General features: G+C 45.3%; 1 protein-coding gene, 1 long non-coding RNA gene and 1 pseudogene across 6 annotated transcripts; 1 reads left to right on the top strand and 2 right to left on the bottom strand.

Moving 5' to 3' along the window:
* The first annotated feature begins 23,155 nt into the window (after positions 1–23,155).
* On the top strand, positions 23,156–27,868 carry LOC123095130 (serine carboxypeptidase-like 42; annotated as a pseudogene).
* Positions 27,869–30,819: 2,951 nt separating this feature from the next.
* LOC123093139 (uncharacterized) lies at positions 30,820–38,049 on the bottom strand. 2 transcript variants are annotated; one of them, XM_044515049.1, is made up of 3 exons: positions 37,506–38,049; positions 31,718–34,829; positions 30,820–31,638 (listed from the first exon to the last, which is right to left on the bottom strand). In XM_044515049.1, exons 2-3 carry the CDS (start codon positions 32,659–32,661, stop codon positions 30,999–31,001), a joined length of 1,584 nt encoding a protein of 527 aa, XP_044370984.1. In that variant the 5' UTR covers positions 32,662–34,829; positions 37,506–38,049; the 3' UTR covers positions 30,820–30,998. The 2 variants fall into 2 exon arrangements, with proteins under 2 accessions (XP_044370984.1, XP_044370986.1); XM_044515051.1 differs by lacking the exon at positions 37,506–38,049 and having other exon boundaries at positions 31,718–37,451.
* A 10,115-nt stretch (positions 38,050–48,164) lies between these two features.
* LOC123093138 (uncharacterized) lies at positions 48,165–53,909 on the bottom strand. 4 transcript variants are annotated; one of them, XR_006445120.1, is made up of 7 exons: positions 53,603–53,909; positions 53,350–53,459; positions 52,488–52,617; positions 52,081–52,148; positions 51,852–52,022; positions 50,958–51,622; positions 48,165–48,828 (listed from the first exon to the last, which is right to left on the bottom strand). It is a non-coding gene; the product is annotated as an uncharacterized lncRNA (long non-coding RNA). The 4 variants fall into 4 exon arrangements; XR_006445121.1 differs by lacking the exon at positions 48,165–48,828 and adding an exon at positions 49,165–49,819 and having other exon boundaries at positions 51,852–52,015; XR_006445122.1 differs by lacking the exon at positions 48,165–48,828 and adding an exon at positions 49,165–49,819 and having other exon boundaries at positions 52,488–52,613.
* Positions 53,910–72,089: the final 18,180 nt, after the last annotated feature.

The following is a 72,089-nucleotide window of genomic DNA, read 5'->3' as shown; positions in this document are numbered from 1 at the left end:
CCTGGACTCTTCCTATTTCCCTCCTTGGGAGCCGAACACTCCAGGCTTCGGGTGGCTGAAGCGTTAACTTCTGGCCTTGACGGATCAGGGGAAATCCTCCGTGACGACACCTCGGGGTCGCCCGCCCCGTGGGGCGGGGAGGCAGGTGGAGTTTCACTCTCCATCATCTCCGGAAGAAGATCCCCCGAAGACGAACTCTGTTGAGAAGAGCTACAAGCCGGACTGCAAGAGATAGATCTTGGTTATTATTCCCGGAGGGAAGGCATGATATATTTATTAAAATACTTTTAATAAACTTACAGCTCAGTGGAGGGCTGGCCCGTTTGCGAGCGTTGTGTGGTAAGGACGCCCTCTGGGGCAGGGCTCCCTGGTGAAGGTTTCCTCCCTAATTTTGACGCCTCCGCTGTTGGGAACGTAGCAGAAATTCAAAATTTTCCTACGTGTCACCAAGATCTATCTATGGAGAAACCAGCAACGAGGGGAAGGAGAGTGCATCTAGATACCCTTGTAGATCGCTAAGCGGAAGCGTTCAAGAGAACGGGGTTGAAGGAGTCGTACTCGTCGTGATCCAAATCACCGGAGATCCTAGTGCCGAACGGACGGCACCTCCGCGTTCAACACACGTACAACCCGGTGACGTCTCCCACGCCTTGATCCAGCAAGGAGAGAGGGAGAGGTTGAGGAAGACTCGTCCAGCAGCAGCACAACGGCATGGTGGTGGTGGAGGAGTGTGGCAATCCTGTAGGGCTTCGCCAAGCACCGCGGGAGAGGAGAAGGGAGAGAGGTAGGGCTGCGCCAAGAGGGAGAGAAACTCATGTGTTGGGCAGCCCCTAGACCTCAACTATTTATAGGGGAAGGGGAGGGGGCTGCGCCCCCTCTAGGGTTCCCTCCCCAAGGGTGGCGGCAGCCCCCAGATCCCATCTGGGTGGCGGCCAGAGGGGGAGAGAGGGGAGGCGCACCTGGGGTGGGCCTTAGGGCCCATCTGCCCTAGGGTTTGCCCCCTCCCGCTCTTCCCTGCGCCTTGGGCCCTTGTGGGGGGCGCACCAGCCCACCTGGGGCTGGTCCCCTCCCACACTTGGCCCATGCAGCCCTCCGGGGATGGTGGCCCCACTTGGTGGACCCCCGGGACCCTCCCGGTGGTCCCGGTACGTTACCGATAAAACCCGAAACTTTTCCGGTGACCAAAACATGACTTCCCATATATAAATCTTTACCTCCGGACCATTCCGTAACTCCTCGTGACGTCCAGGATCTCATCCGGGACTCCGAACAACATTCGGTAACCACATACAAACTTCCTTTATAACCCTAGCGTCATCGAACCTTAAGTGTGTAGACCCTACGGGTTCGGGAATCATGCAGACATGACCGAGACGTTCTCCGGTCAATAACCAACAGCGGGATCTGGATACCCATGTTGGCTCCCACATGTTCCACGATGATCTCATCGGATGAACCACGATGTCAAGGACTCAATCGATCCCGTATACAATTCCCTTTGTCTAGCGGTATTGTACTTGCCCGAGATTCGATCGTCGGTATGCCGATACCTTGTTCAATCTCGTTACCGGCAAGTCTCTTTACTCGTTCCGTAACACATCATCCCGTGATCAACCCCTTGGTCACATTGTGCACATTATGATGATGTCCTACCGAGTGGGCCCAGAGATACCTCTCCGTTTACACGGAGTGACAAATCCCAGTCTCGATTCGTGCCAACCCAACAGACACTTTCGGAGATACCTGTAGTGCACCTTTATAGCCACCCAGTTACGTTGTGACGTTTGGTACACCCAAAGCATTCCTACGGTATCCGGGAGTTGCACAATCTCATGGTCTAAGGAAATGATACTTGACATTAGAAAAGCTTTAGCATACGAACTACGATCTTTGTGCTAGGCTTAGGATTGGGTCTTGTCCATCACATCATTCTCCTAATGATGTGATCCCGTTATCAACGACATCCAATGTCCATGGTCAGGAAACCGTAACCATCTATTGATCAACGAGCTAGTCAACTAGAGGCTTACTAGGGACATGGTGTTGTCTATGTATCCACACATGTATCTGAGTTTCCTTTCAATACAATTATAGCATGGATAATAAATGATTATCATGAACAAGGAATATAATAATAATAACTAATTTATTATTGCCTCTAGGGCATATTTCCAACAGTCTCCCACTTGCACTAGAGTCAATAATCTAGTTCACATCGCTATGTGATTAACACTGATAGGTCACATCGCCATGTGACCAACATCCAAAGAGTTTACTAGTGTCACTAAACTAGTTCACATCACCATGTGATTAAGACTCAATGAGTTCTGGGGTTTGATCAGGTTTTCCTTGTGAGTGAAGTTTTAGTCAACGGGTCTGCAGTATTCAGATCCGTATGTACTTCACAATTCTCTATGTCATATTGTAAATGCTGCTTCCACGCTCCACTTGAAGCTATTCCAAATGGTTGCTCCACTATACGTATCCGGTTTGCTACTCAGAGTCATTCGGATAGGTGTTAAAGCTTGCATCAACGTAACCCTTTACGCCGAACTCTTTATCACCTCCATAATCGAGAAACATTTCCTTATCCCTCTAAGGATAATTTTGACCGATGTCCAATGATCCGTTCCCGGATCATTCTTGTACCCCTTGACTGACTCATGGCAAGGCACACTTCTGGTGCGGTACACAGCATAGCATACTATAGAGCCTACGTCTGAAGCATAGGGGATGGCCTTCGTCCTTTGTCTCTCTTCTGCCGTGGTCTAGCTTTAACTCTTAACTTCATACCTTACAACTCAGGCAAGAACTCCTTCTTTGACTGATCCATCTTGAACACCTTCAAGATCATGTCCAGGTATGTGCTCAATTGAAAGTATTATTAAGCATTTTGATCTATCTTATAGATCTTGATGCTTATTGTTCAAGTAGCCTAATCCAGGTTTTCCATTGAAAAACACTTTTCAAATAACCCTATATGCTTTCTAAAAATTCTACATCATTTCTGATCAACAATATGTCAACAACATATACTCATCAGAAATTCTATAATGCTCCCACTCACTTCTTTGGAAATACAAGTTTCTCATAAACTTTTGTATAAACCCAAAATCTTTGATTATCTCATCAAAGCATACATTCCAACTCCGAGATGCTTACTCCAGTCCTTAGAAGGATTGCTGGAGTTTTGCATATTTGTTAGCGTTCTTCAGGATTGTCAAAATCTTCTGGTTGTATCACATACAACCTTTCCTCAAGAAAACTGTCGAGGAAACAATGGTTATTTGACATTCTATCTGCAAGATTTCATAAATAATGCAGTAACTGCTAATCCAATTCCAACAGACTCTTAGCATCGCTACGAGTGAGAAAGCCTCACCGTAGTCAACTCCTTGAACTTGTCGGAAAACATCTTAACGACAAGTCGAGCTTTCTTAATGGTGATTCTTACCATCATTGTCTGTCTTCCTTTTAAAATCCATCTGTACCCAATGGCCTTACGACCATCAAGTATTTCTTCCAAAGTCATGGATCCTTTCTCGGATTTTATGGCCTCGAGCCATTCGTCGGAATCCGGGCCCACCATCGCTTCTCCATAGCTCGTAGGTTCATTGTTGTCTAGCAACATGACCTCTAAGACAGGATTGCGTACCACTCTGAAGTAGTACGCATCCTTGTCACCCTACGAGGTACGGTAGTGACTTGATCCGAAACTTCATGATCACTATCATAAGCTTCTACTTCAATTGGTGTAGGCGCCACGGGAACAACTTCCTGTGCCCTGCTACACACTAGTTGAAGTGACGGTTCAATAACCTCATCAAGTCTCCACCATCCTCCCACTCAATTCTTTCGAGAGAAACTTTTCCTCGAGAAAGGACCCGTTTCTAGAAACAATTACTTTTGCTTCCGGATCTGAGATAGGAGGTATACCCAACCATTTTGGGTATCCTATGAAGATGTATTTATCCGTTTTGGGTTCGAGCTTATCACGATGAAACTTTTTCACATAAGCGTCGCAGCCCCAAACTTTTAAGAAACGACAACTTAGGTTTCTCCAAACCATAGTTCAAACGGTGTCGTCTCAACGGAATTACGTGGTGCCCTATTAAAGTGAGTGTGGTTGTCTCTAATGCCTAACCCATGAACGATAGTGGTAATTCGATAAGAGACATCATGGTACGCACCATATCCAATAGGGTGCAACTATGATGTTCGGACACACCATCACACTATGGTGTTCCAGGCGGTATTAATTGTGAAACAATTTCCACAATGTCTTAATTGTGTGCCAAAGCTCGTAACTCAGATACTCATCTCTATGATCATATCATAGACATTTTATCCTCTTGTCACAATGACCTTCAACTTCACTCTGAAATTACTTGAACCATTCAATAATTCAGACTTGTGTTTCATCAAGTAAATATACAGTATCTACTTAAATCATCTGTGAAGTAAAACATAACGATATTCACTGCATGCCTCAGCACTCATTGGACTGCACACATCAAAGTGTGTTACTTCCAACAAGTTGCTATCTTGTTCCATCTTACTGAAAACGAGGCTTTTCAGTCATCTTGCCTATGTGGTATGATTTGCATATCTCAAGTGATTCAAAATCAAGTGAGTCCAAACGATCCATCTGCATGGAGTTTCTTCATGCGTATACACCAATAGACATGGTTTGCATGTCTCAAACTTTTCAAAAACGAGTGAGTCCAAAGATCCATCAACATGGAGCTTCATCATGCGTTTTACACCAATATGACTTACATGGCAGTGCCACAAGTAAGTGGTACTATCATTACTATCTTATATCCTTTTTGGCATGAAAATGTGTATCACTACGATCGAGATTCAATAAACCATTCCTTTTAGGTGCAAGACCATTGAAGGTATTATTCAAATAAATAGAGTAACCATTATTCTCCTTAAATGAATAACCGTATTGCGATAGACATAATCCAATCATGTCTATGCTCAACGCAAACACCAATAACAATTATTTAGGTTTAACACCAATCTCGATGGTAGAGGGAGCGTGCGATGCTTGATCACATCAACCTTGGAAACACTTCCAACACGTATCGTCAGCTCACCTTTAGCTAGTCTCCGTTTATTCCGTAGCTTTTATTTCGAGTTACTAACACTTAGCAACCGAACCGGTATCTAATACCCTGGTGCTACTAGGAGTACTAGTAAAGTACACATTAACATAATGTATATCCAATATACTTCTATCGACCTTGCCAGCCTTCTTATCTACCAAGTATCTAGGGTAATTCTGCTCCAGTGGCTGTTCCCCTTATTACAGAAGCACTTAGTCTCGGGTTTGGGTTCAACCTTGGGTTTCTTCACTGGAGCAGCAACTGATTTGCCGTTTCATGAAGTGTCCCTTCTTGCCCTTGCCCTTCTTGAAACTAGTGGTTTCACCAACCATCAACAATTGATGCTCCTTGATTTCTACTTTCACGGTGTCAAACATCGTGAATCCCTCAAGGATCATCATATCTATCCCTGATATGTTATAGTTCATCACGAAGCTCTAGCAGCTTGGTGGCAATGACTTTGGAGAAACATCACTATCTCATCTGGAAGATCAACTCCCACTCGATTCAAGTGATTGTTGCACTCAGACAATCTGAGCACAAGCTCAACGATTGAGCTTTTCTCCCTTAGTTTGCAGGCTAAGAAAATTGTCGGAGGTCTTATACCTCTTGACGTGGGCACGAGCCTGAAATCCCAATTTCAGCCCTCGAAACATCTCATATGTTCCGCGACGTTTCGAAAAACGTCTTTGGTGCCTCAACTCTAAACCGTTTAACTGAACTATCACGTAGTTATCAAAACGTGTATGTCCGATGTTCGCAACATCCACAGACGACGATTGGGGTTCAGCACACTAAGCGGTGCATTAAGGACATAAGCTTTCTACTGTCCGCATAATCGCTACTGTCAACTTTCAACTATATTTTCTCTAGGAACATATCTAAACAGTGGAACTAAAGCGCGAGCTTACGACATAATTTGCAAAGATCTTTTGACTATGTTCAGGATAATTAAGTTCATCTCATGAACTCCCACTCAGATAGACATCCCTCTAGTCATCTAAGTGATTACATGATCCGAGTCAACTAGGCCGTGTCCGATCATCACGTGAGACGGACTAGTCATCATCGGTGAACATCTTCATGTTGATCGTATCTACTATACGACTCATGCTCGACCTTTCGGTCTCTTGTGTTCCGAGGCCATGTCTGTACATGCTAGGCTCGTCAAGTTAACCTAAGTGTTTCGCGTGTGTAAATCTGGCTTACACCCGTTGTATGTGAACGTAAGAATCTATCACACCCGATCATCACGTGGTGCTTCGAAACGACGAACTTTCGCAACGGTGCACAGTTAGGGGGAACACTTTCTTGAAATTTTAATGAGGGATCATCTTATTTACTACCGTCGTTCTAAGCAAATAAGATGCATAAACATGATAAACATCACATGCAATCAAATAGTGACATGATATGGCCAATATCATTTTGCTCCTTTTGATCTCCATCTTCGGGGCTCCATGATCATCATCGTCACCGGCATGACACCATGATCTCCATCATCATGATCTCCATCATCGTGTCTTCATGAAGTTGTCTCGCCAACTATTACTTCTACTACTATGGCTACCGGTTAGCAATAAAGTAAAGTAATTACATGGCGTTGTTCAATGACACGCAGGTCATACAATAAATTAAGACAACTCCTATGGCTCCTGCCGGTTGTCATACTCATCGACATGCAAGTCGTGATTCCTATTACAAGAACATGATCAATCTCATACATCACATATCATTCATCACATTCTTCTTGGCCATATCACATCACATAGCATACCCTGCAAAAACAAGTTAGACGTCCTCTAATTGTTGTTTGCATGTTTTACGTGGCTGCTATGGGTTTCTAGCAAGAACGTTTCTTACCTACGCAAAACCACAACGTGATATGCCAATTGCTATTTACCCTTCATAAGGACCCTTTTCATCGAATCCGTTCCGACTAAAGTGGGAGAGACTGGCACCCGCTAGCCACCTTATGCACCAAGTGCATGTCAGTCGGTGGAACCTGTCTCACGTAAGTGTACGTGTAAGGTCGGTCCGGGCCGCTTCATCCCACAATACCGTCGAAACAAGATTGGACTAGTAACGGTAAGCATATTGAACAAAATCAACGCCCACAACTACTTTGTGTTCTACTCGTGCAAAGAATCTACGCAATAGACCTAGCTCATGATGCCACTGTTGGGGAACGTAGCAGAAATTCAAAATTTTCCTACGTGTCACCAAGATCTATCTATGGAGAAACCAGCAATGAGGGGAAGGAGAGTGCATCTACATACCCTTGTAGATCGCTAAGCGGAAGCGTTCAAGAGAACGGGGTTGAAGGAGTCGTACTCGTCGTGATCCAAATCACCGGAGATCCTAGTGCCGAACGGACGGCACCTCCGCGTTCAACACACGTACAGCCCGGTGACGTCTCCCACGCCTTGATCCAGCAAGGAGAGAGGGAGAGGTTGAGGAAGACTCCGTCCAGCAGCAGCACAACGGCGTGGTGGTGGTGGAGGAGCGTGGCAATCCTGCAGGGCTTCGCCAAGCACCGCGGGAGAGGAGAAGGAGAGAGGTAGGGCTGCGCCAAGAGGGAGAGAAACTCATGTGTTGGGCAGCCCCCAGACCTCAACTATTTATAGGGGAGGGGAGGGGGCTGCGCCCCCTCTAGGGTTCCCTCCCCAAGGGTGGCGGCAGCCCCCGGATCCCATCTGGGTGGCGGCCAGAGGGGGAGAGAGGGGAGGCGCACCTGGGGTGGGCCTTAGGGCCCATCTGCCCTAGGGTTTGCCCCCTCCCACTCTTCCCTGCGCCTTTGGGCCTTGTTGGGGGGGCGAACCAGCCCACCTGGGGCTGGTACCCTCTCACACTTGGCCCATGCTGTCCTCCGGGGATGGTGGCCCCACTTGGTGGACCCCCGGGACCCACTGGTGGTCCCGGTACGTTACCGATAAAACCCGAAACTTTTCTGGTGACCAAAACAGGACTTCCCATATATAAATCTTTACCTCCGAACCATTCCGGAACTCCTCGTGACATCCAAGATCTCATCCGGGACTCCGAACAACATTCGGTAACCACATACAAACTTCCTTTATAACCCTAGCATCATCGAACCTTAAGTGTGTAGACCCTACGGGTTCGGGAATCATGCAGACATGACCGAGACGTTCTCCGGTCAATAACCAACAGCGGGATCTAGATACCCATGTTGGCTCCCACATGTTCCACAATGATCTCATCGAATGAACCACGATGTCAAGGACTCAATCGATCCCGTATACAATTCCCTTTGTCTATCGGTATTGTACTTGCCCGAGATTCGATCGTCGGTATCCCGATACCTTGTTCAATCTCGTTACCGGCAAGTCTCTTTACTCGTTCCGTAACACATCATCCTGTGATCAACCCCTTGGTCACATTGTGCACATTATGATGATGTCCTACCGAGTGGGCCCAGAGATACCTCTCCGTTTACACGGAGTGACAAATCCCAGTCTTGATTCCTGCCAACCCAACAGACACTTTTGGAGATACCTGTAGTGCACCTTTATAGCCACCCAGTTACGTTGTGACGTTTGGTACACCCAAAGCATTCCTACGGTATCCGGGAGTTGCACAATCTCATGGTCCAAGGAAATGATACTTGACATTAGAAAAGCTTTAGCATATGAACTACGATCTTTGTGCTAGGCTTAGGATTGGGTCTTGTCCATCACATCATTCTCCTAATGATGTGATCCCGTTATCAACGACACCCAATGTCCATGGTCAGGAAACCGTAACCATCTATTGATCAATGAGCTAGTCAACTAGAAGCTTACTAGGGACATGGTGTTGTCTATGTATCCACACATGTATCAGAGTTTCCTTTCAATACAATTATAGCATGGATAATAAACGATTATCATGAACAAGGAAATATAATAATAATAACTAATTTATTATTGCCTCTAGGGCATATTTCCAACATCCGCTTCCAAGTCTTCGGAGGCGGCCCTTTTCTTCCCGCGAGGGGAGGGAATTTTAGATTCACCTTCCCGATTATCCTCCTTTGTGGAGACATTACTTCCCCCGGTTTGGATGTGCAATGTATGAGGCTCGCTTTTAGCTTCTCCACTCCTCCCTTCATCCTTCCCGGATGGCACTTGATAGGGTGCGCGTTTAAGCATCCTGATTAGTACCAGATTCGGCGAGCCTTCGGGAAGAGGGGCCGGACACCTGATCCTCTCTGTTTCTTAGCCAATCCTGGCCGCGGATAGTTCTCAGAATAATGTTATGATAAACATGAACTGCGTGTTCGGTTGCAGAGTTACTTACTTGGGTATCTGGACGATTGCAGTTCAAGCCCGCATCCTCGATGGTGTCCGGACACTTTATTCGTGGTCCGAAGAATAACCGATACATCCCTTCGAGCATCATGTCGAAGAAGTGCTGAATAGTTCGCGGTCCTTCTGGGTTGAACTCCCACATCCGGAGGGGTCGACGTTTGCACGATAGGACCCGTTGAACTAGCATTACCTGAATTACTTTGATGAGGCTGACATCTCTCTCAAGAAGATCCCGAATGTGGCTCTGCAGTGTCGTTACGTCATTAGCAGGCCCCAGTCCAGTACCTCGTTGACCCATGACGCCAGTTGAGGCGGAGGGCCCGTACGGAAGGCAGGGGCGGCCGCCCACCTTGTGCCTCGGGGAGCAGTGATATAGAACCACCTCCGCTGCCATAAGTCGGACACCTCCGGGAAGGAATATTGGGGAACATAGTAATTTCAAAAAAAATCCTACGCACACGCAAGATCATGGTGATGCATAGCAATGAGAGGGGAGAGTGTGTCCACGTACCCTCGTAGACCAAAAGCGGAAGCGTTAGCACAACGCGGTTGATGTAGTCGTACGTCTTCACGGCCCGACCGATCAAGCACCGAAACTATGGCACCTCCGAGTTCTAGCACACGTTCAGCTCGATGACGTCCCTCGAACTCCAATCCAGCCGAGTGTCGAGGGAGAGTTCCCTCAGCACGACGGTGTGATGACGATCTTGATGTTCTACCGTCGCAGGGCTTTGCCTAAGCACCGCTACAATATTATCGAGGAGGACTATGGTGGGGGGGCACCGCACAAGGCTAAGAGTTCAATGATCAATTGTTGTTGTCCAATAGAGGTGCCCCCCTGCCCCAGTATATAAAGGAGCAAGGGGGAGGGGGTCGGCCGGCCAGGAGGGGCGCGCCAGGAGGAGTCCTCCTCCCACCGGGAGTAGGACTCCCCCCTTCCTTGTTGGAGTAGGAGAGAAGGAAAGAGGGGAGATGAAAGAGAAGGAAGGAGGGGGCGCCGCCCCTCCCCTTAGTTCAATTTGGACTAGTCATTGGGGGGCGCGCGGCCTGCCTCTCTCTCTCCCCTAAAGCCCAATAAGGCCCATATACTTCTTCCACCGTATTCCCGTAACTCCCCGGTACTCCGAAAAATACCTGAATCACTCGGAACCTTCCCGAAGTCCGGATATAGTCGTCCAATATATCGAACTTTACATTTCGGCCATTTCGAGACTCCTCGTCATGTCCCCGATCTCATCCGGGACTCCAAACTCCTTCGGTACATCAAAACTCATAAACTCGTAAAATAACTGTCATCGGAACCTTAAGCGTGCTGACCCTACGTGTTCGAGAACAATGTAGACATGACCAAGACACGTCTCCGGTCAATAACCAATAGCGGAACCTGGATGCTCATATTGGCTCCCACATATTCTACGAAGATCTTTATCGGTCAAACCGCATAACAACATACGTTGTTCCCTTTGTCATCGGTATGTTACTTGCCCGAGATTCGATCGTCAGTATCTCAATACCTAGTTAAATCTCGTTACCGGCAAGTCTCTTTACTCGTTATGTAATACATCATCTTGCAACTAACTCATTAGTCACATTGCTTGCAAGGCTTATAGTGATGTGTATTACCGAGAGGGCCCCAGAGATACCTCTCCGACAATCAGAGTGACAAATCCTAATCTCGAAATACGCCAACCCAACAAGTACCTTCGGAGACACCTGTAGAGCACCTTTATAATCACCCAGTTACGTTGTGACGTTTGGTAGCACACAAAGTGTTCCTCCGGTAAACGGGAGTTGCATAATCTCATAGTCACAGGAACATGTATAAGTCATGAAGAAAGCAGTAGCAACATACTAAACGATCAAGTGCTAAGCTAACGGAATGGTTCAAGTCAATCACATCATTCTCTCAATGATGTGATCCCGTTAATCAAATGACAACTCTTTTGTCCATGGCTAGGAAACATGACCATCTTTGAAAACGAGCTAGTCAAGTAGAGGCATACTAGTGACACTCAGTTTGCCTATGTATTCACACATGTATCATGTTTCCGGTTAATACAATTCTAGCATGAATAATAAACATTTATCATGATGTAAGGAAATAAATAATAACTTTATTATTGCCTTTAGGGCATATTTCCTTCAGTCTCCCACTTGCACTAGAGTCAATAATCTAGTTCACATCGCCATGTGATTTAACACCAATATTCACATCTGTATGTGATTAATACCCATAGTTCACATCGTCATGTGATCAACACCCAAAGGGTTTACTAGAGTTAATAATCCAGTTCACATCGCTTATGTGATTAACAACCAAAGAGTACTAAGGTATGATCATGTTTTGCTTGTGAGAGAAGTTTAGTTAACGGGTCTGTCACATACAGAGCCATATGTATTTTGCAAATATTCTATGTCTTCAATACTATGCATGGAGCTACTCTAGCTAATTGCTCCCACTTTCAGTATGTATCCAGATTGAGACTTAGAGTCATCTGGATCAGTGTAAAAGTTTGCACTGATGTAACTTTTACGACGAACTCTTTTATCACCTCCATAATCGAGAAACATCTCCTTAGTCCTCACTAAGGATATTCACAACCTCTGTCCAGTGATCTACTATTAGATCAAAATTGTATTCCTTTGCCAAACTCAGAGCAAGGTATACAATAGGTTTGGTACACAGCATAGCATACTTTATAGAACCTATGACTGAGGCATAGGGAATGACTTTTCATTCTCTTTCTATTTTCTGTCATGGTCGGGTTTTGAGTCTTACTCAACTTCACACCTTGCAACACAGGCAAGAACTCCTTCTTTGACTGTTCCATTTTGAACTACTTCTAAATCTTATCAAGGTATGTACTCATTGAAAAATCTCATCAAGCGTCTTGATCTATCTATATAGATCTTGATGCTCAATGTGTAAGCAGCTTCGTCGAGGTCTTGCTTTGAAAATCTCTTATTCAAGTATCCTTTTATGCTATCCAGAATTTCTATATCATTTCCAATCAACAATATGTCATCTACATATAGTATTAGAAATGCTACAGATCTCCCACTCACTTTCTTGTAAATACAAGCATTTCCAAAAGTCTGTATAAAACCATATGCTTTGATCAACTCATCAAAGCGTATATTCCAACTCCAAGATGCTTGCACCAGTCCATTGATGGATCGCTGGAGCTTGCACATTTTGTTAGCACCTTTAGAATTGACAAAACCTTCTGGTTGCATCATATATAACTCTTCTTTAAAAAATCCATTAAGGAATGCAGTTTTCACATCCATTTGCTAGATTTCATAAAATGTGGCAATTGCTAACATGATTCGGACAAACTTAAGCATCGATACGAGTGAGAAAATCTCATCGTATTCAACACCTTGAACTTGTCAAAAAAAACTTTTGTGACAAGTCGAGCTTTGTAGATAGTAACACTACTATCAGCGTCTGTCTTCCTCTTGAAGATCCATTTATTTTCTGTGGCTTGCTGATCATCGGGCAATTCCACCAAAGTCCATACTTTGTTCTCATAAATGGATCCCATCTTAGATTTCATGGCCTCAAGCCATTTCGCGGAATCTGGGCTCATCATCGCTTCCTCATAGTTCGTAGGTTCGTCATGGTCAAGTAACATGACCTCCAAAATAGGATTGTCGTACCACTCTGGTGCGGATCTTATTCTGGTTGACCTACGAGGTTCAGTAGTAACTTGATCTGAAGTTTCATGATCAATATCATTAGCTTCCTCACTAATTGGTGTAGTCGTCACAGGAACTGATTTCTGTGATGAACTATTTTCCAATAAGGGAGCAGGTACAGTTACCTCATCAAGTTCTACTTTCCTCCCACTCACTTCTTTCGAGAGAAACTTCTTCTCTAGAAAGGATCCATTCTTAGCAACGAATCTTGCTTTCGGATCTGTGATAGAAGGTGCACCCAATAGTTTCCTTTGGGTATCTTATGAAGACGCACTTCTCCTATTTGGGTTTGAGCTTATCAGGTTGAAATTTTTTCACATAAGAATCGCAGCCCCAAACTTTAAGAAATGACAACTTTGGTTTCTTGCCAAACCACAGTTCATAAGGCGTCGTCTCAACGGATTTTGATGGTGCCCTTTTTAACGTGAATGCAGCTGTCTGTAATGCATAACCTCAAAACGATAGTGGTAAATCGGTAAGAGACATCATAGATCGCACAATATCCAATAAAGTGCGGTTACGACGTTCGGACACACCATAATGCTATAGTGTTCCAGGTGGTGTGAACTGTGAAACTATTTCACATTGTTTTATATGAAGGCCAAACTCGTAACTCAAATATTCTTCTCCATGATCAGATCGTAGAAACTTTATTTTCTTGTTATGATGATTCTCCACTTCACTCTGAAATTCTTTGAACTTTTCAAATGTTTCAGACTTGTGTTTCATTAAGTAGATACACTCATATCTGCTCAAATCATCTTGTGAAGGTCAGAAAATAACGATACCCGCCACGAGCATCAACACTCATTGGACCGCATACATCGGTATGTATTATTTCCAATAAATTAGTAGCTCGTTCCATTGTTCCGAAGAACGGAGTTTTAGTCATCTTGCCCAAAAGGCACGGTTCGCAAGCATCAAATGATTCATAATCAAGTGATTCCAAAAACCCATAAGCATGGAGTTTCTTCATGCGCTTTACACTGATATGACCCAAACGGCAGTGCCACAAATATGTTGCACTATCATTATCAACTTTGCATCTTTTGGCATCAATATTATGATTATGTGTATAACTATGATCAAGATCCAACAAACTATTTTCATTGGGTGTATGACCATCAAAGGCTTTATTCATGTAAACAGAATAACAATTATTCTCTGATTTTAAATGAATAACCGTATTGCAATAAACATGATCGAATCATATTCATGCTCAACGCAAACGCCAAATAACATGTATTTAGGTTTAACACTAATCCCAAAAGTATAGGGAGTGTGCGATGATGATCATACCAATCTTGGAACCACTTCCAACATACATCGTCACTTCACCCTCAACTACTCTCTGTTTATTCTGTAACTCCTGTTTTGAGTTACTAATCTTAGCAACCGAACAAGTATCAAATACTCAGGGGCTACTATAAACACTAGTAAGGTACACATCAATAACCTGTATATCAAATATACCCTTGTTCACTTTGCCATCCTTCTTATCCACCAAATATTCAGAGCATTTTCGCTTCCAGTGACCATTTCCTTTGCAGTAAAAGCACTTAGTTTCAGGCTTTGGTCCAGCTTTGGGCTTCTTCACGGAACTGAAAACTTGCTTGCCATTCTACTCGAAGTTCCCTTTCTTTTCCTTTGCCCTTTTCTTGAAACTAGTGGTCTTATCAATCATCAACACTTGATGCTCTTTCTTGATTTCTACCTTCGTTGATTTCAGCATCACGAAGAGCTCGGGAATCGTTTTCGTCATCCCTTGCATTATAGTTCATCACGAAGTTCCAGTAACTTGGTGATGGCGACTAGAGAACTCTGCCAATCACTATCTTATCTGGAAGATTAACTCCCACTTGATTCAAGCGATTGTAGTACTTAGACAATCTAAGCACTTGCTCACTAGTTGAGAAATTCTCCTCCATCTTTTAGCTATAGAACTTGTTGGAGACTTCATATCTCTCAACTCGGGTATTTGCTTGAAATATTAACTTCAACTCCTGGAACATCTCATATGGTCCATGACATTCAAAACGTCTTTGAAGTCCCGATTCTAAGCCGTTAAGCATGGTGCACTAAACTATCAAGTAGTCATCATATTGAGCTAGCCAAACGTTCATAACGTCTACATCTGCTCCTGCAATAGGTTTGTCACCTAGCGGTGCATCAGGGACATAATTCTTCTGTGCAGCAATGAGGATAAACCTCAGATCACGGACCAAGTCTGCATCATTGCTACTAACATCTTTCAACTTAGTTTTCTCTAGGAACACATATAAAAAACATAGGGAAGCAAAAAAACATAAGGAAGCAATACCGCGAGCTATTGATCTACAACATAATTTGCAAAATACTACCAGTACTAAGTTCATGATAAATTAAAGTTCAATTAATCATATTACTTCAGAACTCCCACTTAGATAGACATCCCTCTAATCATCTAAGTGATCACGTGATCCAAATTAACTAAACCATAACCAATTATCACGTGAAATGGAGTAGTTTTCAATGGTGAACATCATTATGTTGATCATATCTACTATATGATTCACGCTCGACCTTTCGGTCTCAGTGTTCCGAGGCCATATCTGCATATGCTAGGCTCGTCAAGTTTAACCTGAGTATTCTACGTGTGCAAAACTGGCTTGCACCCGTTGTAGATGGACGTAGAGCTTATCACACCTGATCATCATGTGGTGTCTGGGCACGACGAACTTTGGCAACGGTGCATACTCAGGGAGAACACTTTTATCTTGAAATTTAGTGAGAGATCATCTTATAATGCTACCGTCAATCAAAGCAAGATAAGATGCATAATGGATAAACATCACATGCAATCAATATAAGTGATATGATATGGCCATCATCATCTTGTGCTTGTGATCTCCATCTCCGAAGCACCGTCATGATCACCATCGTCACCGGCGTGACACCTTGATCTCCATCATAGAATCGTTGTCGTTTCGCCACCTATTGCTTCTACGACTATCGCTACCGCTTAGTGACAAAGTAAAGCAATTACAGGGCGATTGCATTGCATACAATAAAACGACAACCATATGGCTCCTGCCAGTTGCCGATAACTCGGTTACAAAACATGATCATCTCATACAATAAAATATAGCATCATGTCTTGACCATATCACATCACAACATGCCCTGCAAAAAAAAGTTAGACGTCCTCTACTTTGTTGTTGCAAGTTTTACGTGGCTGCTACGGGCTGAGCAAGAACCGTTCTTACCTACGCATCAAAACCACAATGATAATTCGTCAAGTTAGTGATGTTTTAACCTTCTCGAGGACCGGGCGTAGCCACACTCGGTTCAACTAAAGTTGGAGAAACTAACACCCGCCAGCCACCTGTGTGCAAAGCACGTCGGTAGAGCCAGTCTCGCGTAAGCGTAATCGTAATGTCGGTCCGGGCCGCTTCATCCAACAATACCGCCAAACCAAAGTATGACATGCTGGTAAGCAGTATGACTTGTATCGCCCATAACGCATAAAACCTAGGCTCTGATACCACTGTTGGGGAACATAGTAATTTCAAAAAAAAATCCTACGCAAATGCAAGATCATGGTGATGCGTAGCAATGAGAGGGGAGATTGTGTCCATGTACCCTCGTAGACCGAAAGCGGAAGCGTTAGCACAACGCGGTTGATGTAGTCGTACGTCTTCACGGCCCGACCGATCAAGCACCGAAACTACGGCACCTCCGAGTTCTAGCACACGTTCAGCTTGATGACGTCCCTCGAACTCCGATCTAGCCGAGTGTCGAGGGAGAGTTCCGTCAGCACGACGGCGTGGTGACGATCTTGATGTTCTATCGTCGCAGGGCTTCACCTAAGCACCGCTACAATATTATCAAGGATGACTATGGTGGAGGGGGGCACCGCACACGGCTAAGAGATCATTGATCAATTGTTGTTGTCCCTAGAGGTGCCCCCTGCCCCTGTATATAAAGGAGCAAGGGGGAGGGGGTCGGCCGGCCAGGAGGGGCGCGCCAGGAGGAGTCCTTCTCCCACCGGGAGTAGGACTCCCCCCTTCCTTGTTGGAGTAGGAGAGAAGGAAAGAGGGGAGAGGGAAGAGAAGGAAGGAGGGGGCGCTGCCCCTCCCCTTAGTCCAATTCGGACTAGTCATTGGGGGGGCAGCCTGCCTCTCTCTCCCCCTAAAGCCCAATAAGGCCCATATACTTCTTCCCCCGTATTCCGTAACTCCCGGGTACTCCGAAAAATACCCGAATCACTCGGAACCTTTCCGAAGTCCGAATATAGTCGTCCAATATATCGACTTTTACGTCTCGACCATTTAGAGACTCCTGGTCATGTCCCCGATCTCATATAGGGCTCCGAACTCCTTCGGTACATCAAAACTCATAAACTCATAATATAACTGTCATCGAAACCTTAAGCGTGCGGACCCTACGGGTTTGAGAACAATGTAGACATGACCGAGACACGTCTCCGATCAATAACCAATAGCGGAACCTGGATGCTCATATTGGCTCCCACATATTCTACGAAGATCTTTATTGGTCAAACCGCATAACAACATACGTTGTTCCCTTTGTCATCGGTATGTTACTTGCCCGAGATTCGATCGTCGGTATCTCAATACCTAGTTCAATCTTGTTACCGGCAAGTCTCTTTACTCGTTATGTAATACATCATCTTGCAACTAACTCATTAGTCACATTGCTTGCAAGGCTTATAGTGATGTGTATTACCGAGAGGGCCCCAGAGATACCTCTCCGACAATCGGAGTGACAAATCCTAATCTCGAAATACGCCAACCCAACAAGTACCTCCGGAGACACCTGTAGAGCACCTTTATAATCACCCAATTATGTTGTGACGTTCGGTAGCACACAAAGTGTTCCTCCGGTAAACGGGAGTTGCATAATCTTATAGTCACAGGAACATGCATAAGTCATGAAGAAAGCAGTAGCAACATACTAAACGATCAAGTGCTAAGCTAACGGAATGGGTCAAGTCAATCACATCATTCTCTCAATGATGTGATCCCATTAATCAAATGACAACTCTTTTGTCCATGGCTAGGAAACATGACCATCTTTGAAAACGAGCTAGTCAAGTAGAGGCATACTAGTGACACTCAGTTTGTCTATGTATTCACACATGTATCATGTTTCCGGTTAATACAATTCTAGCATGAATAATAAACATTTATCATGATGTAAGGAAATAAATAATAACGTTATTATTGCCTCTAGGGCATATTTCCTTCAAGGAACCCTCTGGCCATGGGGCGTCGACGCTTTGGCTTATTATAGCGCCTCCGCACTCCGTGTGTCGCCCATCGATCACCTTCGGCTTTATGTTGAAGGTCTTGAGCCATAAGCCGAAGTGTGGGGTGACGTGGAGGAAGGCTTCACACACGACGATGAACGACGAGATGTGAAGGATGGAATCCGGGGCTAGATCATGAAAATCTAGCCCGTAATAGAACATGAGCCCTCTCACAAAGGGATCAAGACTAAAGCCTAAACCTCGGAGGAAGTGGGAAACAAATACAACACTCTCGTTGGGTTCCGGAGTGGGGATGACCTGCCCTTGGGCAGGTAGCCTGTGCTGGATTTTGGCGGTCAGATACCTGGCCTCCCTGAGCTTCTCAATGTCCTCCTCTGTGACAGAGGAGGCCATCCAACGACCTTGAAGGTTGGATCCGTACATGATTGAAGGTCCGAAGTGCTTAAGCCAGAGCTTTGGGTGTTGGAACTCGAGGTAGGGGAGGAAGCAAGCGTGGGAAGAAAAGGACATGCCTCGGTCCCTCTATAAAGGGGGTGAATATCAAGCGTCCTCAGCGTGACCGTTTGAGACTTGCCTAAAATCAAGGAGTCATACCAACCGGCGTAGTTGGGTTACCCACACCTGTATTGATGAGAATCTCGCGATAAGGGGTACATGATCTCTGCTTCGACAAGACGTGCCAATAAAATTGCCTTGCAATACGTGTAGTGGCAGGCTAGGAAAAACGGTTCGTAATAAACCGGGCTGCGACATGAGGACACGCTGTGAAAAGTTGTCAGCGGATTAGATTTGTAAAGTATTATGCTCTCTACGGTGGTATGTGGAAATTATTTTGCAGAGTCGGACACGATCCTCGTGTTCAGAATCTACCATGGAGTATTCGGAGATGGAACCCGCCTTGCAATGCCGAAGACAATCTGCGTGCCAGACTCATCGTCATTGAAGCCTGGTTCAGGGGCTATTGAGGGAGTCCTGGATTAGGGGGTACTCGGACAGCCGGACTATATACTTTGGCCGGACTGTTGGACTATGAAGATACAAGATTGAAGACTTCGTCCCGTGTCCGGATGGGACTCTCCTTGGCGTGGAAGGCAAGCTTGGCGATTCGGATATATAGATCTCCTTCTCTGTAACCGACTCTGTGTAACCCTAGACCCCTCCGATGTCTATATAAACCGGAGGGTTTAGTCCGTAGGACAACAACAATCATAATCATAGGCTAGCTTCTAGGGTTTAGCCTCTACGATCTCGTGGTAGATCAACTCTTGTAATACTCATATCATCACGATCAATCAAGCAGGAAGTAGGGTATTACCTCCATCGAGAGGGCCCGAACCTGGGTAAACATCGTGTCCCCAGCCTCCTGTTACCATTAGCCTAAGACGCACAGTTCGGGACCCCCTACCCGAGATCCGCCGGTTTTGACACCGACAAAGGGGGAAAAAGGGGAAGGGAGATGGAGATGGAGAAGGAAAGGTGGGTGGCGCCCCCTTTCCAAGTCCAATTCGGCCTCCTCCCTTGTGGGGGGCACACCAGCCCCTTGTGGGCTAGTTAGCCTCCCTCCTATGGCCCATATCTTCCACCAGGGGGTTCCGGTAACCCCTCCGCTACTCCGGTTTGTACCCAATACACTCCGGAACTCTTCTGGTGTCCGAATACCACCTTCCAATACATCAATCTTTACCTCTCGACCATTTCGAGACTCATCGTCATGTCCGTGATCTTATCCGGGACTCTGAACAACCTTCTGTCACCAAAACACATAACTCATATAATACATATCGTCATCGAACATTAAGCATGCGGACCCTACGAGTTCGAGAACTATGTAGACATGACTGAGACACCTCTCCGGTCAATAACCAATAGCGGAACCTGGATGCTCATATCCGTTCCCACATATTCTGCGAAGATCTTTATCGATTGAACCGCAATGTCAACATATGTTAATCCCTTTGTCGGTATGTTACTTGTCCGAGATTCGATCGTCGGTATATCCATACGTAGTTCAATCTCATTACTGGCAAGTCTCTTTACTCGTTCCGTAATGCATCATCCCGCAACTAATTCATTAGTCACATTGCTTGCAAGGCTTCATATGATGTGCATTACCGAGAGGGCCCAGAGATACCTCTCCGATACTCGGAGTGACAAATCCTAATCTCGATCTATGCCAACCCAACAAACACCTTCGGAGATACCTGTAGAGCATATTACAATCACCCAGTTATGTTGTGATGTTGATAGCAGACAAGGCATTCCTCCGGTGTCCGGGAGTTGCATAATCTCATAGTGAGAGGAATATGTATTTGACATGAAGAAAGCAGTAGCAATAAAACCGAACGATCATTATGCTAAGCTAGCGGATGGGTCTTGTCCATCACATCATTCTCCTAATGATGTGATCCCATTCATCAAATGACAACACATGCCCATGGCTAGGAAACTTAACCATCTTTGATCAACGAGCTAGTCTAGTAGAGGCATACTAGGGACACGGTGTTTTGTCTATGTATTCACACATGTATCAAGTTTCCGGGTAATACAATTCTAGCATGAATAATAAACATTTATCATGAATAAGGAAATATAAAATAACAACTTTATTATTGCCTCTAGGGCATATATCCTTCACATACAAATGTTGAGTTCTTCTTTTTTGTATGATTTCATCCGTAGTCTGATTCCGCTCTTCTGTATGATAATTGCTATGTATTGATGTATTCATGTTGTAGCTTGTGTCGAATGTAAGTCTTTATCTGGTATTCTCATCTATTCGGTACATGGCATGTTGTAATGATATTCACCTTGTTATGCGCTCGAAATGTGATTCTGCCCCAATCATGAATTCATCACGTGATCGGGATAAAGTTGCATCTTGAGCGCTACATTGCTTGAGCAACCTCGCCGGTTTTCACTCCAGCCACGACTTCCGTGATCCATTGACCATTACCATTGGGGGGGGATATACGACGTCTTACCTTCGGATTCTTCTTAAGTCCCACCATCTAGGTCGCTATTGTTGTGACTCCGGGGAGATGTTGATTGTCGTGATTAGTTAGGAAATATGAGATAACTAGGATTTGTTCTGGTATATCCACGAGGCTCAAGCAATAAACAATCGATTCCACCAATCCCTTTCTATTCATTCTACATATGGGCATAGAATATGTAGAGTCAGAAAGGGTTCCACACAAATGCCTTCACTTCAATATTTTTTCTCTGGCCCTGGCCATGTGGATTGATGATGTGTGCATATCTATGCAACACTGGGTCAATTCCATGTCCATCCAACTTGAGTTGTGATATATATCTGATGCATGCGTGCACATCAAATCTTACATTATGTTGACAAATTTAGACATATATAAGAGTATTTGCAAGCAAACCACATACCGCACATTTTCAAAATCTATTTTTTCTACATTTGTACCAGCTATGAACCAAGTTTTTTTTCTATTTGATACCAAATTTTAAAGACTGTTGATCTGATGCATACTTTGGTACCGTGATCAACTTGTTGATTTGGTGCTTGTCCATCTGCGACATACCTTAGTTTTGTGGACGGGTTGGATGAGTGCAAGCTGGATGTACCATTAACGGCGGTGATGTGCATTAATTGGGAAGAAGATTATGAGAGTACAAGGAAGAAGAAGCTATTTGATGTGCATGAGGATACTAAATGTAGTTATCTCACATGATTAATGTTGAACCAGTGGGATATTGATGCCCCCTTCCAACGCACGGACAATTGCCTATTATGTCTATCTCTATTTTATCACTTAAAGAATAAGTAGTGTTTCTTTTCCTGCTAGGTAGAACTATTTGTCAACCGGTTCCTCCTTCCCACCTATCCCTCCACTGTTTTTTTTCATCCATCTGAATTTTCCCACCACGCCGGATATAACCACACCTCACAGCACACCGCTCAATCACATTAATCTACTTATCAAACGGAATCATGTTAATGCGGGAAAGATTTGATAAATATTTATTTATACAATCATATTATCCTCTTGCAATGCACGAGCATTATCCTTTCATCGATATAAAAAGATACAAAGGGACAGATCCAACAAATCTCGCTCATCAAACCATGTCAATGCAATGACCTATATTGCTTCAGTGATGAACACTTAACATGTTTAGTGTGCAGTTAATATCACGCCAGATATGAACGTCTACAATATCCATGTAATTAATGCGTGATTGTTATCCTGCCTAATAGCAACGTACAATTGTTTTTCTCAATAATATTAATGTGCATATTGCACGTATGCATTTACTTGTAAAATCAAATTAATATAGTATGAACAAAAACATCACTCCATATCATAATAAAATCACCTATGCATTTCGCATCGTAGACAGCAAAAAGATGGACAATGCCAACATTTACGAGGAGACTTTTCTGACTCAAAAGATAGTCTAGATTCATCACCTTATATCACAACATGTGCAATATACATCCTCCAAAATCACAAATAATGATTCAATTCAATAGACAACATTTTTCAGCACCGTCGAATTTATCATCTCTTAACCGGTGGAAAAGAAAAGGAAACAATGGAATCCAAACCTAAACCAGCAACAACCTACGAATTAAAAATCGGCGCTGTATCCTCAAAAAAGGAAGAAAAAAAATCCGCACTGTTTCCACGTCACGGGCAGAAAAGCTGCGTGCCCCCGATATATATCAGCCGAATTCTCGACTCAAGAACCCAGCCCACTAGACCTCTCCCTCCTCCCTCGTCTCTCCCAATTCCGGTTACTCTCGAGGTTCTTGCGGCAATGACGGGCTCCTGGCGAGCTGCAGCGCTGGCGGTGGCCATGGTTTGTTGGGCCGCGAGCAGCTGCATGCTCGGGTTCCCGGAGGAAGATTTGGTGGGGCGCCTGCCCGGGCAGCCAATCGTGGGGTTCAGGCAGTTCGCCGGGTACGTGGACGTGGACGACAAGGCCGGGAGGAGCCTCTTCTACTACTTCGCCGAGGCGCAGGACAACGCCGCCGGCAAGCCGCTCACGCTCTGGCTCAACGGAGGTCTGTACCTAGTACCTACCCATTTCCTTGTACCTTTTCCTCCTGGCTCTACTCTACCTTTTTCTTGCACATTGTGTGTTCGTTCACCCATCAGGGGTCACATGATAACAAGTAGTGTTTCCTGAACAACTTCCTCCCATTCGTTGACCATCATCTACTCCGATCCGATCCACACCTGACAAGCAAAAAATAAACGGAAAAACTAACGCTCATACGTGTGGTCGTTTGCACATCGCCCACACGCCTCCATCACCATTCATTTTGCCACGTATGAACAGATGACATCAGCCGAAATTTTTTGGGTTTTCGGCTTAAAAATGTTTTATCTCCTAATTAAAAAAGAGAATTAAAAATCTGTTTTCACCATTAAATCCATCTCGACGAGATCTTCAAAACTAGACCTCATGTTGATATGTTTCGATGAAATTTTTTTTGGCCAAAAGTTGTCATGACGTTTACACCGTAGTTGCCATAGTGCTTAAACTAAAGTTTGCCATGTGGTAATTTTAGTTTGTAGATCATGATAATTTTAATTTTTCGATGATAGCAATTCCAGTACTTTGACCATAAAAATATATTTTTTATGAACCATGACAATTTTAAGTGCATGTATCATGGCAATTTTAATTTATGGTGCATCGCAAGTCTAATTTCTTAATTCCTTGTTTTATAATATGTCAAAATTTACTTTTAAATGTAGAAGAAAATAGCTGAAACATATCGTGGCAACTTCAGTGTAAACATCATGACAATTCATGTGCAACAGACACGACAACTTTTAACCCAAAAAAAAATTCGTCGAAATATATTGATATGAGATCTAGTTTCAAAGATCTCGCCACGAGGGGTTTAATGGTGAAAACGGATCTTCAATCGGATTTTTCATTTAAGAAATAAAACATTTTAGAAACAAAAAATTCAAAAAGATTTCCACATGCATGCATGCGGTGACATGGCGTAGTCTGTGTGTTATAGGACGTGTGGGCGGGTTTGGCTCCCATCACACGTGTGGGCGTTAGCGTTATCCAAAATAAATCTATTTTGTGAGTATCTTTGAGGTCACCATCTTCACTACTCCCTCCGTTTCTTTTTACTCCCTCCGTTCGGAAAACTCCCTCCGTTCCATAATATAAGAGCATTTTTTATACTATAATAAAAAAGGCTCTTATATTATGGGACGGAGGAAGTACTTGTCATCAAAATGGATAAAAGAGGATGTATCTAGATGTATTTTAGTTTGAGATACATCACCTTTTATCCATTTTGATAACAAGTATTTTCGGACGGAGGGAGTATAAGTCTTTATAGAGATTTCACTATGGGCTACATACAAAGCAAAATGAGTGAATCCACACTCTAAAATGCATCTATATACATCTGTATGTGGTTTATGGTGGAATCTCTACAAAGACTTATATTTAGAAACGAAGGGAGTACTTTGCATATAAAAGTTGGTCAAAGTCAAACTAAACAAAGTTTGACCAAATTTGGTCAAAGTCAAAATAAACAAAGTTTGACCAAATTTATAAAAAAAATGAACATCTACAATCCAAAGTCATATGGTATATGAAAGTTAATTTTGTGGTGCATCTAATAATATTGATTTCATATTGTAAATATATTGGTATTTTTCTATAAAGTTAGTCAAACATTTTAAAGTTTGGCTTTGACCAAATTTTATATGCAAACTAAAAAGAAATGGAGGGCGTACCTTGGAGCCTTGCCTCATTGGGCTTTGTGTGTTGTGGTCCTTGAGAATTTTAAAAAGAAGCGAGGCACCATTTTCCTTTCATTCCATGCATGCGCGCGCACACACACACAAAAGATTGTGCTTCTTTTCTTTGATGTAATGTAACACAGTACCTTGCTACACTATGATGTGCATAAAGATCTCAGTACATACCTACGTATGGAAATGTGATTGCTAACTGTATGTTGCTGCAAAATTGCACTGATGTTCAGGTCCTGGTTGTTCTTCGGTTGGAGGCGGCGCGTTTACGGAGCTCGGCCCATTTTATCCCAGAGGAGATGGTAGAGGCCTTCGGTTAAACAAGAAATCATGGAATAAAGGTTGAGCTTTTGACAACCATCTCTCTGATCACATCTTACAGGTGAAAGAAAGTGTAGATCTTACTAACTCTTAGTTGCTTTATCTTTCTTAATTTGCAGTGTCCAATCTTCTATTTGTTGAATCACCAGCTGGAGTTGGATGGTCCTACTCCAACACTTCGTCAGACTACAATACAGGAGATACACAGACTGGTAAACTGATGCGATATTGTGCACATCACAGGATACCGGTTGTTATCCTGAACATGTCGATCTAACCGTATGTTTCTTTAATTATATGCAGCTAATGATATGTACAAATTTCTGTTGGGTTGGTATAAGAAGTTCCCAGAGTACAAATCAAGAAGCTTATTTCTTTCTGGAGAGAGCTACGCGGGTTAGGAAGAATTTCAAGTTCTACTTTACGAATCTGCGTTTCAGTTAGTATCTCTGTTCTATGGTGCGTGATTTTGCGTTAATAATAATGCAGGGCATTATATACCACAGCTAACCGATGTTCTTCTCACGCACAATGAGAAATCAAAGGGTTTTAAGTTCAATATAAAGGGGGTAGCTGTAAGTACTAAGTAGTCAAACAAAGCCTGGTTCTCTCTTGAATCAACTATTATGGGACGGAGGGAGTAGTTACTAGTACTATTTTGTTAACTCTGAGATTACCTTGAGTAAATCGGGAATCCGTTACTCGAGCTTGACAGGTATATCCGCGTGACATATGAGTACTTCTGGTCTCATGGTATGATCTCCGATGAAATATTTCTGGCCATAAAGAAGGATTGTGATTTTGAGGATTACACATCCGGTGACCCCCACAATGAGAGCAAGTCATGCAATGATGCCATTGACGAGGCAAAAGCTATGGTTGGAGAATATGTTGACAACTATGATGTCATTCTTGACGTCTGTTACCCATCAATTGTGACGCAGGAGCTAAGATTGCGCAAATATGTATGCTTGCTTCCTCATGGTGCATGATATTTTACACCAGAACCTTTTGATTGCTCTTATGTGACTAGTTTTTTTGTGCAACCTAGGTGACCAAGATCAGTTTAGGAGTGGATGTTTGCATGTCATATGAAAGTTCCTTCTACTTCAATCTTTCAGAAGTGCAGCATGCTCTTCATGCTAATAGAACACATCTAACTTATGGCTGGAGCATGTGCAGTGAGTAAGTGCTTCTATTGCTACTTCTGTCAAATATTCCCTCTGTTTCTAAATATAAGTGTAGAGATTTCATTATAGACTACATACGGAGCAAAATGAATGAATTTACACCCTAAAATGCATCTACGTACATCCGTATGTGGTTCATAGTGAAATATCTACAAAGACTTACATTTAGGAACGGATGGAGTACATCCGTTCGTACTTTCAGTAAATATGTAAAGAGAGGGGAGTCATAGTAAACAAACTGCTCATATTCGCAACTGAAACTCACATGGACCATTTAAAATCATGTGCCAGTGTGCTGAATCTCACCGGAAAGGATGTTTACATCAACATCTTGCCTTTACTTCAGAGAATAGTGGAACAGAAGATACCAGTTTGGATATTCAGGTATGTTAACAACTTACCTTTTGGTACTCCCCATATACAAGTATACTTTTTCAGATACGTAATTTCCTTCGTTCCATGTGCACTTTGTTATGACAATATGGATTAACGTTACAGCGGCGATCAAGACTCTGTCGTGCCCCTCTTGGGCACCCGAACCCTTATGCGAGAGCTAGCTCATGCAATGGGCTTGCCTGTCACAGCGCCGTACCGTGCTTGGTTCCGCAAAGGCCAGGTATACTTATATGCCATGAACACAAGTTGAACTGCAGATGTCCAATTTGATGATATAGAACATGAATGTAACGTCTGTTGCTCTTTGGTTTTCAAGGTTGGAGGCTGGGCAACAGAGTACGGTAATATGCTCACCTTTGCAACAGTGCGGGGCGCATCTCACATGGTGCCATTTTCACAACCAGACCGAGCTCTCGGCCTATTTCGCTCGTTTGTGCTTGGACAGAGGCTCCCAAACACAACCCATCCACCCATTGACTAAGTGTACCTACAAAAGCAGCTGGATATAGAAAGAAAAAGTAGCATAGGATTTTTCAGTCTGGCTACAGAAGTTTTTCTGAGAACGACTGGCTACAAAATTTAAGTTCTCAATGATGTATAAGATGATCAATAAGTTCTTGATTCTTTGGAAAGAGTGGAAAAGTAATGCATGCTAGCAAGGAGTATGATCTTTATCAGATTGCATCCCTGAAAGTCTGGAATACAGATTCCAGAGTAATTTCTACAAGCAATTATGTGGGTGTAGTTAATTTGAGGGGCACGTGCAAATGTAACTCTGTCTAAATCATTTCAGCGGTCCGCACCAAATGAATGTTAAAATGGTTCGTCAAGAGATAATGTTGCCAGTTAGGTGACATTTACTTTCTTGTTGATAATAATGGAATGCTGGTATGATTTGCTGACTTGTTGAGAAAGGCTAAACTTATTCAACACCTTATCCAGGAACCCCTTTTTAACAAACTTCTGTCCAGAGAGTACTAAAGTTACCTGCTCCCACGCTGTGGTGAGCTCAACTACCGGCAGTGCCAGTCGGCAGGGGCAGTTCCTTACCTTAATCAGGGTTATTTTCTGAACAAATTCAGCTCTAGCAGTGTGCAAGGACACAAGGTCTAGAAAGTAGAACTGCATCAAGAGTAAAATATTCAAGCTAATCTGCATCGAAGGACACAAAGAATACATTGCAATGATAGTTTAAGACCTGGAAAACAACACAGAGAAAGCTGCCCAGTTGGAGACTGGATGTCTCTTTGCTGTTTGCTCCCCAACCCCAGGCTTAGCAGTAGGTGTCACGTTTGTTCTCATGATGCTATCTTAATTTGCACGAAACATTACAACAACAACAACAACAAAGCTTTTAGTCCCAAACAAGTTGGGGTAGGCTAGAGGTGAAACCCATAAGATCTCACAACCAACTCATGGCTCTGGCACATGGATAGCAAGCTTCCACGCACCCCTGTCCATAGCTAGCTCTTTGTCGATACTCCAATCCTTCAGGTCTCTCTTAACGGACTCCTCCCATGTCAAAATCGGTCGACCCCGTCCTCTCTTGACATTCTCCGCACGCTTTAGCCGTCCGCTATGCACTGGAGCTTCTGGAGGCCTGCGCTGAATATGCCCAAACCATCTCAAACGATGTTGGACAAGCTTCTCCTCAATTGGTGCTACCCCAACTCTATCTCGAATATCATCATTCCGGACTCGATCCTTCCTCGTGTGGCCACACATCCATCTCAACATACGCATCTCCGCCACACCTAACTGTTGAACATGTCGCCTTTTAGTCGGCCAACACTCCACGCCATACAACATTGCGGGTCGAACCGCCGTCCTGTAGAACTTGCCTTTTAGCTTTTGTGGCACTCTCTTGTCACAGAGAATGCCAGAAGCTTGGCGCCACTTCATCCATTCGGCTTTGATTCGATGGTTCACATCTTCATCAATACCCCCATCCTCCTGCAACATTGACCCCAAATACCGAAAGGTGTCCTTCCGAGGTACCACCTGGCCATCAAGGCTAACCTCCTCCTCCTCACAGCTAGTAGTACTGAAACCGCACATCATGTACTCGGTTTTAGTTCTACTAAGCCTAAACCCTTTCGATTCCAAGGTTTGTCTCCATAACTCTAACTTCCTATTTACCCCCGTCCGACTATCGTCAACTAGCACCACATCATCCGCAAAGAGCATACATCATGGGATTGTATGCACAAAGAAACACCTCATGAAGAGGATGTTGGTCAGGGCACTTTCTTGCCATGTGCTGATTGCTTGCACTTCATCTACGGCCAGTCATTTGAAGTAAAGTTGGAGGTGTCCCTGCCTTATCTACCCTCAGAAGCCTTTCTTTTGGTTCCATATATGATTTCTGCAGTTCTAGTGACCTCACTGTCCATATATGAAAATTGCGGGCAAGATCCCTCCCTGGCAGGGAAGACATGTGGCCTCTGCTGGCCGTGTGGTTCTTGTTAAGGCCATCCTAACTGCCATTGCTATCTACCATCTCACGCCGCTCGACATCCCGCTGGAGGTCCGCAAGAAAATCGATAGTATTCGCCGTGCATATCTTTGGGCGGGCTCAGACAAGGTGTCTGGAGGAAAATGCAAGGTAAATTGGGAGCTCGTCTGTAAGCCCAAGGACAAGGGTGGGCTCGGAGTGCTTAACCTGGATAAGTTCGCCAAGGCTCTGCGACTTCGATGGCTATGGTTTGAATGGACTGACAAGAGCAAGCCATGGATAGGCATGGGGACGCCATGCACGGAGGATGATCGACACTTCTTTGCGGCTGCCACTACGGTCCTTGTTGGCAACGGACGAACGGCGCAATTCTGGAACTCGTCGTGGCTCAATGGCTTGCGCCCCCGTGACATCGCGCCGGCCCTCTTTCACCTTTCTCGCAAGAAGAACTCATCGGTCCAACAAGCCATGACCAACAACCTGTGGATCACTAATATTGATGGCACCAATGGTTTGTCCATCGCGCATATCGAGCAGTTTGTTGACCTTTGGGAAAAATTATCAACGGTGGCTCTTGAGGAAGATGTGGAAGACTCTATTACTTGGAAGTTCACTAAGGATGGGATTTATACTACTGCATCGGCATACAAGGCACAATTCGAAGGTCTCATATCCTCTGATCTTGTCAAGTCTGTGTGGAGGGCCTGGGCTCCACCGAGGTGCAAATTCTTTGCTTGGCTCGTTCTTCAAAACAGAATATGGACATCAGACCGCTTGATCCGTCGTGGCTGGCCCAACTGTGGCTTGTGTCCCCTTTGTAAGCAAGCACAGGAGTCCGCTGCTCACCTACTCTTCCAGTGCCGCTTCACATTGCGCATTTGGAAAGACATTCTTCCGTGGCTTGGAATGCACCACATCTCTACTACTACATGGACGGCGAGCGCTTCGGTCAAAGAATGGTGGGACAGCAACCTTCAGACTCGTCTCGGCTCTCCCAAAGCCCTAGCCTCATTGATGATGCTCATCTCTTGGGAGGTTTGGTCTGAGAGGAATGCTAGAGTCTTTCGCAACGTGGCGGTTCCATCGATGGTCATCATCAACAAGATCAAGCACGAGGCGTCGCTTTGGGCTTTGGCGGGTGCCAAGCGCTTGAGTATTGTAATGCCGCGAGAGTAATGTTCCTTTGTCCGCCGCTTGCGGCTTCTGTCTAAAACCTTCTCCCTTATTTAATGAAATGGCAAGTCTTTTGCCTCGTTTCAAAAAAAAAACTGTCCAGATGAAAACGTGTGTAGCAGTGTAAACTTACTGTGCAAAGTAATTTCAGCAAGCAAATGTACATGTAAAAAGCATTGAGTTCCACCTGGCAATTACAGCATTGTAAAGGCTAGTCTAAATTTACAGCATTTTATTCTCCAAATCCTTCTTACTACTCCATATCTCACTAATATTGTTTCATTAGCTATCTAGCTTATGAAACCCATTTACTCAAATCAACAGAGACACCATTCTCATCAGAAAGCATGTCGATCCTGCACGGAGTATACACGTACGACTCCTGCACGCAAGCGGGATAATGCTCATCCCATGGCACCGGACAAAGATCACCAAGGTACTCAAGCTTGGAAGTGCTCAGGTAGTAGGCATAAGCGCAACGCTCGTACTGGTGGCCCAACAACACAATCTCCTTGAGAGGATGATACCCCAAGAAATCCAACCAACCAATGTACCCGCCTTCTTCTTCTCCGATGACATCGGCGCCATCATCATCATCGTTATCCGAGTCCCATTCGCGGCATCTCTGCTCCGTCCATGATTTCGGTCTCCTGGGATCGTCCAGGGTCCAAGACTTCTCTGAGTTTTGAAGGTTTTGGCGCATTAGTTGCCTGATGGAGGGCTCGAGGTCGGCATGATGTGCCATCTCCCACACCGGCATCGCCATCGGTGATTCTTCGGTCAGTACCCATACCTGGAGCTTTAGCATGTCGATGATGGTGCAGTAAACCCCCTTCCGAGACTTGCTCAGGCGCGGCATAGCCCACGGACGCTCGGCAACGTTGGTGACTCCTGGGGTTTTGATCACCACATACTTTCCTGTCAGCAGCGACAACCTGCAGAGATATGATAATTTAGCAAGCAAATTATCAGTAGCTAGTTATGTGATGCTGCTATGATGATTGGTTCATGTACCTCATGATGAAACCACCACGGCAATGGACGTAGAGCGATTGCCGCCAGTAGACGGCGCAGCGGCGGCGCGGCCCGCAGTCAGGTAGATAAAATGCCATTCCGTGGCTGGGTGACAGTGGATCCGACCACATGTCGGCCACTGTCCCTGGAGCTCTGCCTTCCCGGACGAACGCCCTCTCGCCCCACCGGCCGGTCTCGGACGAGAACACCTGCACCACGTACGGCGACGGCGGCCATTCCATAAGCCCCAACGTGTCCTTCGCCTCGACGTGCTCGCGCTGACGGGGCCTCGCACGCTTCCGCGGTTCATCCTCCGACGCCGAGTCCGAGGACAACCAGTCCTCCTCGTAGTCCGTTTCGTCGTCGGTGTCGATCTGAGGCGGCCCCGACGACTCGGCGTCCGCGAAGAAGAGCCGCGCAACGTTGAACGGCGGTGGCGGCGGCGGGTCGGTGGGTTCGGGGGGCTGGGGCTCGCCGGGCAGCTCGGGGAGCAGGAGAACCTCGTGGTGGAGAGACACGAAGGGATCGAACACGAGGTACGCGGCGGAAGCGACGCTCCAGGGCTCCGCGCGCGGCGCGGGCGGCAGGACCGCCGACCTCCGCGTGGCCGGGTTGTAGACGAAGCGCGTGCCCTCGCTGGCCTCGCACAGGAGGAGCCCGTTACGGTGGTCCACGAAGGCTGTGCACCACCTGGTAGGCGCATCGACGAGACGGGTGTCCACGCCGCCGGTGGGCCCCCCGCGCGCGAAGAAGTAGGTGTCGCGCAAGCCCTCGGCCATGTTGATGAAGACGCCGCGCGGCGCGCCCGGCAGGAGGTGCGGGAGGAGCAGCCTGCGGGCGTCGATGGTGGCGCGCCAGTACGCACAGACGCGCCTGCACGCGGCGAGGTGGCGCGCCGGGACGCGGCGCAGGATGTCGGCAAGCATCTCTTCGGGGAGATCCATCGCCGGCGGGCTCTCCGGATCTGCGCACGACCGCACGTCCAGAGCGGCGGATGCGATGCGTGGAGTTGTAGAACTTTTTTTTCTTTGACAATTCGTGGAGTTATTTTTTTCAAAGCCCAACCCAACATATAAGTATAACTTTTGCTCGGCAGTAAACCCTCTATTATAGATTCTCAAAAAAAGTAAATCCTCTATTATAACGAAATGAAATAATGCACTTGGGCTACTGGTTTTCGACCTTTCATGTGGTTTTCAGAAGGTTCCGACCGATTTCCTTCTTTTTCTTATGTTTTCTTTATTTTTTTCAGTTTTATATTTTATTTTCTCCATTTTTCCTTTTTAAATACAAGTCAACTTTTTAATACACATGTTGAACATTTATTGTATAAAAGTTGGATATTTTCCATATGCACATTGAACATTTTTCAAAGATATAATGAATGTTTATACGAATATATTGTACATTTTTTAATACATAATTAAGATTTTTTAACACACATTCAACTTTTTAAATATCATAGTTAAGTCTTTATGAATGGAACAAACTTTTGTTTGCTTAATTTGTAAAAAATATGCATATCATTAAACAATTTTTCATAATATTTAAAAAAAATCATGGCATTTAAAACATCAAGAAATAGAAAAAATTGCTCGTACAAGTTTAAAAAATGTTCATAATGTATAAAAAATATTATTTTTGCCATTATAAAATATTAATAAATACTTAAAATGTTTGCACATTAAAAATGTTCATTTTGCATTTTAAAAGAATCTTCAACGTGCATTTTAAAATGTTCATTGTGTACCGACAATAAATGAGCTTTGCGCTACTCTATACAATAAGTGAGTCTTTCCACTATTCTATGGATGTCCTATTTGTTGTTCTGTGCGACCAAATGTCGGTCCCTCCCAAAGAATGAGTCTTTGCACTATTATATCAAGGTCATATTGGTCGCTCTGTGCGATTAAATGTTGATTTCTCCCAAAAGAGTGACTCACCGACTGGGCCAACCCAGATTACCAGCGTGGAAGCCAGATTTTTTCGGTTCTACTAGTTATCAAGTTGTCTTTCCCTTAAAAATAACCTTTATTTTATTTCAAAAAGGTAAAAATAAACTTCGGGATTTCTTTATGAATGTAAACATTTTAGTAAAAAATAACACATTTTAAAACTTGTGAATAGTTTTTTGAATTTTTTTAACATCTTGAGAAAAATATGAATTTATTTACAGTTGGATATTTTGTAAATATTGAACCATCTTTTAAAAATCAGAGTTTTTTTTAACATTTTTAATAAAACATAAATATTCTTAACCATGGGATTTTCTAAAATGTTTTAAAAACAAAAATTGAAAAGTGTAAATAAGATTTAAAAAAATAAAAGGCTAAAAAAATAGACTGGAACCTTTTCCTGAAACCGCATCTTGTAGCTAGCTAAACGAGATAAACTAGCCGGGCCATCTTATGTTCCATTCAATGACTCATTGTGCGATTGAGCCCTATTCTCAAGTAATGATTCTCGATGAGATCATGGGCACTGACAGTTAATGGGCCAGAAGTCCATGGTACGTGCCTCCACACACGTAGTTCACTCTTTCACTGATACAGATCTAAATAGGAGAGACCCCTTGGCACCGACCAACCATTGATCACGCATCAGTGATAAGCCTTATCACTGACCGGCCTCTCCTAAGGTTTCAATGATATCGACTTTTAAACTCAGTAAGATCGTTATCACACACCGGTCTAAAACTGACCAGTCAGTGATAGCTTGCCTCGATGATAGAAAAAAGGATGAAAAATCACTAACGGGCTACTGTATTCAACCTGTCGGTGTAGTGTATTCAAATAAGACCCTTTTCTCATCGGTAACTATTGTTTTCTTCAGGCATTGTATAATCAATTATCCGCTGCCCCTCCAGAATGAAAACCTCACAGCCCATCCCCGACACCACTCTCTCCCTTCACCGCTCTCGGCATCACTCTCCCACCCATCATGTTTTGGCCACTTGTATTCATTCCTATTTTACCTCCCATCTACACCGACGAGCGTCGCTCGGAGAGAGTCTGGCGCCACTATCGACATCGTGCAACGCAAAGACGTAGAAAGATCATCACCCAACACGGCTGCGCCTTCACACCCTTTGTGGACACTGCCATTTATGTTTCTGCACAACACATATCAAACTTGTAGTTTTAATTTTAATATCTAAGAGGCTACTCTTGGCACTTTATTTAAAGAAAAGATACAAAACATGATTACTAGAGTGGCATAATCATGTAGACAAAAACATATTAAAGATAAATATTGGGTTACCACCCAACAAGCATTCTTTAATACCTTTTAGCTAGGCATGATAATTTTATCACATTTTCTCATCACTTAATGATAAAAGCATATGTAGCTCTCATAATAAATTCATAAGGTAATTTATTTTTCTTCCTAGGGAAGTGGTCCATCCCCCTTTTTAATGCAAATTAAAACATTACGTTGCCCTCTTTTATATCAATAATTGCACCAATAGTTCTCAAGAAAGGTCTACCAAGTATTGTAAGGCATAAGGGATTGCATTCTATATCCATAATAATGAAATCGACGGGAACATAATTCATATTTGCTATAATTTGAACAACATATATTCTTCCCAAAAGTTTCTTAATAGTTGGATCTGCACGATGTCAAATTAAAGTGCATTTGAACATAGAATTCAAACCAAGCACATCATATAAAGCTCTTAGTATGGTGGCAACACTAGCACGCAAATCACATAAAGAATTGCATTTATAACTCTTGATTTTAATCTTGATAGTAGGTTCCCAACCATCCTCTAATTTTCTCGGAATTTTAAGCCTCTTATTCTATTTTTTCTCCACTAGCTTTGGTAAGTGTGTCAACAATATGTTTAGTAAAAGTTTTGTTTTGTTAGGGATACAGTTGTAATTAGCCACCTCTGCTCCAAATAAAGCTTAGGGTTCCTCTGCCTCCCGTTGGCGACGCCGCATGTCCGTCTCGTCTCCGGTGGCCATAGTGATATCGGAGCGCGGTGGAACTCGTTGCCAGCGGGAGGGCTCCGTTTTTACTTGTTTCTTCAAATTTCTTTATGGTTCGTGTCCTACTTAGGAAGACGGCACGTTGGTGGCTCCTTGAAGATGGAATAAGATTCACCCCATCCAGCTCCCACCCTGATGTGCGTCTAGCATTGTTGGTAGGTGTGTGGAGGTGTGTCTCCGGCTCATCTATCTTTGGTGCATTTTCTTGGATATGTTTGTTGTTCATCCATGTTTGTGTGTCTTCAGGGTGGATCCTTCCGATCTATGCTACTCCTCATCGGCGGGCAGTTGTTGTTCTATTGCGCTGGTCCTATGGGTCTACTACAACTTGCCCGGCTTCGGCGAGGGAGGGGCGATGATGGTGGTGTGCCTTCGACTCGCTTCAGTGCTTGTAGTCGGAGGTAGGTGATCTACAGATCTATATGTAATTTTTTATTATTTCTAGTGTACCTTGTACTGCCATGATTGAAGATACATAAATTGGAAGTTTCCAACAATTTTTTTTGTTCATAAGCATTAGGAGAGTTCATCATGGTTTCAATAGTGTAATACATTCAGTAACACAACAATTATCATAATTAAAATCCTTATAATGCAAAATGAGAGTAATGCCACCTGAAGTTTTAACCTCTCCAGTCTCACTTTTGACATTTTTGTGACAAGATTAGTCTTCATCTTTAACATAATTAAGACCTCTAGGCAAACGGTCTATAGTTGGTTCACCACTAGTACTCAAAATTTCAATATCCTCATCGTTAGAAGTAGAATGAATTTCAGCTTTCCTAGCCTCTCTTTCTCTTTGAGCTCTTAGCATAGCAATCATCTTAGCATTGTAATCTATGGAAATTTGGATAGCTTTCGAGATTCTGGTATATCATCTTTAGAAGATGGTAATATTTTTATCTTAAGCAAATCAACTTCATGGACTAGGCTATCAACCGTACAAGCAACAGAATCAAGATTTTACAGAATTTTCACTTACGTTAATGTTGACAGCCTTTTGTTGAACAATAAAATGCTTTATAACCCCCTCAAGTTCACTAGGTATTCAATCATTATTGTTGTAAGAATTCCCATAGGAATTTGAAGGATTAGGAGGATACGACCAAGTATTTTTCCCAAAATTACTCCTATAAGCATTGTTACTAAAGTTATTCCTAAAATAAAATTAACATCAACTTGATCCTTATTTTTTTCAATCAAAGAAGCTAAAGGAACATCATTAGGATTAGAAGGAACTTTTTAAAATTAGAAGTAAGCATAGGAATGATCATATCAAGTTTTTCATGAAGAAATCTCTGATGACCAACAAGTATAGGGGATCAATCATAGTCCTTTTGATAAGTAAGAGTGTCGAACCCAACGAGGAGCAGAAGGAATTGATAAGCGGTTTCAACAAGGTATTCTCTACAAGTGGTGTAAAGTAGTAATAACAGATAGTTTGATAGCAAGAAAATTAGGAGCAAGTAACGAATAACCAAAGTAACAAGGTGCAGCAAGGTGGCTCAATCCTTATATTGCAAAGGACAAGCCCAGACTATTTCTTATAATGATCAAAGCATTCTCGAGGACACATGGGAATTTCTTCTAGTCACGTTCATCATGTTTAGTTGATTCACGTTCACTACTTTGATAAATTGTTATGTTGGTGGCCCAATGCTATGGTGTTGTTCTTACTTAAATGGACACCTTGTTGAAAAAGGCTAAGCTTATTCAACACCTTATCCAGGAACCCTTTTTTTTTTACTCGAGGCAAATGTAAAAAACTTCTATCAAGGGAGTACTAAAGTTACCTGCTCCCATGTTGTGGTGAGCTCAACTACCGGCAGGGGCAGTTCCTTACCTTGATCAGGGTTATTTTCTGAAAAAATTCAGCTCCACCAATGTGCAAGGACACAAGGTCCAGAAATTAGAACTGCATCAAGATTCAAGAGTAAAATATTCAAGCTAATCTGCAATGAAGGACACAAAGAATACATTTCAATGGTAGTTTAAGACCTTGAAAACAACACAAAGATCAGCACCATAGCTGCCGAGATGGGTAGCCCAGTGTTGGGGTGGCCATGTAGATACCTTGGCCTGCCACTCGGACTAAGGAAGATCAGAGCGAGTCAACTACAATTCATGGTGGACAAGATGGCGGACAGACTACCAGCTTGGCAAGCAAGACTGCTGTACCGTGCCGGGTGATTGGAGCTAGTGAAGACCACCCTGGCATTCATGCCAATACACGCCATGATGGCGATGGACCTGCTCGTCAAAACGATAGAAGCTGCCAACAAAATTTACAGAGGTTTTTTGTGGAAGGGACGCCGGGACGTGCACGGAGGGCATTGTTTGGTTGCCTGGGACAAAGTTTGCTCGCCGAAGGAGTTTGGGGGTTTGGGAGTGCCCTGTTGAAAATATGCCCTAGAGGCAATAATAAAAGCATTATTATTATATTTCCTTGTTCATGATAATTATCTTTTATTCATGCTATAATTGTATTATCCGGAAATCGTAATACACGTGTGAATACATAGACCATAACATGTCCCTAGTGAGCCTCCAGTTGACTAGCTCGTTGGTCAACAGATAGTCATGGTTTCCTGACTATGGACATTAGATGTCATTGACAACGGAATCACATCATTAGGAGAATGATGTGATGGACAAGACCCAATCCTAAGCATAGCACAAGATCGTGTAATTCGTTTTGCTAGAGCTTTTTCAATGTTAAGTATCTCTTCCTTAGACCATGAGATCGTGTAACTCCCGGATACCGTAGGAGTGCTTTCGGTGTACCAAACGTCACAACGTAACTGGGTGACTATAAAGGTGCACTACAGGTATCTCCGAAAGTGTCTGTTGGGTTGACACGGATCGAGACTGGGATTTGTCACTCCGTATGACGGAGAGGTATCTCTGGGCCCACTCGGTAATGCATCATCATAATGAGCTCAAAGTGACCAAGTGTTTGGTCACGGGATCATGCATTACGGTACGAGTAAAGTGACTTGCCGGTAACGAGACTGAACGAGGTATTGGGATACCGACGATCGAGTCTCGGGCATGTAACGTACCGATTGACAAAGGGAATAGTATACGGGGTTGCTTGAATCCTCGACATCGTGGTTCATCCAATGACATCATCGAGGAGCATGTGGGAGCCAACATGGGTATCCAGATCCCGCTGTTGGTTATTGACCTGAGAGCCGTCTCGGTCATGTCTGCATGTCTCCCGAACCCGTAGGGTCTACACACTTAAGGTTCGGTGACGCTAGGGTTATTAGGAAGACTTGTATGTGAATACCGAATGTTGTTCGGAGTCCCGGATGAGATCCCGGACGTCACGAGGAGTTCCGGAATGGTCCGGAGGTAAAGATTTATATATGGGAAGCTGTCATATGGACACCGAAAGGTTTCGGGGGCAATGTCGGTATTGTACCGGGGCCACCGGAAGGGTTCCGGGGGTCCACCGAGAGGGGCCACCCCTCCCGGGGGGCCACATGGGCTGAGTGGGGCAGGAGCCAGCCCCTGGAGGGCTGGGCGCCCCCCCCCCCCTTGGGCCCATGCGCCTAGGGTTGGGGGGAACCCTAGAGGGGGCGCCCCCCTTGCTTGGGGGGCAAGTCCCCCCTCCCTGGCCGCCGCCCCCCCCCTCTAGATCCCATCTAGAGGGGCCGGCCCCCCTTGCCTCTTCCCCTATAAATAGAGGGGTGAGGGGAGGGCTGCATACACAAGCCAAGGCGCAGCCCCTCCCCTCCCCAACACCTCTCCTCCTCCGTACGTGCTTGGCGAAGCCCTGTCGGAGTGCTGCTTCTCCACCAACACCACGCCGTCGTGCTGCCGGTGGAGCTGTCTTCCTCAACCTCTCCTTCCTCCTTGCTGGATCAAGACGGAGGAGACGTCGTCCGTACCGTACGTGTGTTGAACGCGGAGGTGCTGTCCGTACAGCACTTGGTCATCGGTGATCTGAATCACGGCGAGTACGACTCCATCATCACCATCCCCTTGAACGCTTCCGCACTCGATCTACAAGTGGTATGTAGATGCAAACTCACTCCCTTGACTCATTGCTTAGATGAACTCATAGATGGATCTTGGTGAAACCGTAGGAAAATTTTAATTTTCTGCAACGTTCCCCAACAGTGGCATCATGAGCTAGGTCTATGCGTAGTTCTCTATTGCACGAGTAGAACACAATTTTGTTGTGGGCGTAGATCTTGTCAACTTGCTTGCCGCTACTAGTCTTATCTTGCTTCAGCGGTATTGTGGGATGAAGCGGCCCGGACCAACCTTACACGTACGCTTACGTGAGACCGGTTCCACCGACTAACATGCACTAGTTGCATAAGGTGGCTGGCGGGTGTCTGTCTCTCCCACTTTAGTTGGAGCGGATTCGATGAAAAGGGTCCTTATGAAGGGTAAATAAAAGTTAACAAAATCACGTTGTGGTTATTCGTAGGTAAGAAAACGTATTTGCTAGAACCCAATTGCAGCCACGTAAAAGATGCAACAACAATTAGAGGACGTCTAACTTGTTTTTGCAGCAATTGTCTTGTGATGTGATATGGCCAGAAGTTGTGATGAATGATGAATGATATATTGTGATGTATGAGATCATGTTCTTGTAATAAAAATCACGACTTGCATGTCGATGAGTATGACAACTGGCAGGAGCCATAGGAGTTGTCTTTATTTTTGTATGACCTGCGTGTCATTGAAGAACGCCATGTAAATTACTTTACTTTGTTGCTAAACGCGTTAGCCATAGAAGTAGTAGTCGTTGACGTGACAACTTCATGAAGACACGATGATGGAGATCATGATGATGGAGATCATGATGTCATGCCGGTGACAAGATGATCATGGAGCCCCGAAGATGAAGATCAAAGGAGCTATATGATATTGGCCATATCATGTCACTACTTTATATAATTGCATGTGATATTTATTATGTTTTATGCATCTTGTTTACTTAGAACGACGGTAGTAAATAAGATGATCCCTTACAAAAATTTCAAGAAGTGCTCTCCCCTAACTGTGCACCGTTGCTAAAGTTCGTCGTTTCGAAGCACCACGTGATGATCGGGTGTGATAGATCCTTACGTTTACATACAATGGGTGTAAGACAGTTTTACACATGCAAAACACTTAGGGTTAACTTGACGAGCCTAGCATGTACAGACATGGCCTCGGAACACGGAGACCGAAAGGTCGAACACGAGTCGTATGGAAGATACGATCAACATGAGAATGTTCACCGACGATGACTAGTCCGTCTCACGTGATGATCGGGCACGACCTAGTCGACTCGGATCGTGTAACACTTAGATGACTAGAGGGATGTCTAATCTGAATGGGAGTTCATTAAAATAATTTGATTAGATGAACTTAATTATCATGAACTTAGTCTAAAACTTTTGCATAATATGTCTTGTAGATCAAATGGCCAACGCTCATGTCAACATGAACTTCAACGCGTTCCTAGAGAAAACCAAGCTGAAAGATGATGGCAGCAACTATACGAACTGGGTCCGGAACCTGAGGATCATCCTCATAGCTGCCAGGAAACAATATGTCCTATAAGGACCGCTAGGTGACGCTCCCGTCCCAGAGAACCAAGACATTATGAATGCTTGGCAGTCTCGTGCTGATGATTACTCCCTCGTTCAGTGCGGCATGCTTTACAGCTTAGAACCGGGGCTCCAAAAGCGTTTTGAGCAACACGGAGCATATGAGATGTTCGAGGAGCTGAAACTAGTTTTCCAAGCTCATGCCCGTGTCGAGAGATATGAAGTCTCCGACAAGTTCTATAGTTGTAAGATGGAGGAAAATAGTTCTGTCAGTGAGCACATACTCAAAATGTCTGGGTTGCACAACCGCCTGTCCCAGCTGGACATTAACCTCCCGGATGAGGCGGTCATTGACAGAATCCTTCAGTCGCTCCCACCAAGCTACAAGAGCTTTGTGATGAACTACAATATGCAGGGGATGGTGAAGACCATTCCTGAAGTATTCTCGATGCTGAAATCAGCAGAGGTTGAAATCAAGAAAGAACATCAAGTGTTGATGGTCAATAAGACCACTAAGTTCAAGAAGGGCAAGGGTAAGAAGAACTTCAAGAAGGACGGCAAAGATGTTGCCGCGCCCGGTAAGCCAGTTGCCGGGAAGAAGTCAAAGAATGGACCCAAGCCTGAAACTGAGTGCTTTTATTGCAAGGGGAAGGGTCACTGGAAGCGGAACTGCCCCAAATACTTAGCGGATAAGAAGGCCGGCAACACCAAAGGTATATTTGATATACATGTAATTGATGTGTACCTTACCAGTACTCGTAGTAACTCCTGGGTATTTGATACCGGTGCCGTTGCTCATATTTGTAACTCACAGCAGGAGCTGCGGAATAAGCGGAGACTGGCGAAGGACGAGGTGACGATGCGCGTCGGGAATGGTTCCAGAGTCGATGTGATCGCCGTCGGCACGCTACCTCTACATTTACCTACGGGATTAGTTTTGAACCTTAATAATTGTTATTTGGTGCCAAGTTTGAGCATGAACATTGTATCTGGATCTCGTTTGATACGAGATGGCTACTCATTTAAATCCGAGAATAATGGTTGTTCTATTTATATGAGAGATATGTTTTATGGTCATGCTCCGATGGTCAATGGTTTATTCTTAATGAATCTCGAACGTAATGTTACACATATTCATAGCGTGAATACCAAAAGATGTAAAGTTGATAACGATAGTCCCACATACTTGTGGCACTGCCGCCTTGGTCACATTGGTGTCAAGCGCATGAAGAAGCTCCATGCTGATGGACTTTTAGAGTCTCTCGATTATGAATCATTTGACACATGCGAACCATGCCTCATGGGCAAAATGACCAAGACTCCGTTCTCCGGAACAATGGAGCGAGCAACCAACTTGTTGGAAATCATACATACCGATGTGTGCGGTCCAATGAGTGTTGAGGCTCGCGGAGGATATCGTTATGTTCTCACTCTCACAGATGACTTGAGTAGATATGGGTATGTCTACTTGATGAAACACAAGTCTGAGACCTTTGAAAAGTTCAAGGAATTTCAGAATGAAGTAGAGAATCAACGTGACCGAAAGATAAAATTCTTACGATCGGATCGTGGAGGAGAATATTTAAGTCACGAATTTGGTACACACTTAAGAAAATGTGGAATCGTTTCACAACTCACGCCGCCTGGAACACCTCAGCGAAACGGTGTGTCCGAACGTCGTAATCGCACTCTATTGGATATGGTGCGATCTATGATGTCTCTTACCGATTTACCGCTATCATTTTGGGGATACGCTCTAGAGACAGCTACATTCACTTTAAATAGGGCACCGTCTAAATCCGTTGAGACGACACCGTATGAATTATGGTTTGGGAAGAAACCTAAGCTGTCGTTTCTAAAAGTTTGGGGATGCGATGCTTATGTCAAGAAACTTCAACCTGAAAAGCTCGAACCCAAGTCGGAAAAATGCGTCTTCATAGGATACCCTAAAGAAACCATTGGGTATACCTTCTACTTAAGATCCGAGGGCAAGATCTTTGTTGCCAAGAACGGATCCTTTCTGGAAAAAGAGTTTCTCTCGAAAGAAGTAAGTGGGAGGAAAGTAGAACTCGATGAAGTACTACCTCTTGAACGGGAAAGTAGTGCAGCTCAGGAAAATGTTCCTGTGATGCCTACACCAACTGAAGAGGAAAATAATGATGATGATCAAGGTACTTCGGATCAAGTTGCTACTGAACTTCGTAGGTCCACAAGGACACGTTCCGCACCAGAGTGGTACGGCAACCCTGTCCTGGAAATCATGTTGTTAGACAACGGTGAACCTTCGAACTATGAAGAAGCGATGGCGGGCCCAGATTCCAACAAATGGCTAGAAGCCATGAAATCCGAGATAGAATCCATGTATGAAAACAAAGTATGGACTTTGACTGACTTGCCCGATGATCGGCGAGCGATAGAAAACAAATGGATCTTTAAGAAGAAGACGGACGCGGATGGTAATGTCACCATCTATAAAGCTCGACTTGTCGCTAAGGGTTATCGGCAAGTTCAAGGGATTGACTACGATGAGACTTTCTCTCCCGTAGCGAAGCTTAAGTCCGTCCGAATCATGTTAGCAATTGCCGCATACTATGATTATGAGATATGGCAGATGGACGTCAAAACGGCATTCCTTAACGGGCATCTTAAGGAAGAACTGTATATGATGCAGCCGGAGGGTTTTGTCGATCCTAAGAATGCTAACAAAGTATGCAAGCTCCAGCGATCCATTTATGGGCTGGTGCAAGCATCTCGGAGTTGGAACATTCGCTTTGATGAAATGATCAAAGCGTTTGGGTTTATGCAGACTTATGGAGAAGCCTGCGTTTACAAGAAAGTGAGTGGGAGCTCTGTAGCATTTCTCATATTATATGTAGATGACATACTTTTGATGGGAAATGATATAGAATTCTTGGACAGCATTAAGGCCTACTTGAATAAGTGTTTTTCAATGAAGGACCTTGGAGAAGCTGCTTATATATTAGGCATCAAGATCTATAGAGATAGATCGAGACGCCTCATAGGTCTTTCACAGAGCACATACCTTGATAAGATTTTGAAGAAGTTCAAAATGGATCAGTCCAAGAAGGGGTTCTTGCCTGTATTGCAAGGTGTGAGATTGAGCTCGGCTCAATGCCCGACCACGGCAAAAGATAAAGAAGAGATGAGCGTCATCCCCTATGCCTCAGCCATAGGATCTATTATGTATGCCATGTTGTGTACCAGACCTGATGTAAACCTTGCCGTAAGTTTGGTAGGAAGGTACCAAAGTAATCCCGGCAAGGAACACTGGACAGCGGTCAAGAATATCCTAAAGTACCTGAAAAGGACGAAGGACATGTTTCTCATTTATGGAGGTGACGAAGAGCTCGTCGTAAAGGGTTACGTCGACGCTAGCTTCGACACAGATCTGGATGACTCTAAGTCACAAACCGGATACGTGTATATGTTGAATGGTGGAGCAATAAGTTGGTGCAGCTGCAAGCAGAGCGTCGTGGCGGAATCTACATGTGAAGCGGAGTACATGGCAGCCTCGGAGGCAACGCATGAAGCTATTTGGGTGAAGGAGTTCATCACCGACCTAGGAGTCATATCCAATGCGTCGGGGCTGATCAAACTCTTCTGTGACAACACTGGAGCTATTGCCCTTGCCAAAGAGCCCAGGTTTCACAAGAAGACCAGGCACATCAAGCGTCGTTTCAACTCCATCCGTGAAAATGTTCAAGATGAAGACATAGATATTTGCAAAGTACATACGGATCTGAATGTCGCAGATCCGTTGACTAAACCTCTCTCGCGAGCAAAACATGATCAACACCAGAACTCTATGGGTGTTCGATTCATCACAATGTAACTAGATTATTGACTCTAGTGCAAGTGGGAGACTGTTGGAAATATGCCCTAGAGGCAATAATAAAAGCATTATTATTATATTTCCTTGTTCATGATAATTGTCTTTTATTCATGCTATAATTGTATTATCCGGAAATCGTAATACACGTGTGAATACATAGACCATAACATGTCCCTAGTGAGCCTCTAGTTGACTAGCTCGTTGGTCAACAGATAGTCATGGTTTCCTGACTATGGACATTAGATGTCATTGACAACGGGATCACATCATTAGGAGAATGATGTGATGGACAAGACCCAATCCTAAGCATAGCACAAGATCGTGTAGTTCGTTTTGCTAGAGCTTTTTCAATGTTAAGTATCTCTTCCTTAGACCATGAGATCGTGTAACTCCTGGATACCGTAGGAGTGCTTTGGGTGTACCAAACGTCACAACGTAACTGGGTGACTATAAAGGTGCACTACAGGTATCTCCGAAAGTGTCTGTTGGGTTGACACGGATCGAGACTGGGATTTGTCACTCCGTATGACGAAGAGGTATCTCTGGGCCCACTCGGTAATGCATCATCATAATGAGCTCAAAGTGACCAAGTGTTTGGTCACGGGATCATGCATTACGATACGAGTAAAGTGACTTGCCGGTAACGAGACTGAATGAGGTATTGGGATACCGACGATCGAGTCTCGGGCATGTAACGTACCGATTGACAAAGGGAATGGTATACGGGGTTGCTTGAATCCTCGACATCGTGGTTCATCCGATGACATCATCGAGGAGCATTTGGGAGCCAAAATGGGTATCCAGATCCCGCTGTTGGTTATTGACCTGAGAGCCGTCTCGATCATGTCTGCATGTCTCCCGAACCCGTAGGGTCTACACACTTAAGGTTCGGTGACGCTAGGGTTATTAGGAAGACTTGTATGTGAATACCGAATGTTGTTCGGAGTCCCGAATGAGATCCCGGACGTCACGAGGAGTTCCGGAATGGTCCGGAGGTAAAGATTTATATATGGGAAGCTGTCATATGGACATCGAAAGGTTTCGGGGGCATATCGGTATTGTACCGGGGCCACCGGAAGGGTTCCGGGGGTCCACCGGGAGGGGCCACCCCTCCCGGGGGGCCACATGGGCTGCGTGGGGCAGGAGCCAGCCCCTGGAGGGCTGGGCGCCCCCCCCCCCTTGGGCCCATGCGCCTAGGGTTGGGGGAGAACCCTAGAGGGGGTGCCCCCCTTGCTTGGGGGGCAAGTCCCCCCTCCCTGGCCGCCGCCCCCCCCCCCTCCCCCTCTAGATCTCATCTAGAGGGGTCGGCCCCCCTTGCCCCTTCCCCTATAAATAGAGGGGTGAGGGGAGGGCTGCATACACAAGCCAAGGCGCAGCCCCTCCCCTCCCCAACACCTCTCCTCCTCCGTACGTGCTTGGCGAAGCCCTGTCGGAGTGCTGCTTCTCCACCAACACCACGCCGTCGTGCTGCCGGTGGAGCTGTCTTCCTCAACCTCTCTTTCCTCCTCACTGGATCAAGACGGAGGAGATGGCGTCCGTACCGTACGTGTGTTGAACGCGGAGGTGCTGTCCGTTTAGCACTTGGTCATCGGTGATCTGAGTCACGGCGAGTACGACTCCATCATCACCATCCCCTTGAACGCTTCCGCACTCGATCTACAAGTGGTATGTAGATGCAAACTCACTCCCTTGACTCGTTGCTTAGATGAACTCATAGATGGATCTTAATGAAACCGTAGGAAAAATTTTAATTTTCTGCAACGTTCCCCAACATGCCCAATCTGCGCCTGCTTAATATCTCGCTAAGAGCAAGATGGTCGTGGCTTGCAAGGACGGATCCGGCTAGATCATGGGCAGAATTCAACATTCAAGTCTCATCGGACTCACTAGCCATCTACAGAGCAGCCACAAAGTGCACCATTGGGGACGGATCCACGGTCTTATTCTGGACGGATTGGTGGCTTTAAGAGGGACGCATACATGATATCCTGCCAAACCTATTTCGTGTCATCAAGAAGAGCGCAACCAAAGTAAGGACAGTGAGGCAAGCTAAGTCAGGACAATGGTGGCGTGATGTGTCGCCCAACATGAACACCCAAGCCTTACAAGAGTTCATACAATTGGTCGACCGACTACAGAATATCCAACTAGCGGACAGGATTGACGACAAAGTTGTCTGCTGTTGGAAGGAGATGGCTTGTTCTCGGCTCAGTCAGCTTGTCGAGCTCATTTTGCCACATGTATTGAGTCCGCGGGAGCAATGGAGATTTGGAAGTCCAGAGCACCGGCAATGTGCAAGTTCTTTTCCTGGCTGGCGGCGCAGAAAAGATGTTGGACGACGGACAGATTGCAACGACATTTATTGCCACATCCGGTGGCATGCCCGCTTTGCGATCAGGAGCCAGAAACGATCAATCACCTACTCCTTGGATGTGCTTTCACTCGACAAATATGGTTCGTCACTATGGGCAACTGGGGAAAGCCTCACTGGACTCCGGAGCCGGAGGCTGAGCTCGTTCGATGGTGGACTTCCCTTAACATCGAGAAGACCAAGAGGAAGGAAACATGGACAGTGATCACTTTAGTGGCTTGGACATTGTGGAAACATAGGAACGACATCGTGTTCAACGGAGCTTCCCCATCTGTCAGCACGGTCCTCTGGCAGATCGAGGCGGAGGGACATAACTGGAGGGCTGCGGCCCTGCTGAGGGAGGTAAGATCACTCCCAACTAGGTTAGATCGATTGAGTGGTAGCGAGTAGTTAGCATGCGGACTCGGGCTCGTGCAACCGTGGGTTGTGTTGTAACGTTGTAAAAACCCTCCATCTTGACATCTTTTATCTATGATCTCGATATGTCTGCTTGATGTATCCTTGAAAGAAAAAAAAACAGAGAACCTGCCCCTGTTGGAGTCTGGAGTCTCTTTGCTCCCCAACCCCAAAGGCCAAAAGCAGACAGTAACAATTTTTTTCTTATACATATGATAAACTATATCTATTCTTGGGCAGTCCCAAATTGCTGCCATGAAGTGAATCTGGACGGTATCAATGAGGTGACAATGATCACCTTGTCACCATTTACATTAACAACTCTAGTAGGGTGACAAAGTATTACCATTCAAGAACAATGTAACTTGGATGGAAACACTCCAGATTTCCATCCAGAATGATAAAGCCATGTTATAATGTTTTGGTGTATATTTAAGCTGACATTTGGACTGGTCTCTTAAATGACCGACAATTACAGAAGATCGTTTAATGAGGAGCAAAGTTTTAGATAGCCCTTACATGATCATAGCTTGTTTTGTGTTTTCCAGTGCCAAAACGGCCATGTAGGATGCTAATCAGCAGTAGGTGTCACGTTTGTTCTCATGATGCTATCTTAATTTGCACAAAACATTGCACTGGAAAATATAGTTAAGTCGATTAAGTCCTCATGCGCATACGCCAAGTGGGGTTGTATGCACAAATGAATAATCATGAAGAGAAACTTGCCTTTTTGCTCCTTCAAACGTGCCCTGTTCCTGGTTGTGGCTTCATGGGGTGTTGGTCAAGCCACTTTCTTGTGAACCATAGTGCCGATTGCTTGAGTCATTTGAAGTAAAGTTGGAGGTGTCCCTGCCTTTATAGTTCTTCTTGGAGAGCCCCTAGACAACAACATGACGCCTTTCGGGGTTCACCTCAGGACTGACAATTTGAACTGAAGTCCTCTGTCACAAACACAGAGTGGTGAGGTCTGTAACCTGCAGAAGCCTTTCTTTTGGTTTCATATATGACTAGAACGGAAGCGCGCCTTGGCGCACGTTGCCCGCGTGAGCACCGTGACCCAGCATGTATATATCTTGTACATCCAATCACGTCATTCTTTCGGTACTAAGGAGTTTAGTATAGAGCGCAAATAGTAGAGATATACCAAAAACATGGTAATCTGAGTATACTAAGTCAAAAGGATAATTAATTTGCACGCACATGACAAAATTTGTTCCAAAAAGCCAGTGCCAGATAGGACAAATTGTTTGCATCAAGTTTAGTAGAACGCAAAAACATACAAGATACCAAAGCCTGAATGTTAATCTCCAAATTCCAGAACCATACATCATCGACAACATAATATAATTAAAATAGGAGAACTTAACATATATGCCATTTCATTATTTATAAGACATAAACAAAACAAATAGTCCCATATCAAAACTATCAGTAGCATGACAAAATAAAAGGAGATTTATGTACATATCAGAACTGAGACTCTAAATCCCATGTCTCGGTCAGGAAATATATTCTTTATCCGATTTGAAGTACCATAATGGGCTAACAATCACTGTCAATGTAGTACATAATGCCTTTCTTTTTCTTCATATATGAACTGGACTTCTCTATTAAATACTCAAATTTCATATCAATGTCTCAGTCATGAAATATATTCTTTATCAGTTCTCATCGAAACGACTCCATTAGTAATTCGATGCAGCAGTTTTCTCTTCACTTTGTTACATTAATGAAGTACTAAAACCCTTATACCTATGTAAGGCTAACTTGCAACGACCAGGGCTGCAGGCCAAATGGCAGGCTGGCGCTGCAAGTCAATACAATGTGAACCTGGAGCGACGTGAGTAACCAGGGGCACCCCTCACTAAATTTTCACATATTGATCAGGTCTGGATAAGATTTTAGAACATAGATGCAATCCGGGTATATGTCCTGGCAAGAAGAGAGAAGGAGGTGGAGCACCGCATTACATAATTTATATTAGACTAAAGAGCAATACAATATCACAATAATTTGAAGGAGTAATTGCATGCCTAATCATGATCTCAAGAGATGTGACTCTGCACATGTATTTCTTTGATCATTTTTCATTTGAATAACCATGATCTCAAAATTACAATAGTTCGGTTTGATTATAATCAAATAAATCAACCAGCTATGCAAGTACGATAGTTATCTACAGATAGTCACCTCACGCGAGTCATAATTTCAGGATAGGTACTTACTATATTTTCTAAGATTGGCATGCATCTAGTTAGAACCAAGAAATACATGTATATATACGCCAGCAGCTAGTGCTCCCACGCGAACTGAAGTATGCTTATGCAGCATCATGAATATCTAAATATATACGCTACTGAATATATACGATGGATTTACTCTAGTTGTCGTGGTAAAAAGTTCTAAACTGACTTATATTCTACAAAAATGCATACCCGATGTGATCCAGTGTGCTGTTGCAAATACATTTTTTTAATAAATCATTTGTACATCTCTGACCTCTATACTCTAGCCATGATTACTATGTAATTACTAAGTTCTTAATTTTCTCTTCATTTATAATTAGAACATGGCATTACTTTGATATATCCCCACCTTGACACGGAGATCCTAAAAAAATCAGGCACATAAGCCTAAAAACAAAACAGTGGTGATTACCTTGAGAAAAGACTAATTTGACCCTTATATCAATCAATAAACAAATTCTACTCTAGATGGCCACATATTGCCCATTCATAACTTTTATAAGGTGTATTGACCCGGTAATCGACTTTTAGTTATATTAGGTACTGAGCATTGGTCGATGCAATATCAAAGAGCAAAATTGGTTCCTGAAATAGAGAAGCTTTTTGGAAAACTCACATGGAGAAAGCAAGGAATTTAAACCATGCTGCCAAGGTAAAGCATCCGACAACGCAAAAGGGACAACATAATCCAGAACAACAATTGTAAGCCATATTTTTTAATACAGTTGAGCCCAGAAGGGCTATTAAGCTAAGTTAGAAATAGTAGTCAGAAGTATAGAGCAAAAACATTAAAGACTACTAAAACCAAGGTATAGTCAACCTACCGGATAATTGATCTCAAGTTGGTTGTCCAGGAACTGATTTGCATCAGGATGCGTGTCGCCTGTCCAGGAAGTGATTTACATCAGAAAGCGCAACGTGTAGTGCCTGTGTAAGGCAATGGTCAAGCGTCTCCCATAGAAGGAGCTGGTTCAACAGAATGCATATTTATAATAATAGTGGTTAAGTAAAAAAGCATCAAGATTTGACAGGATAACTGATTTGCACCAAGATTCATTACATTCCAAGAGAATGGCATAGTGGTAGCCCAGGATAATCGATTTGCATAAAGATTCGGTACAAAGCAAGATTTACAATATACTAAAAGCAGGGCATAATGATAACACAGGATAACCAATCTATTTGATTCTACTATGGTAAAGTAATATATTTTATAGTAGACCACATATAGAGAGAGCTTTGATTGAACGCCTTGTCATGTGACTTGTTCAAGCGTGGGGATGTAACGACCTGTTCAACACTGACTGCTAAATTTTCAGTAAAATCACAGAGTGCTAAACAGTATCTAAATTGACAGGCAAACCATGGACCAGGCGTGGAAGTGCAATGAAGTTATACAGATCCATGTTGATATTAAGGCTCTGGCTTTGATCCATGTAGCAGCCACGATCGACAGCCAACAATTTTCTGCTTGATCTCCCAAACAGTTCTGGTTCAATGATATAGAAAAATTTAGACACATCTGTAAATTGACACCTCGTTGGAACTAAAGCGAGGGGTGGTCATATTTCCCGCATTTGGGATCTCGGTGATCTTTTGGATAGAGCCATCTTTCTAGATAACATTATTTTTCAGGACAAGAGAGCAGATATAAATTTCAGCGATCTCTCAACACGTTTCAAAGGATGTGAAGAAAAATTGCAGAGTAGGGGGCTCACCTGCTGTTGTAGGCCTTGCTTGGAGGTGCCGGCGGACAGACGGGCTGTGTTCGCCATCAGATCCGTTGCACGCGCGAGCTCGACGGGAGCAGCGGTGCGAGAGCTTCAATGTCGCGGCAGCTCACCTCTTCTTCGTCCATTTTGTGCCGGCGGCCATGCTTTTTCTGGAGACTAATCATTTGGAACTTAGAGAACAATAAATTATGAACAGACATCTTCAGAGACTAACCTTGGGTCTAGCTGCTTGTCGACAGAAGGATCATTAGAGGTGACTTTGTTAGAAGATGTGTCGACAACCTGCATACAATGATTTACAGAGAAGGGGATGAGTAAGGTTTGTTTGCTCAGGACTGTGCATCAACCAATCACCTAAAGTAATTTCAATAAATAAAAATTTACATATCGACCAAGATAAACTTCGCGGTTAGAAAATACGTTGATAATATAAATCTACACCACAAAGAAATCGCCAAGGCATCTAATACATCTATCTTTAAAGGACGACTACTCAACAAATGCATGTTAGGCTCTTAGTGAAGCTCCAAATGAGAATCTCAGAATTATTTTGAGATGCCTTATTCAGTTAACCAATCAAAGCATGTTCATCTTAATAAAAGGGCAGCAGAAGCATCATACCACTATTCATGAATTATATAGAATTTGATCTTGGAGGTGGGCTGGGGCTCTTTGGTGCTAGCTCTTCTATTTTTAGATAAAATTGCTTGTTCTTCTCCTGGTCTCCTGCCATAACCCATGGATGGCCTTTCTACACAACAATTATACATATGTATTAAGCATAAAGTAGTGGCAGCAGAGCAGCAGCATACAAAGCTACAAATAATAAAACCTAGAACAACAAAGTGCTAGGGTAGTAGATGGTGTTTCCAAACTTCAAAGAATTATGTTACATGACTTCAAATCTTGTACTGTAGTTTCTTTCACCATTTAGAAGAGAGGACATAAATGCTTATCAATGTTTCTTACTGAACTACTCCCTCCGTTCCATATTACTCGTTGCTTATCATTTTAGATATCTTGTGTTTAAACTTTGCTAATTGCAGAGGTCGACCAAATTGTGGTGTATCCAGGATGTATTACTTGTGGTTCTAAACAGATAATGGGGTTGTACTGTTTTGTTTATGATACTAACCACATGCTTTGATAGAATCTTCAGAAGCTAGAAAAATAGAATGAGTTTCCCATATATTGGAGGGTCAATCTAACAAAAAATATCGATTCTAAAATGTAACAGGAGAAGAAATTAACTTAACCGGATAATAGCACATGATTTAGGTATTATGCACAATAATTTATTTGGTCAGTATGCTTGAACCCATGCAAGAAAAAAACATTTTTTTTGTTCTGGGAAGACCAACGACATTATCTTTTAGTTCAATAACAACACCTTAAATTGATATAGCAGCAAACCTTCGGTCAAACCAATGAGAAATTATTCTTGTGCTAAAGAAGAAGAAACGAAGGAAGAGAAGAAATTCACCTTGGACAGGAGCCATCCCTCTACTGGCGGGGGTCCTCCCTGATGAATCACTTTGAGCATCCGTTGCATCTCCACCAAGAACTTGATCCACAGCGGCTGCTGCACCAAATCTGAGAGAGAAGGAAAAAGAGGAGAGGGTGAGAGGTAGAGCAGATCAGAGAGGAGGAGGATGAACTAATCGAAAACAGAGGAGGCCCAGCCCGGTGCGCCCCTGCAAGGCTGCACCCCATGGCCAGCGGAAGCGGAACCGCACGTGTGGGGGGCGAGGGAGGAGACGGAGAGGAGCCGCCGGGGTCCGCTGGAGCCACGCCGGCGACGAAGGCGATGCCCAGCCCGAAACCCTAGCCACGGCTGAGGGTCGCGAGCGAGCGTGAGAGGTCGAGGAAGAGGCGGAGCAAGGGGAGGCCTTCGGTGTGTGTGTGTGTGGGGGGGGGGGGGGGGGGGGAGACGCTGGGGATGGAGGGCGAGGCGAGCGGCAGCGACGGCAGCCGCGCGATGGCAGGGGGTGTACGGAAGATCGGCGGTGAGTGGGAGGGAGGGAGGGAGGCGGCTACGGGAGGAGTGGAAGCGAGCGAGCGAACGAGGAGGCGGCGGCTAGGTTTTTTCACGGAGCTTCCGTCTATTTATAGTCATATGCGAAATGACCAAAATACCATCGGCGTGATCTAGGAATTACGAGCGGTGGCAGCCCGGGGCGCATACTGTTTCGATCCACCGTGCCACATTTTGATCCAGCGGCCGGCATCTCTCCATCTCGTCATCTAACGGCCCAGAACGCATCAAGGACCAGATCCGACGGTCGGGAATCGCTAAACTCCAAGGAGGCTGGGTTCCTCCCACTATGTATCTTACCCTGATTTCTGCAGTTCTGGCAACCTCATTGTCTCAATGTAACCGCTTGTAGCACTGTAAACTTACTGTGCAAAGTAATTTCAGCAAGCTCATGTATATGTAAAATCATTGAGTTCCACCTGACAATTACTCCCTCCATCCGAAAATATTTTTCGAAAAAATGGATGTATCTAGTCGTATTTTAGTTCTACATACATCCATTTTTCTTCATTTATGTGACGAGTAATTCCGGACGGAGGGAGTACATCATTGCAAGGGCTAGTCTAAATTTACAGAAGAGTTCCTCGGTTCATTTATTTTATTCTCCAAATCCTTCTATACTACTCCTCTCCGATTCAAACTAAAACCAGGACACTTATTTTGGATCGGAGGGAGTACATAACTCTAACATATTGTTTCATTGGCTATCTAGCTAGCTTATGAAACCCATTTACTCAAATCAACAGAGACACCATTCTCATCAGACAGCAGGTCGATCCTGCACGGAGTATACACGTACGACTCCTGCACGCAAGCGGGAAAATAATCATCTGGTACCGGACAAAGATCACCAAGGTACTCAAGCTTGGAGGTGTTCAGGTAGTAGGCATAAGCACAACGCTTGTACTGGTGGCCCAAGAACACAATCTCCTTATGAGGATGGTACCCCAAGAAATCCAGCCAACCAAAGGCGCCGCCCCCTTCTTCTTCCTCGACATAGGCGCCATCATCGTCGTCGTTGTCAGAGTCCCATTCGCGGCATCTCTGCTCCGCAGATGATTTCGGTCTCCTGGGATCGTCCAGGATCCAAGACTTCTCAGTGTTTTTGAGGTGTTTGCGCATTAGTTGCCTGATGGAGGGCTCGAGGTCGGCGTGATGTGCTATCTCCCACACCGGCGTCGCCATCGGTGATTCTTCGGTCAGTACCCATACCTGGAGCTTTAGCATGTCGATGATGGTGCAGTAAACCCCCATCCGAGACTTGCTCAGACGCGGCATAGCCCACGGACGCTCGGCAACGTTGGTGACTCCTGGGGTTTTGATCACCACATACTTTCCCGTCAGCAGCGACAACCTGAAGCGTTGATAATGTAGCCAGCAAATTATCAGTGTCTATGTGGGCTATGGGATGCTGCTATGGTGATTGGTTCATCATGTACCTGATGATGAAACCGCCGCGGCAATGGACGTAGAGGGATTGCCGCCAGTAGACGGCGTCGTGGCGGCGCGGCCCACAGTCGGCACTAGTAGAAAACCACCCATTAGTCCCGGTTCGTAAGGGCCTTTAGTCCCGGTTCATGAACCGAGACTAATGGGTCGTTACTAATACCTCCACCCATTAGTCCCGGTTCAATCCAGAACCGGGACCAATGTGCCTCCACGTGGCTCTGTGCGCCCACCCCAGTCAGGGGGCCTTTGGTCCCGGTTGGTGGCACCAACCGGGACCAAAATGCATCCACGCGTCAGCATTCTAGTTGCTGGGTTTTTTGTGTTTTTTTAAAGGAGGGGAGGTTGGGGGTTTTGGGGGGGTAATTTAATTAGGTGTTTCATATATTGTGTTAGCTAGCTAATTAATAGAGAGAAGTGTCCTCTCTTATGTCCGTGCTTGGACGCTACGTACTATATATACATAAGTGATCGAGAGAACCATTCAGTACAGAAGTTCGTCATGCATACCGAGAGAAGTGATCGATCGACCTCTCCTTCTCTGAGAGGTTGGTCGAACAACAAGTTTCCGTATCATGTATCCGACGCTACTGGCTACATACATGTACAATATGTATAAGATCTCTTATAATTACAAACCCCTAGCTAGCATTTGAAATCAATTTCCACATGGTATTCTCCGGTTTTACTGATGACGTGGTCAAGAAAGAATCCCGCCAATTCCTCTTGAATTGCTTTCATGCGATCTGGTTCTAGGAGTTCATTCCGCATCTGCCACGTCTAATTTGAAGAAGGGGGTTAATTAATACATATATATGAATGAAACTCAACAGAAATGATGGTGTAATAAAATGAAATTGTGAATAGTATTGCTTACGCACTTCATATTGTCTTTGAGAGTAGTCTCACTTATTTTTGAAAGTCGCGGTGTGGATGAACTCGCACACGTAGTATCCACAGAAATCATTCCCTTCCTCCTGCCACAAGCACTTTACGAGAAATAGAGGTCAATCAAACTAATAATGAAGCATTATAAATGGCATTGATGAAAGTATAGCTATATATAGAATCAACGGGCCGGAGATGCGCGCAACTAGCTAGCCAGTAGTACTTACTTTCGGGTATGTATATCGCAGCTCCTTCGGCAGTCCCGGAGCTTCTGCGGTGAACTGTTTCCAAACCCTGCAAGACAAAGAAAATAATTATTATTACTTGAGATATCAGGAAATGAACAAAAAGTTACCGATATGGTGCGATAATTATGATCGACTGAACTTACTTGCTGAGCATTTCAGTCATGTCCGCATAGGTTTTGGGATCTTTCCGTCTCGAGTCTAAGACGGTTACTAGTCCACGCTCTAGCTTAATCTCCAGAAGAATATAGTGGTACCTGCGCACGCATGCATAACTCATCAATTACATTACTATAACCTCGCTTGAGTAATAAGGGAAACCGAATATGCACACGACAGTAACACTCACGGGCCGTTGTAAGGAAAGAGTATGGTATCTTTGTTTTGATTTTTTATCAACGATCGTAGCAAGTTGTCCTCGGCCTCTTTGACGTTCTTTTTAACCAGAAATACATCTATGATATTTGTGTTAATGAACCCAATATCATAAATTTCTTGTTTTTTGCACTCGACGATCTTCAATCTGCATAATATATTGAGGATAATTAATTATAAATACATGCATGCAATGAAAGAGCCGAGCTATATATAGAGACTTAATGACAGAAATAGTACTTACAGGCAGTAGCAAAAGACCATTAATTTATCGAGGGCCTTTTGATTGAAGAACTCGAAGAACTCCTCAAATGGAACAGTCAACAGATCATTTGCAACGAGATCGTGCTCCTCTTTAATATGCAGATACAAAGCATTCTTACCATCAGACTCTCTGCAGGTTTCCATGTACCAATTATGGAATCTTCGCATCATTGTTGTCAGAGATTTTTCATCTTTGACGAGAGGCTTCCCGTACTCGTATCTGTGTCCGTCCACCTTCAAGAAATCAGGAAGTGCATCGTCAGGCAGGTAATCGTCAAGATTGCCATAACCGGCCACCGTCCCCGGAGCATTAGACACATTGAGCGGGGGGCACGATTGCTGTGCTTGTTCACCGAGCTGGGCAATTTTTTTCCCCTTTGCTCGTTGTTTTGACCTTTTAGCACTGACAGTAGTTCCCGACCGCTGGGCTTGGAGATATGTCTGTTCAGTAATGCGCTCATAGTTGGTTCTCGGCGGAGACTTTGGTGGTTTCCTCAGGGCATCGATAGTGCGCTTTGCTTTCACCGGATCTACCTTCTCCTCCAGAGGTGGATGTCTCTTTGCTTTCACCCCTTCAAAGAACTCCTTCATATGGGCCTGCACAATCGTATCATTTTCCTCCTCGGACCTCTCGTACGGTAACTTCTCTAGAGGCTTGAGAGATGATGGACCGTATTTGTATTGCCTCCCGCCTCTGGTTGTGCTGCTAGACGCCGGAGCAGACGGAGCGGCTGCGGCGTCTGTCTTCTTTCGTGCTTGCTTACGTGGCGGAGGAGAAGTAGTACGACGCGCCGGAGCAGCCGGGGCGGCGGCGGGTCTCTTCCGCCCTTGCTGGCGAGGCGGAGAAGGAGGATGCTGCTGGCTGCTCGGGAGCACCGGCGCAGGCGGAGAAGGAGGCGAAGTGCCGCCATGCGCCGAAGAAGGAGGCGGAGTGCCGCCACGCGTGCCCTGATCGTCACTCGCCGGAGGAGGAGGCGGTGGAGGAGGCGGAGTGCCCTGACTCGCCGGAGCAGGAGGAGGAGGCGGAGGCGTCCAGTTCAGAAGGTTGATGAGCTCCTTCTTCCATAGGCATGGAGTCTTCAGAGCAGAACCCAGCCTAGTCTCCCCTTCACCGGTAGGGTGGTCAAGCACGAGGTCCTCAAATCCCTCCGTTATTTCATCCACCATCACCTTAGCATATCCTTTTGGAATCGGCTGGCAGTGATAAGTTGTGCCGGGTCCACTAGGATAAACTTGGCCAACAGCCGCCTTGACCTTCAAATTCATCCATCGCGCCATCATGTGGCAATTTTGAGACTCCGTGATACCATCCACAGGATAGCTGGCAGGAGCCGTCAAGACATGCTCCGGCTGAAGCAGCTCGGTGGAAGCCACGCTGCTTCTCCGCTGAGATGGTGGGGTAGCTTCGGGGGAAGCTTCGGCATGTCGTTTGTTGCGATCTGCTGCTTCTCGTTCCTCTTCTCGATCCTCTAGCCCCATTACCCTTCCAAGCAGCGCCTGCATTTGGTCCTGCTCCAGTTTCTTCCTCCTCTCGTGGGTTTTGTAACCCCATGCGTCCGGAAAACCAACCTTCCACGGGATGGAGCCTGGCGTGCCTCGTGTCTGTCCAGGGTGCTCGGGATTCCCAAGGGCCATTGTGAGCTCGTCCTTCTCCCTGTTTGGAAGGAATGTCCCTCGCTGCGCTACATCGATATAGTGTCGAAGGTTCTTGACTGGTATTTGCAGTTGCTCGTCCATCCACTGACACTTCCCTGTTACAGGGTCCAAGGTTCCGCTAGCCCCGAAGAACCAAGTCTAGCAACAGTCTGGCCAGCGCATTGTCTCTGGTTCGATCCCTTTTTCAAGCAGATCATGCTCAGCCTTGGACCACTTAGGCCGGGCTTTGAGGTAGCCACCTGACCCCGTGCGATGGTGAAGCTTCTTCTTCGCAGCATTTTTCTTGTTTGTCTCCGACATCTTCTTACTCTTTTCCGATGTCTTGTGGGCCACAAATGCGGGCGAGTGATCTTTGATCTTCTCATATTTGCCGATGAATTCTGGTGTCTTTTTTTCCTTGACAAACTGGTTCAGCTCTTTCCTCCACCTCCTCATTAGGCCTGCCATCTTCTTAAGAGCACAAGACTTGATTAATTGTTCTTTAACTGGCTTCTCCAGATCCTCCTCTGGCGGTAGGGTGAAATTTGCCTTCAGCTCAGTCCAAAGATCTTCTTTCTGCATATCATTGACATAAGACACCTCAACGTCTTCATCCTTAGCAGGCTTATACCATTGCTGGATGCTGATCGGGATCCTGTCCCTAACAAGAACCCTGCACTGAGCAGAAAATGCCTTCCTTGTCCGGATGGGTTCAATCGGTTCGTCGTCGGGCGCGATTTCTATGATCTCAAACATTTCATCCGAGCTCAACTTTTTCTTTGGGCCTCGTCTCCTTACCGAAGTTGTGCTCTATCCGGAGGGTTAGAAATTATAAGGAAGAAAGACGACGGTAATTAATATGTGTACATATACCAAAACAATGGATGCATCAATTAACTAGTCAGCACGGGCTTAACTAATATATATATACCTGGCCGGACTCGGTTCGGTGACCGGAGCAGTCAGCACGGTCTCCTTCGTCTTGTACCTCCATTGTGTCACCGGAGCCATCATGAACATAGTCCTCCTCTTGTACCGGCATTAATGGGTCGAAGCCACCATCATAAACATAGCCCTCTTCTTCATCTAGCTGATCAACGGTGTCGAGGAGAAATGACGCAACATCATCACTTGATCCATTTGCGATTATGTCCCCCAACATCGCTTCTGTTTCTTCGTCTCGGGAGTGCTCCATAGTTTCTGCAAATATTTACAACATGTCAATTATTATTCAAACATGGTACAGATGAATATATATATATATATATATATATATATATATATATATATATATATATTAGTGGCAAACGTAGAACTAGCTAGCTAATCACAATAAGGAATCATGTTAGTGGCCTCGACACAACGCTTCAAGGGTTTGGGGTGGCCTCGACGATAATGCTCTTTTAACTTGATAAATTTGGGTGGCCTCGAGAGAGTTAATTTGTCGGGTAGGGGCACGGTGGGAGGGGGTAGGAGACCAACATCGTTTTCTCTCTAGGGTTTGGGTGTCCTCGAGAATTTTGGTCGAGCGAGAGGGCCAAGGGGGGTGCTGTAGTTGTATAAGTTATCACGGTCGAGAGGGGGTATATATATATCGACCGCCCCTCATGTCGAAGTTATCTAGAGGGGGTTATATCTTCTTCTCCTCTTCTTTTTCTTCTTCTCCCTCGAGAAAGGAAAATAATTAAGGAAAAGGAAGAAAAGAGAAAAAGGAAGAAGGAAGAAGAAGAAAAAATAGAATTTCTTCTTTCTCCTCTATTCCTTTCTACTTCTCCTCTTCTTTTTCTTCTTTCCTCTTCTTATTTATTTCTCCTCTTCTTCCTCTCCTCTTTTTCTCCTTTCTTCCTCTTCTTATTTTCCCTTTTCCTCTCATTCTTTTAGTATTGCTTGTTTTAAAAAAATGTTCAAATAGAAAATTTCAAAAAAAACAAAGGTTTTGCCTAATGCATTGTTCATATGAATATACAAACATTTGCATATTACACAATAATTAATATCACCAATAGATACAATAAATACAGAGCGACGAAGAGCCAATAGATACAAAAAATCTATGAACAGAAAAAAAACATGAACAATAAATACACATATGAACAATAAATACATATATGAACAAAAACATGCTCTGAACAATTTTTGAACATTACATACACATAGCCACATACATACACATATACATTATATATATATATATATATATATATATGAACAAAAAAATTAAACTAATAAAAATGAAAAAAAACAGAGCCGCGTATATATAGCCACATACATACACATATATATACATTGAACAAAAAACTTAAACTAATAAAAATTTAAAAACACAGAGCCGGTGCGGCGCGGCGGCTCACAGCGGTGGCGGCGCGCGGGGGCGGGCGACGACGACGGGGCAGGGGCTCGGGGCGCGGCGCGCGGGGGCGGGCGACGGCGACGGGGCAGCCTGGCGGCGACGACGGCGGGCGCGGGCTCGGGGAGGCCGGCGACGACGACGGGCGCGGGCGACGGCGGGGGCGGCGGGCGGCGTCGGGGCAGCCTGGCGGCGTCGATGTGCTCGGCATCGTCGAGGGGCAACTGGTGGCGGTGAACTCTGCAAAACTGCGAAGTGCTACTTATATACAAGGAACATTGGTCCCGGTTGGTGGCACAAACCGGGACTAATGCACCCTTTAGTCCCGGTTGGTGCCACCAATCAGGACCAAAGGCCTCTTTTTCGGCAGCCCAAAGGGCGGGAAGCTGCGACCTTTAGTCCCGGTTGGTGGCACCAACCGAGACCAATGCCCCCCTTTAGTCCCGGTTGAAGCCACCAACCGGGACCAAAGGCCTCTGTGCTGCCCACATCGGGGCCAAAGTTTAGTCCCACCTCGCTTGTTGAGAGGGGCGCGCAGTGGTTTATAAGCCCCACTGCCGCACCCCTCTCGAACTCCTCTCTACTGCAGGCTTATGGGCCTACTTGCGACTGCTTTGCCTGATGGGCCTTCTGGGCCTACTGCGGGCCTGAATCCTGGCCCATAGTAGGGATTCAAGTCGTATTCAGGCCGTGGGGGCCCAGTGGGGGGCATTTTTTTTGTTTTTTGTTTTCTTTACTTATTGTTGCTATTTTTATTTTTTTCCAGTTTTTTTGTTTTGTTTTGTGCATTATTTATTTTCTTTTGTTTTTTTGCTTTATTTTTAATTCTTTTTTGCTTTTAGTTTTAGGAAAATTATAAACTTTCCACTTTTTTGCTTTTTTGTTTTCTTTCTTGCTTTATTTATTTTATTTTGTTTCTACTTACAACAAAATACTTATTGTTGCTATTTTTAATTATTACGAGGGCCGAACCATAAGACATTAAAGCATTTTAAATGAACTCTGAAAAAGTTGAAAGTTGGCATGGTATCATAAATTGACCCACACATAGCATGTGCATGTACAAAACGGACAATGGTATCGTACTCGTCAGTTACAAAGTTGGCATGGTATCATCATAATAGTTGCGGGAGAAAGTCTTCACTTTTTCTTCGCTTGTGTCATTTGCTTATTGCGCCGTAACCATGGATAATCTTCATCGTTTATCAGGATGCTGGGGTCAGCCTTGACTTTAAAGGGAGGAATTTCATGAAACTTTTCATAATCTTCAGACATGTCTGTCTTGTCCTCCACTCCCACGATGTCCTTTTTTCCTGAAAGAACTATGTGGCGCTTTGGCTCATCGTATGATGTATTCGCTTCCTTATCTTTTCTCTTTCTCGGTCTGGTAGACATGTCCTTCACATAGATAATCTGTGCCACATCATTGGCTAGGACGAACGGTTCGTCAGTGTACCCAAGATTTTTCAGATCCACTGTTGTCATTCCGTACTGTGGGTCTACCTGTACCCCGCCTCCTGACACATTGACCCATTTGCACTTAAACAAAGGGACCTTAAAATCATGTCCGTAGTCAAGTTCCCATATGTCCACTATGTAACCATAATATGTGTCATTTCCCCTCTCGGTTGTTGCATCAAAGCGGACACCGCTGTTTTGGTTGGTGCTCTTTTGATCTTGGTCAATCGTGTAAAATGTATTCCCATTTATCTCGTATCCTTTCCAAATCAATACAGTCAAAGATGGTCCCCTGGATAACAAGTACAGCTCATCACAAACAGTGTTGTCACCTCTGATACGTGCTTCCAACCAACTGCTGAAAGTCCTGATGTGTTCACATGTAATCCAGTCGTCGCACTGCTTCGGGTGTTTGAAGCGCAGACTGTTCTTATGTTCATCGACATACGGGGTCACCAAGGTAGAGTTCTGTAGAACTGTGTAGTGTGCTTGAGACCAAGAATATCCGTCCCTGCATATTATTGAGTCCCTTCCAAGCGTGCCTTTTCCAGTCAGTCTCCCCTCATACCACGATTTAGGGAGACCTATCTTCTTAAGGCCAGGAATGAAGTCAACACAAAACCCGATGGCATCCTCTGTTCGATGGCCCATGGAGATGCTTCCTTCTGGCCTAGCGCGGTTACGGACATATTTCTTTAGGACTCCCATGAACCTCTCAAAGGGGTACATATTGTGTAGAAATACGGGGCCCAGAATGACAATCTCGTCAACTAGATGAACTAGGATGTGCGTCATGATATTGAAGAAGGATGATGGGAACACCAGCTCGAAACTGACAAGACATTGCACCACATCACTCCTTAGCCTTGGTATGATTTCTGGATCGATCACCTTCTGAGATATTGCATTGAGGAATGCACATAGCTTCACAATGGCTAATCGAATATTTTCCGGTAGAAGCCCCCTCAATGCAACCGGAAGCAGTTGCGTCGTAATCACGTGGCAGTCATGAGACTTTAGGTTCTGAAACTTTTTCTCTGCCATATTTATTATTCCTTTTATATTCGATGAGAAGCCAGTCGGGACCTTCATACTAAGCAGGCATTCAAAGAAGATTTCCTTCTCTTCTTTGGTAAGAGCATAGCTGGCAGGACCTTCATACTGCTTTGGAGGCATGCCGTCTTTTTCGTGCAAACGTTGCAGGTCCTCCCGTGCCCCAACTGTATCTTTTGTCTTCCCATACACGCCCAAGAAGCCTAGCAGGTTCACGCAAAGGTTCTTCGTCACGTGCATCACGTCGATCGAAGAGCGGACCTCTAGGTCTTTCCAGTAGGGTAGGTCCCAAAATATAGATTTCTTCTTTCACATGGGTGCGTGTCCCCCAACGTCACTTGGAACAGCTAGTCCGTCGGGACCCTTTCCAAAGATTACGTGTAAATCATTGACCATAGCAAGTACGTGATCACCGGTACGCATGGCAGGCTTCTTCCGGTGATCTGCCTCGCCTTTGAAATGCTTGCCTTTCTTTCGACATTGATGGTTGGTCGGAAGAAATCGACGATGGCCCAGGTACACATTCTTCCTGCAGCTTGCCAGGTATATACTATCGGTGTCAAGTAAACAGTGCGTGCATGCGTGGTATCCCTTGTTTGTCTGTCCTGAAAGGTTACTGAGAGTGGGCCAATCGTTGATGGTCACGAACAGCAACGCCTTTAGGTTAAATTCCTCCTGTTTGTGCTCATCCCACGTACGTACACCGTTTCCATTCCACAGCTCTAAAAGTTCTTCAACTAATGGCCTTAGGTACACATCAATGCCATTGCCGGGTTGCTTAGGGCCTTGGATGAGAACTGGCATCATAATGAACTTCCGCTTCATGCACATCCAAGGAGGAAGGTTATACATACATAGAGTGACGGGCCAGGTGCTGTGATTGCTGCTCTGCTCCCCGAAAGGATTAATGCCATCCGCGCTTAAAGCAAACCATACGTTCCTTGGCTCACTTGCAAACTCATCCCAGTACTTTCTCTCGATTTTTCTCCACTGCGACCCGTCAGCGGGTGCTCTCAACTTCCCGTCTTTCTTACGGTCCTCACTGTGCCATCGCATCAACTTGGCATGCTCTCCGTTTCTGAACAGACGTTTCAACCGTGGTATTATAGGAGCATACCACATCACCTTCGCAGGAACCCTCTTCCTGGGGGGCTCGCCGTCAACATCACCAGGGTCATCTCGTCTGATCTTATGCCGTAATGCACCGCATACCGGGCATGCGTTCAGATCCTTGTACGCACCGCGGTAGAGGATGCAGTCATTAGGGCATGCATGTATCTTTTGCACCTCCAATCCTAGAGGGCATACGACCTTCTTTGCTGCGTATGTACTGTCGGGCAATTCGTTATCCTTTGGAAGCTTCTTCTTCAATATTTTAAGTAGCTTCTCAAATCCTTTGTCAGGCACAGCATTCTCTGCCTTCCACTGCAGCAATTCCAGTACGGTACCCAGCTTTGTGTTGCCATCTTCGCAATTGGGGTACAACCCTTTTTTGTGGTCCTCTAGCATGCGATCGAACTTCAGCTTCTCCTTTTGACTTCCGCATTGCATCCTTGCATCGACAATGACCCGGCGGAGATCATCATCATCGGGCACATCGTCTGGTTCCTCTTGATCTTCAGCAGCTTCGCCCGTTGCAGCATCATCATGCACATCGTCTGGTTCCTCTTGATCTTCAGGAGCATCACCGTATTCAGGGGGCACATAGTTGTCATCGTACTCTTCTTCTTCGCCATCTTCCATCATAACCCTTATTTCTCCGTGCCTCGTCCAAACATTATAGTGTGGCATGAAACCCTTGTAAAGCAGGTGGGTGTGGAGGATTTTCCGGTCAGAGTAAGACTTCGTATTCCCACATATAGGGCATGGACAACACATAAAACCATTCTGCTTGTTTGCCTCAGCCACTTCGAGAAAATCATGCACGCCCTTAATGTACTCGGAGGTGTGTCTTGAACCGTACATCCATTGCCGGTTCATCTGTGTGCATTATATAATTAAGTGACCAAATTAATAAAAGTTCATCATCACATTAAAACCAAAGTACATACATAATTCTCATCTAACAACATAAAGCTCTGCAGAGCATCTAAATTAATTAAACCATACACTGAAACTATGTAAAACATTTCAATGCGAAAACAAATGCGATCATAATCGCAACAAATGTAACAACTGATCCAACGGCATAATGATACCAAGCCTTGGTATGAATGGCATATTTTCTAATCTTTCTAATCTTCAAGCGCATTGCATCCATCTTGATCTTGTGATCATCGACGACATCCACAACATGCAACTCCAATATCATCTTCTCCTCCTCAATTTTTCTAATTTTTTCCTTCAACAAATTGTTTTCTTCTTCAACTAAATTTAACCTCTCGACAATAGGGTTGGTTGGAATTTCCGGTTCAACAACCTCCTAGATAAATAAAATCTATGTCACGTTGGTCGGCATAATTGTCATAAACAATAAATGAACCAATAGTTATGAAAAGATAATATATATACCACATCTAAATCATAGACAGGACGAGGGCCGACGGGGGCGGATACCAAAACCATCGCACTATATAAAATGCAATAATAAAAGTAAGAAAATTATACAAGTATCTATATAAACATACAAGTAAGAGTTTTTTTTCCTTTCAGAAAGAAGATAAGAACAAGAGGCTCACCACGGTGGTGCCGGCGACGCGGGCGATCGACAGCGGTGAAGACGGGGACGGGACGTGACGGACCGCTAAACCTAGACAAATATTGAGAAAAATGGAGCTTGGAGGTGGAGCTTGGAGAGGAGAAAGCTTAAGTAGTGTGGCTCGGGCATTCCATCGAACACCTCGTGTGCATAGGAGGTGAGCTAGAGCAACACAAAGCTCTCTCCTCGCCGGCCACGAAAAATAGAGCAGTGAGAGTGCTCTGCTCGCGGGATATATATAGGCAATTAATTGGTCCCGGTTCGTGGCATGAACCGGGACTAAAGGGAAGCCTTTGGTCCCGGTTCATTCCCCCAACCGGGACCAATGGTGGTGGGCCAGGAGCAAGGCACATTGGTCCCGGTTCGTCCCGCCAACCGGGACCAAAAGGTCCAGACGAACCGGGACCAATGGCCCATGTGGCCCGGCCGGCCCCCGGGGCTCAAGAACCGGGTCCAATGCCCCCATTGGTCCCGATTCTGGATTGAACCGGGACTAATGGGCTGGACCGGCCTGGACCATTGCCTCCTTTTCTACTAGTGCGGGTAGATAAGATCCCATAACGTAGCTGGATGACAGTGGATATGACCACATATCGGCCACCGTCCCGGCGGCGGCGCCTTCCCGGAAGAACGCCCTATCGTCCCACCGGTCGGTCTCGGACGAGAACACCTGCACCACGTACGGCGACAGCGGCCATTCCATAAGCCCCAAGGTGTCCTTCGCCTCGATGTGCTCATGCTGACGGGGCCTCGCAAGCTTCCACGGTTCGTCCTCCGAGTCCGAGGACAACCAGTCCTCCTCATCGGTGTCAATCTGAGGCGGCGGCGACGACTCGGCGTCCTCAAAGAAGAGCCGCGCAATGTTGAATGGCGGCAGCGGCGGCGGGTCGGTGGGTTCGGGGGGATGGGGCTCGCCGGGCAGCTCGGGGAGCAGGAGCACCTCGTGGTGGAGAGACACGAAGGGGTCGAACACGAGGTACGCGGCGGAGGCGACGCCCCAGGGCTCCGCGCGCGGCGCGGGCGGCGGCACCGCCGACCTCCGCGTGGCCGGGTTGTAGACGAAGCGCGTGTCCTCGCTGGACTCGCACAGGAGGAGCCCGTTGCGGTGGTCCAAGAAGGCGGTGCACCACCTGGTCGGCGCATCGGCGAGTCGGGTGTCGACGCCGCCGGTGGGCCCCCCGCGCGCGAAGAAGTAGGTGTCGCGCGAGGCCTCGGGCATGTTGACGAAGGCGCCGCTCGGCGCGCCCGTTAGGAGGTGCGGGAGGAGCAGCCTGCGGGCGTCGATGATGGCGCGCCAGTACCCATAGACGCGCCTGCACGCGGCGAGGTGGCGCGCCGGGACGCGGCGCAGGATGTCGGCAAGCATCTCTTCGGGGAGATCCATCGCCGGCGGGCTCTCCGGATCTGCGCACGACCGCACGTACAGAGCGGCGGATGCGATGCGTGGAGTTGTAGAACTTTTTTTTTGACAATTCGTGGAGTTGTTTTTTTTATTTAAGCCCAACCCAAAATATGTAAGTACTAGTAGAATGGTTGCCACGGGCATTTCAAAAATTTACTGGTTGCATATAAAGCATAAGAGCATCTACAGCCAGGCATCCCAAATAATTTACAGGTTACATATATACGATATGAGATATGACAGGTCGGTGGATATGAGATACACGGATGTGGACTGGATATGAGATACACGGATGTGAACGGCGATTTTTGAGGGCTGGCCGAACAGTGCTCGCAGACACGTCCGCGGGCGTTTGGGTCATCCAAATTTGCCAAGTCTGGCTGTAGGTGCTTTAAGGCACGTCAAATTTCCAGCTTGGCATAAAAGGTGATCATAGTCTAAATTTTTCAAGCCTTGCAGTATCATTATCCTTGTTGAATCAAATTAGGCATGGTATAAATCTGGAAAAAAAACTCACTACCTAAACTACATAATGACCTGAAGAAAAAATTGCTTAGTTGTTATGATAATCTTGCTTGTGCAGATATGATAGCCAGGATAATCACCTAGGTGTTTAATTTTTGAAAGCAAGAAACACCAACAATCATGAGGCCCTTAAGAAATCACAATACGATCGTGAATCTGGTCTGCTACAAGATATATCCTTCCTAATATTCAGATCTAGTGGGGAAAAACTCCTAGCCCAACGGTGTACACATAATAGAAACAACAATGTTTTTTACATTTGCTAAATAATCATAGGAACCGAAGGATCACAGGGTTATTCCAATTAGTGACATATATACTGGGTGGGAAATGACGCGTGCAGGCGACGCAAAGGCGACACCGCGGCGACCGCGGGTGACGTCGCGGCGACCACGAGAGATGCCGATGCGACCGCGGGCGATGCTGCGGCGACCGTCTCGCCGTGCGAACCTGTGGCGGCGACGAGCGACCTAGCGACGAGCTGCTTCGCCGTGATGGTGAGCGGCGTCGGGGCGGAGGTGAGCGATTCCGCGGGGACGGCGAGCGGGAGACTTGATCCTCCTCTCTCTGGTGTTGTGGATCCTCGTCTCCAGGCGATTCAGGAGGATCAGAGCAGCGAATCGAGCGAGGCGCCCTTGGCTGCTGATAGAGCTACGGCGGTGGAGGGGAATGTTGAAGATAGAAGATGGTCGGTCCTCTACATCACCGAACTTCCCGCAGCGGGCCTCCTCTGCTATCAGAGAGGTTCTCTCCTTGTTCAGGGCTCGATTCGTAGGTTGTTGCTGCTAAACGAGGAGGGATGGGTGGTGGATAGCAGAGGTTTGAGAGAGGGCGAGGAAATTTCATGGCGATTAGAAATTTTGTTCCCGTGTCATGTTGTACACGTTGGGTACACGCTCAAGTGTAAGGTTGTGGGGCGCGGGGCGAAGCTCGAGGCGAACGCCCGCCATGAATGCGAGCGGGAGGAGGACAATAAATCCCCCTCGCTCGGTGGTAGGACGACGCATCTCACTTCGGCTTCTCCCACCCACCACACCGCCCAGCGAACCAATCCGGCGAGAGAGCGCGTTGAAGCTGTCGACGATGGCGAAATGGAGGATGTGGATGGAACGCGCCATGGTGGAGTTGGCGAGTAGCGCCGAGGGGAAGCTCGAGAGGGCGAGGGAGATAATCTCCTGGTTCGTTACCAGGAAGGAGATGAGGCGCGCTGCGAAAGTGGTGTTCAGGAACCTCACGGTGGAGGAGGACGAGAGGCTCACGCCCAACGGATTCACCACCCCTTCTGGTGTGCCAGAGAGCTCTTTGGCGGCGCTAGTCTGGGCCATGGAGGAGATGGAGTTTGGGGATCCGGCGCAAAAGCAAAAGTGGTTGGGATTCCGATCCAGGCGTCGCTTCCCAGCAGGCCCGGAGGAATTCATGGTGGGGGCGGTGATGGCCATTCCCACCTCAGGGACGCACTGGGTTCCAATCCCAATCGAAGACAACAAGGAAGAGGAGGAGCTGGATGTTGGAGACCAGACGACGACGATGGATCTGGAGAGGGTCGACGCGGGGGAGAAGAAGCAGAAGATCTACACCCCCCGGGTCGATCCCCATGCTTTCTTGGCCGCTTACCGCGCCTCCTCAGCCTCTCTTGCTCTGCAGCGGCGGAGTAGGTGTTTCCCCTGCCGGCAATCATTTCTGGTTGCTGGTCGGGGAGGATACTGACGAGGAGGCTGGGGCTTCGTCAGAATCTTCAGGTTAGTACCTAGTTGAAAATAAAATTTCTGCTTACCTGCTTAGGGGGAGTGATAGAGGTGATAAGATTAAGATTAGAAGAGCTAAGAGAAAAAGCAAGTTCAGAAATGATATAAAAAATGTTGATGACTCACCTACAAAAATCAATTGCAAGGATGAGGTGGAAAGCAACAACAGCGAAGAGACAGATGATATAGATGGGTGGGTAGTTAAAAAGAAAATGAATATGATTCCCAAAATTCCTGACTATTGGTCAGGGATTGGGAATGGAGATGAAACTTTTTATGTTTCTAATTGTATAGTGGAAGACTGCATCGTCAGTCAAAAGGAAAAAATTCCTGAAGATGAGATATTAGAGAATTGGGCTGTTGATATTGCTAACTGGGCAGGCTTTGGCCCAGCCCAGAGGAAAAAGGGGACCTGGTGAGGGGAGGGGGAGGGGTCGAGGGGCCCGGTGGATATATAAACCACACCCACATCCACCTCCCAGATTCCTCTGCTCATTTAGAAGAAGGGTTAGGGTTTCCCACCTTGCCGCCAGAAGAAGATAGTGAGATGGATAGATTTGGGGGCAGATTCGGGGAGGAGGGAGATCCAATAGGGGGGGGGGTAGAGTGTCACGCCCAATATGCGATACTATCCTAAAGAGACTCGAAGGTCCCACCAAGGATAGAACCGCATATTGAAACACTTTTGCAAGGTGGATATCATTACATCAACATTACATAATAGATGGGGATACATACAAGAGACATACAATGCCACACGAATACAACATCACAATACATAAGAGCAAAATCCGACTACGGATGAAACACAAACAGAAACTCAAACGACATCCACCCTGCTAGCCCAGGTTGCCGACCTGGAACCTATCCCCTGATCGAAGAAGAAGCAGAAGAAGAACTCAATGCAAGCAAGCATCGCTCTCGCGTCATGATCATTGCGTAACCTGTACCTGCAACTATTGTTGTAGTAATCTGTGAGCCACGAGGACTCAGCAATCCCATTACCATGGGTATCAAGACTAGCAAAGCTCAAAGGGAAAGGAAGGGGTAAAGTGGTGAGATTGCAGCAGCGACTAAGCATATATGGTGGCTAACATACGCAAATAAGAGCGAGAAGAGAGCAAGCGGAACGGTCGTGAAACTAGCAATGATCAAGAAGTGATCTTGAACTCTTACTTACGTCAAACATAACCCAGAAACCGTGTTCACTTCCCGGACTCCGCCGAAAAGAGACCATCACGGCTACACACACGGTTGATGCGTTTCAATTCATATCTGGTGTCAAGTTATCTACAACTGGACATTAACAAATTCCCATTTGCCTATAACCGCAGGCATGGCTTTCGAAAGATTATACCCTGCAGGGGTGTCCCAACTTAGCCCATGATAAGCTCTCGCGATCAACGAAGGATATACCTTCTCCCAGGAAGACCCGATCAGACTCGGAATCCCGGTTTACAAGACATTTCGACAGTGGTAAAACAAGGCCAGCAAGACCGCCCATTGTGCCGACAAATCCCGATAGGAGGTGCACATATCTCGTTCTCAGGGCACACCGGATGAGCAAGACGACGGGTTGGCATAGACCCTGGTTGCCCAGGGGGCGCCGGACATTGCTTGGTTTGGACCAACACTTAGACAAGCACTGGCCCGGGGGGGGGGGGGTAAAATAAAGATGACCCTCGAGAGCGCGACTCCCAAGGGAAAAAGGGCTAGGTGAGGCAAATGGTAAAACCAATGTTGGGCCTTGCTGGAGGAGTTTTATTCAAAGCAAACTGTCAAGGGGGTCCCATAAATCACCCGACCGCGTAAGGAACGCAAAATCCGGGAACATAACACCGGTATGACGGAAACTAGGGCGGCAAGAGTGGAACAAAACACCAGGCAAAAGGCCGAGTCTTCCACCATTTACCAAGTATATAGATGCATTAATAATATAAGAGATATTGTGATATCCCAACAAAATCCTGTCCACCATGGAGCAATCTTCAACTTCACCTGCAACTAGCAACGCTATAAGAGGGGCTGAGCAAAGTGGTAACATAGCCAAACAACGGTTTGCATAGGAAAGGTGTCAAAGGTTAGAGGTTCATGGCAATATGGGAGG

The sequence above is a fragment of the Triticum aestivum genome, chromosome 4B, assembly GCF_018294505.1.
Source record: "Triticum aestivum cultivar Chinese Spring chromosome 4B, IWGSC CS RefSeq v2.1, whole genome shotgun sequence".
NCBI lineage: Eukaryota > Viridiplantae > Streptophyta > Magnoliopsida > Poales > Poaceae > Triticum > Triticum aestivum.
This window is presented reverse-complemented; position numbering and strand designations above follow the sequence as displayed.

Bases quoted from the DNA above. Each gene is read 5' to 3' on its own strand.
- LOC123093139 (XM_044515049.1), bottom strand. From the start codon at position 32,661: ATGGATCTCCCCGAAGAGATGCTTGCCGACATCCTGCGCCGCGTCCCG. The intron at 31,639-31,717 runs GTACATGAACCA...ATATCTCTGCAG, and splicing joins CGTGGTGGTTTCATCATGAG to GTTGTCGCTGCTGACAGGAA.